This window comes from Nuphar pumila, chromosome 7 (genome assembly GCF_984573655.1).
Source record: "Nuphar pumila chromosome 7, dmNupPumi1.hap1.1, whole genome shotgun sequence".
Classification (NCBI taxonomy): Eukaryota; Viridiplantae; Streptophyta; class Magnoliopsida; order Nymphaeales; family Nymphaeaceae; genus Nuphar; species Nuphar pumila.
The window spans coordinates 3,832,398-3,904,486 of record NC_143255.1 but is presented as its reverse complement, the minus strand read 5'-3'; the positions used below and the strand labels follow the sequence as shown (position 1 = coordinate 3,904,486).

The following is a 72,089-nucleotide window of genomic DNA, read 5'->3' as shown; positions in this document are numbered from 1 at the left end:
AAACTGATAGCTGGGATTAGGGGTGTCAACGGGTCGGGTCGGGTTTGGTTCAGACTCGAAACCAGGCCCCGGTTTTTTGGTATGAGTCCAGACACAGGTTTAATCCGACCTACCATAAGAGAAATCATACCCGAAGCCGATAAGAACTACATGAACCAGACCCGGGATATACCCGGTAAACCCAGATTTTTTATCATTTTTATATTAAAAATTATGGGTCTTAATCAGAACTTGGGACAGGTCCGAGTCTGGTATAAAAAAATCAAACTATACCCGGATCCATGTATTAATCGAACCTTCAAAACCCGAGTCTTAATAGGGTCTTTTTACTTATCACTATACCTGAACCCTATAGAGTTTGGTTCTAGTCGAGTTCGGGTAAACCCGGCCCGTTGACACCCCTAACCGGTATGAGAAATGGCATTGTATCTACACTAAAGCATGGAATTAACAGCTACCACCTCGGGCAAATCCTCAAATACCACTTCCCATCTCAGCTACTAGTTTCCAAACAGGGCCTAATAGTACAATCATGACCCATTGCCTCATAAAATATACTTTCCTTAATCTTGGAAACAGAAACCACGGCCTCCCTCCAGTCCTCTATGACAAATGTAACGAGATTTATAAATCTTGCGATATAGATTTATAAAATCTCGATGATATATAATGAGAAATTGCCTGAAAGTTTAAAATGGTAATTTCTTGCAAGATTTTCAAACCGTGACAAATATCACAATATTTATAATTTTAAAAGATATTTATCATGAAAACCCTTGATATTTGTAATTTTAAATGTGTTTTATTTATATTTTCTTATAAAAAAATAAATTTTAATTTATTTTTTATTCCCAAGATTTTGCAGATTTATAAAAAAAAATTCAAAATCTCCCGAGTTTTGTGCCTGCCGAGATTTTGCCGTTTTTAACTTTTGTCGGTATGCTTCCAGTCCACGCACCTCACCCTCTTTTGACAAACAAAAATTTCTTTATATTAAATCAACTTTCTTTTATTAGTTGAGGCTTTGAACATGGGTTAGTAAATGCGAATGCTATCTTACGAAAAGTCTGCCACCCAACTTTTGACCTTTTTTTGGTTATTAAAATAAGAGCATGCAGCACATTCAAAATTCCAATACTACCCTTAAGATATAATAAGTTAACCACTTTACCCTTCTTAGCTCCATAATTTTTGTTTGATTTATTATCCGAATAAACCACATCTGGGATCCAAAACCTGATCGTGCTGACTTGTTTAAAGAAAGATATATTGCTTTAGAGTTGTAAGTAATAAAATTAAGAAAAAAAATACTTTATTTCAAAGATACAAGCCGTAAGTTCTTATCTCTAAACCTATTGTTTGCAAACCCAATACTTCAATAATTTGTTCTAAGTTATATTAAATCATAAAAATATTTTTTTAAATATATTTATTACCACTTAACGAGATCATACCAGTTGAGTGAATCTAACACATGTTTGTCTTGCCTTTATGAGTAGCTAGACTTGTTTTGGGGCTCTACTTATGCTTTATCTGTGACTCTCAAAACAATAAAAATTGTTCAAAAAACGTGTAAAGCATGCCTAACTTTGAGAATTATTTTGTTAATTAGGCGTGAGTTAGGCATGTGTTCATAAATAAACCAAAAAAGTTGTAAATAAGACAAAAGATTAGGCATGTTTTTGTACATTTTTTAAACAATAAATATGCATTTGACCACACTTCCCTAACCTCTAGTATTATAACGATCATAATAGCAATCAATACCTCCATATCACAAACTTAACGGCATCCAATAGGTGGAGCAGCCTAATATAATATGACACAAAGCACTTCAATGAGAATTTGGTGTCATTTATGTAGGACACACAAAGAAGGCCAGGGTACACCCTTATCCTACGATACCACGTGATCAACTTTTACAACCTTACGTGCAAGACACCACAAAGGTTACAATTTTAGGTTTTGTTTATCTTGAAAGGCGAGCCATCCTCATGTGAAATAACTACAATACCCATTCTAGATTGCTTATAGCCTTGTAAGCACAAAATGGTGATGTGCAGAACTGCTTAAATTAATTTAATCCAAGTATTAGTCATAGAAATGGGATGTTTAATAGTAGGTGAGCCACTCACATGGAAGTTTCAGCAAACTATAACATGGTGGATACTTCAGTAATTTCAAGAGAGAGAGAGAGGGACGCTCACTTCCAGAAAGGCGTGAATGGTGGCACCCATCTTTACTCGTTCACCTTCCTTGTCTTCCCAATTTCACTTGTATGTGACGCCTCAACATTTAGACAGTCCCAAGCAAGGATAGAGAGAGAGAGAGAGAGGGCCATGGCTTCGCCCAAGCACAGGGGGAGGCCATATGGAGTAATGCTGCTGCTGGCTTTTGCAGCAGCGGTGGTGGGAGTAATGGCGGTTCACAAGCTCAGGGAAAGACGAGTCTTCAACATCCTCCTCAAGGAGAAGGACAGAGAGATCATCTCTCTTAACCTAAGATACCAGGTAACTCTCTCTCTCTCTCTCTCTCTCTCTCTCTCCATGGGTGTTTATGAAACAGTTGCACCATCAACAGTAAAAGAGAAAAAGATCACATCTTTGTTCATTTTGTTTTATTTTTTGCATGTAAACTTTCTCAACTTTAGTCCTACAATTTCTCATGAAACCTCTTTTCTTTCCCGTAGTCCAGAAATGTGATTTCAAGTGATTTACACGTTCTGTGAAATTTTGACCTGGAGAACCAGAATGGTTTCTGAACTTATTTTTAGGCTCTGCTCGGGAACCGTGCTATTGAGATGGAAACACCATTTCCATGTGTTGCCAAAATATGGTTTTACCAAAACGTAGTGCTGAGGATGGAGTTGCCAAAAACATCTTCCTGTAATGGTGTTGAAATGTGGTGCTGGGGTTGCCAACTCCATCCCCAATGAATGTTTTTGGCAACACCACTGCTCCCAAACAGCAGAGAGATTAGAGCATGAGCACTGGGGGAAACCACAACACACCTCCGATATAAGGCTCCCAAATAGAGCCTTAGATTCATCTGTCTACTGCAGAGAGGGAAAAAAAGTCTAAATAAGAAATATTTTCCGGTTTTTCAGATTCATTGTCTATTTTTTTCTCATCTACTAGAGGTCAAAAACTAATATTTGTCATTATGATCAAGAAGAAAAATAAGAGTTAATAAGGCAGGTTTTTTTGTTTTTCTAATTCATTGGTCTACTTTTTCATCTAATAGAGATCAAAAATTAATATTTGTCGTTATAATTTACGGAATGCCATGAATTCTGATATTCCTTTGTTTATGAGATTGGTTCTATCTTTCTGCTAAACCCATTTGTTTATTTATTGAAATGAAAATCATCTTGCATCAAGACTTCTTGTCTATGAGAATGGTTCTTCATCTTTTTTATTTTCTCACAGAGAGAAAAAGGTTTCTCCAAAGAGCTGAAAAGAAAGATGGAGGACATGAAAGCCAAAATTGAATCCCTTAAGAACCAGAAGATGGAGCTGAACAGCAAGCTCTTGGAAATGCAATCACTGACAACTTCCCTTCAAGAAAAGCACAGAGCCCTGGGTGCATCCCTGGAGAAGCAGAACCAGGTAGAAAACTTCAGAGTGAAAAAGAGCCTCTCAAGAAAAATGTATGTGCAGCTCATAGCTCTGAAAGAAGCTCTGAAACAGAAGGAAAATGAGATCCGTGAACTCAAGCGCCGGCATGAAAACCTGCAACCAGTGCAGTCTGCTGGTTCTGACAACACTTCAAGTTCGAAGGCTAATGGCACAGTCATAACGAGCATATCGGATAGAGACAATAGTACAGTCAGAGAACAAGAGACTGTTTCAAACGAACAGCAGGTTGAGCAACATCAAAATCCTCAAGATGGGGAGCAACCAGCCAATGTGGAAGTTGTGAACAAAGAAGAAGGCAATGAGACTCTTCCGAACAGAAATGCAGATAAGCAGAAAGAGGATGCAAGAACAGATGCTGCCAAACAAGAAGAAAATCCAGATGCTGTTAGCAAGCAGCCTGTTAATGGAACTGCACAGGTTGCTGATGGCATCCAAATGCCAGTGGATACGAGGGTTGGTGCTGTCAACCAGCCAGAAAAAGTCGAGAATGGTGACATCAAACTCTCAGAAAACAGGGAGAGTGAGAATGTTGAGAGAACGCAAGGTGAAACAATCACCCTCCTTACCAATTTGGAACAATCAGAGGATCCTCAAAACGCTACTGAAGACAAGCAACCTGAACACAAAGAACAAGAAAAGAATAATACTGATGGTCGTGCAGAAACCAAAGAGCAGAACAGCACCAACACCAACACCAACACAATAAAACAACCGGATGCTCAGGATGCAGATCGCCGTGAAAATATAGAGGATGCCAATGTCACGCAGCATGTGCAGAAAGGTGAATCTGTTGATACCAAGGGTTCAGAGAATGGTGAGGCTGCCCATGGATTCGGGCAACCAGAACATGTGGAAGAATCTAACATCAAGGTTCAGCAAGAAAACCCAGAAACTGAAGGTATAAAGAATGCAGAGGACGATGATGATGATCCCTTCTATGAATCCAAAGAAGATACAGCAGGGAATGAAAGAAGGGACTCAGAACCAGAGAATTACCAAGATGATAACGAGGGTGAAGAGGTATCTGAAATGTAACTGGTGAAAATAAAAATACACGCTAAAAAGTTCATAAAGCTTAGTGTTTACACTTGTTGGAGTGTTAGTTTTACCTCTATGTTCTAACCATGTTAATGAAATCAATGAATGCAGTCAGAAAGTTTCAAAATATGTAGAACAGGGTTGATTATTCTTGTCAACGTGATTTCAGTTTTACATACATCGATTCAGTGGACATGCAAAGGATTGAATTGCCCAACTCAAAGATTAAAAAAAAAAGACATGTTTAGTAATTGAATCTTTCCTCGAGTTCAAATGTCATGCATAACAAACAAAGCTCTAAACTTTAACATCCATAACGAAAGTCAGGAAAAAGCTCAAACTTTCCAAAACAATAATGTTCCACAACCAAGATATTCTCTTCTAGATGCTGTGTCAGGGAAGATTTTTATTCGCAAATGCTGAAGAAGGTAACCTGTAAGCCAGCAGCAGTCTAGTGGATCCCTTCGGCTACTTTCTGTAAAGAGCATTTAAAGAAGCCTAGTTAAAAAGGGTCAAACTTTTTATCTGAAAATTGACTACAGTATATCAAAAATTGTGTTTTCCGAAATACCCTACAATTTTTTAAATCTTCCCGATGTTCAAATTCACAATTTTTTGTTGTAAAAAGACTCTTTTATCCTTCACACAAGCAAATTTTCTCCAGATATGTGAACTTCCTCTCAAATATCCAAATATGCAAATTTCTTAAGTGTGAATTTCTTCCTAAACATGTGAATTGCCTCTCAAATATGTAAATTTTCTTTCAAATATGAAAATTTATAAAAATTTTCATAAATATGTGAATTTTTTTCTAAAGGTTTTAGTGACACTTTAGAAGCACCACCAAAGGCTTTAATGATGTTTTTTGAAGCATCACTAAACGTTTTTTACCTTTAAACCTTTAGCGACGCTTTTGCAAATACCGGGCATGACTCTCTGCCTGACATGTCCTGACATTCACAAATACAGTGCAACATTTGCAAACCATGAGTTGCAAAGGTCCCCAAAATATGAACTTTTACTAAAATCGCATAAGGTGCACAAGAATTCGCAAATGCATAAGGACATTCGCGTGCGAAGGTCAGGACATTCACAAATGTGAAAGTATTTAGTTAAAAAAGGTGTGTGCATTTTTGAGACATTTGCACCTCATGGTTGTGAATGTCCTCAAAATGTACAGAGCTTCTTTTTAATAAAATCGCATAAGGAGCACATGCCGGAGGAAATTTGCATAATTGGGAGAAAGTTCACATATCTAGACAAAATTTCTTTGTGCAAAAGGTAAAAAGGTTCTTTTGCAGTAAGAAAATTTTGAATTTGGACATCGAGCGTATTTAAAAAATTATAGGGCATTTTAGAATACACATTATTTTTGTCGTACAGTACAGTCATTTTCTGTTTTTTTAATGAAAACAGCCAAGGCTCCAAAGCTTTGAAATGAAATCAAGCAAAGTGCACAAATATATACAAAATAAATGATAAAGCCTCAACTACCAGTGTATATTTAAGTGGACTTATAAAAGATGCAAAATTATCCAAACCAAAGCACTTAACCATGTTTCAATAAAAAATTTCAGTCTAAGTATCAGTAGCTGAACCAGAAACAGCATAACAGAATGATAGATTTCTTGTTCAAGATATAACGGGATTAAACCCATAACCAAGAGGACATGACAGAATTTACCCATGCAACAATTGTAAATTGCCCAAGAATTTCAAGTCCAACCAAGTATCAGTAGTTGAATCACAAACAGAAGAACAGAATGTTAACTTTCTTTTTAAAGATATGACTTGATTGAACCCATGACCAAGAGGATATGACAACGTTTACCACTGCAACAACTGTAAATTTCCCAAGAGTTTTCAAGTAATTGTAAGCATTGGTGGCCAGCAATTCATGGGGCTTAGAGGTAACTCAAGATGCTCCTCAACCGGAAATTATCAGGGACCTCTTAGCAAAAACCTTGAACTGAATGACTCAAATAAAAAACCAAATACTTTCCATGAAGTTATTAATGTCAGAGTGGATTACGTCAGCCGGTATGTGATTTATTTCGTGCATTCACGTTTATTAGGTATACTATGCTTACTGAAGGAAACTCTCTCTTGCCCTTGAGCTTAAAGTCAACGGTTTAATGAATATTATGGCTGAATTGCTATGTCAATTCAGTCCAGTGACAAACTGCCTCCATCCATTCAGTGCACTCCCTTGGTAAAATTATGGCCAACCAAAAGTGTTCAAGATCATTATATTTGAATTAAAAAACGGTTTGTATTTAATTTAGAAGAAAACAATAATGTAACAATATATTAAAAAGTGCTGCTTCCGGATCCACAATGGAGATGGGCATCTTCATGGTGGTCAACCATATAAGATTAATCATGCACATGCACTTGCAACATTAATTACATTATTTGCACAAATGGGAATCAATCTGATTTTCATATGTATCTGGCTCGTCAAACAGGTGATTACCATTGGATAATGCTTTATTTAACCATATTTTTTACAACCATGCTACCAGGATATCAAATTCAAAGTGGAGATCATGAGTATTCATGTATATGGTAGTGTCACATGTCACTGATATTTTGAAAATATCGCGAAGCAATTCTAGGTCAGACAATAATCTCGACAAAATATCATGATATTTTCAGCAATATAAATATAGCAATATTTTTCAATATCTTTTAAAAAAAATTATTTTTATATATTTAAGCCCAATTTTCAAAGTTATTTTCTTATATTTTTCCAAGAAACATTATACAAAACCTATTATTTTTTATCTTTCTCATTATTTTTATAATTTCTAAAATTTTAAAACTCCCAAAAATTTTTCAAAGAAAACCACATATTGAAAATCTCTATAAGAAAAATGTCACCCAAAAAATTACCTTGAACGTGCAGGTGGCTATGATATCTGGCTTGTTAAGCTGGTGATTGTTGCAGAATGATGCATGGTTGCCCATGGTGTTTTTAACCAGGCATACAGAAAACCAATTTTGAACCAGAGATTATGCGCATACTGTAATGAAATATGTGGAAAAGCAAAAAGTGCACTAGGCACTTACAACATCCACTAATGAACAAACAACAAGGGCTAATACCCAAACCCACAAGAGACAACACAACATAAAAATATAAATGTCTCTTATTGAAAGAGAGAGAGCTCTCAAGAGTAAAAAATACAAGAGGGGTTCACCCCTATTTATACACAAGAGAAGGAGAGGGGGAGGGCCAAGAGGCCTCAAAAGGAGAGCCACCTAGGGGGCTCCCCATGTAGTCGTTGGGAGCCCCCAACGGTCACAAATGTGACCGTTGGGGGCCCCATCGACTACATGGTGGGGCCCCTTATGTGTGAGCAAAAAAACAAAAAATAAAAAATGATTTACAAAAAATAAAAAGGAAAATAAAATAAGAAAAACAAGTACCCCTATCGGGTACTTGTGAAATGACAAAAATACCCCTATCGGGTATTATATATATATAAATATATATATATATATGAATTACATGTATTTTAACACCCTCCCTCAAGCTTTACGGGGATATAACCGAAAGCTTGTTAAGAAGAAACAAAAACCGAGGAGCCGCAAGAGCCTTAGTGAAGAAGTCCGCCAACTGGTACTCAGATGTGACGTAAGGTAGTGCTATAGTTCCTCTTAGGTATTCATCCCGAACGTAATGGCAGTCCATCTCAATATGCTTAGTACGCTCATGGAAGGTGTGATTGCTTGCAATATAGATTGCGCTTTTGTTGTCGCAACACATCTTCGAAGGAGTAGAGATGATAATGCCCATATCACTGAGGAGGCTTCTTAGCCACACAAGTTCCATGGTTGTAGTGGCCATAGCACGATATTCTGCTACTGTCGAGGACAAGGATACTTTGTGTTGCTTCTTGCATCTCCACGAAATCATAGAGTCACCTAAGAAAACACAAAATCCGGTAGTTGAGACCCGGTCATTGGGATTTCCTCCCAAATCTGCATCAGTATAAGCAATTAAATCAAGTGACGAGGCAGAAGAAAGAAAAACTCCCTTAGTTATGGTATTTTTGATATATCTGACAATCCTTAAGACTGCACTCATGTGCACGGTTGTAGGTGCATGTTGAAACTGACTGACAGAGTGGACGACATGAGCAATGTCTGGCCGTGTGATGGATAAGTAGGTTAGAGACCCAACAAGTTGCCGGTAGGGAGTAGGATCTTCGAGAGGTGTTCCATCTTCCAACCTTAATTTTGCATTGATGACTTCTGGGGTTTCTGTCTTCTTATCATCGGAGATACCAGATTTGGAACAGATGTCAGCAGCAAGTTTCATCTGAGAGAGAATGTACCCTCGAGGAGAGTACGCCACTTCAATTCCTAAAAAATATCTTAAGAAACCAAGGTCAGACATATCAAAATTCTCTTTCAAAACCTTTTTAATATCATTAATGCCTTGCTCATCACTTCCTGTGATGATCATATCATCAACATAAAGTAGTAAAATAACTACTGAAGACCCTGCACTTTTCACAAACAAAGCAGTGTCAGTATAACATGAACGAAAATCCAAACTTGTCATTACATTACTAAATCTATCATGCCAAGCCTTTGGGGCTTGTTTTAAACCATATAATGCCTTTTTAAGTTTGAGAATCTTATTTTTACCAATACATACTCCAGGTGGGGGATCCATGTAAACTTCTTCATTTAATTCGCCATTTAGAAATGCATTCTTAACATCGAGTTGATAGATAGGCCATTTTTTCACTGACGCAATAGCAATAAGAGTCTTAACACTAATCATTCTAGCAACAGGTGCGAAGGTTTCTTCATAATCTATTCCATATTCCTGAGCATATCCTTTAGCTACTAACTGTGCTTTATAACGTTCTAATGAACCATCACTCTTGGTTTTAATTTTGAAGACCCATCTACATCCTATTGATTTCTTTCCAGTGGGTAACGAAATTATTTCCCAAGTTTTTGCCTTTTCAAGGGCACTAAGCTCTAAGTTCATGGCTTCAACCCATTGGGGAATATCTTTGGCCTCATTATAGTGTGAGGGTTCATGAAATGAATGCAACGCAATTAGACATGCTCTATATCTTGGAGTTAGGGACTCATAGGAAACAAACCTATTAGGAGGATTGGAGATCCGACTGGATCTCCTTAACGAGGTTTCTTCTATGTTGGATCCTTGAGAGTATTTTTCTAAGGCACTCATCTGAGATTGTTGACCACGCCTAACATATGTTTGGATTGGTCTATTATTCTCATCTATAACATTATCAAGAGGAATTTCCTCTAGGTCATTCAAAGATACATTAGAGATTTCCTCTTCTTGAGGAGTCTCATCTTCTTGAGATAGAAGATCAAACAAAAAAGTATATTCACTTTCATCAATATCTTTAGTTTTCACAAAACCATTTTCATTTTCCAAAAATGTTACATCTTTGGATACATAGAGTTTGTTATTTTTCAAGTCAAAACATCTAAAACCCTTTTGATTTTCTCCATAACCCAAGAACACACATTCAATAGCTTTAGGAGATAATTTGTCCCGTTTATGAGTAAGGACAAAACATTTACATCCAAAGACTCTTAATCTATTGAAGTCAGGTGTTCTTTCAAATAGTTTTTCATATGGAGATGTATTTTGTAAGGATGAAGATATCATTCTATTTATTAAGTAAGTTGAGGTTAAGGCCGCTTCGGCCCAAAAATTCTTTGGAATTTCTTTGGAAATAAGGAGTGTCCTAGTGGTTTCTATGATGTGTCTATGCTTTCTTTCGGCCAAGCCGTTTTGTTGGGGAGTCCTAGGACACGATCTTTGATGACAAATTCCATTTACTTCTAAATAGTTTTGAAATTCATTTGATAAATATTCTCCACCCGAATCGGATCTAAGAGTAGAGATATTACTTGAAAACTGATTTTTAACTATCATATGAAATTTTTTGAAAAAGTCAAAGACTTCGGATTTTAAATTGAGAAAGTAGATCCATACATACCTAGTGTAGTCATCGATGAAAGTGACGTAATAGGAGTACCCTCCTTTAGACATGACTGGAGAAGGACCCCAAACATCCGAATGGACTAACTAAAAAGGTCTTTTGGACACAAAAGTTCGGTTTGGAAAAGGAGTAGATTTCATTTTGCCAAAAATACAATTCTTGCAAACAAAATGTTTCTCATTACAAAATTTATTTCCAAATGGAAAGGAGTACATTTTTGAGAAACTTGGATGTCCAAGTCTTTGATGCCAAATATCAATATTTTTATCTTGGACATGGTTACAAAAAGAGCTAGTGGGGAGTTTCAAGTTGCTCATGTAATAGAGATCTCTCCTCCTATGGCCTTGCCCAATCAGCTTCCCGGACCGGAGATCCTGTATAGAGCAATCCTTAGTTGAGAAGGAGATTTTACATCCATGATCACATATTTGAGCAACAGAGAGGAGATTTAAATTAAGTTGAGGTACAACTCTCACGTTTGGCACAAAGAAATCTTTTGAAAAGTTTAAGGTTCCAAAACTTTTTACTTGTAAAGATGTACCATCGGCAGTTGAAACATAGGAGTTTTTATAATTATTACATAAATCGGAAAGCTCATTTTCAAGAGGGGTCATATGAAAGGAAGCTCCAGAGTCAAGGATCCAAGACGACATACCTGGAGGAGAGGAAGAAGCTACGGCGGCACCCGAAGTTAATGGAATCTTGAGTAGAGTTTGTAGTGCTTCCGATAGTTGAGCAAGAGAAAAAGAGTCCTTTCCTTTGATTGCTTCCTCTTTCTTTTGAGTAGCTTCTTCAACGGAAGCAACCTTATTTTTTGGTGCTTCATTCAACTTAGGGCAATTAGGTCTTATATGACCCGGTTCTTGACAATGGTGGCAAATGGCTTTTCTATAATTACCATTATAGTTATTTTGTCTTCCAAAATGTGGAGGTTTGTAAGTTTTTATGTGGTTGTCGGGTTTTGATACGACCAAGACATCATCTCCTCCTTTAATCATGCCAAGACGGGTTTCTTCTTGGCATATTTCGGCTATGGCATCTTCCAAGGGAAGAGGTTTTGATCTATGTAAGAGGGAGGATCTAACTTGCTCATATTCGGGCCTAAGCCCATGTAAAAATTGGAAAAAGTGTTCTTTTTTCATTTGTTCTCTCCTTAATTCCACATCTATACTAGAAACTCATTTTGGTTCTAGTAAAGATAGCTCATCCCATAGAGGGCCAAGAGTGCTAAAGTAGTCCCTAACACTCATTTCTCTTTGCTTGATAGTCCGGATTTTTTCTTGAAGAAAGAATTGACGAGCAAGGTCTTTTTGGGTAAACATACCTTTCATGAAGAACCATGCTTCATTTGCCATCCGAAATTTGGCAATGTTGGCGCAAATCTTGAGCTCCACATTGTTCATGAACCAAGCAAGAATCTTAGCATGCTTACTTTCCCAATCTTCTATTTTAGATCGGTGATCTTCAATGGCCTTCATGCAGGCATCTCCTTCAAGAGCTTTCTCTTGATCACCTTCCATCTTAGTTAGTTGAAGTTACGGTTCCGGAATAGTGCCCATAACGTATCCCCAAAGCTTTTTCCCCTTGAGGTTGTTTTCCATGGCGGCGGCCCACATCATGTAGTTGGATCCATTGAGCTTGAAGGAGAGATCAATCTTTTGTTCTCCTTCCATGATAATCACTTACAAGAGGATAAAAAGAAGAGAGATATAACAAGAAAAAAATATAGCTACACAACTAGCTATATTAAGAAGAAGAGCATACACAAGGCTCTGATACCATGTAATGAAATATGCGGAAAAGCAAAGAGTGCACTAGGCACTTACAACATCCACTAATGAACAAACAACAAGGGCTAATACCCAAACCCACAAGAGACAACACAACATAAAAATATAAATGTCTCTTATTGAAAGAGAGAGAGCTCTCAAGAGTGAAAAATACAAGAGGGGTTCACCCCTATTTATACACAAGAGAAGGAGAGGGGGAGGGCCAAGAGGCCTCAAAAGGAGAGCCACCTAGGGGGCTCCCCATGTAGTCGTTGGGAGCCCCCAACGGTCACAAATGTGACCGTTGGGGGCCCCATCGACTACATGGTGGGGCCCCTTATGTGTGAGCAAAAAAACAAAAAATAAAAAATGATTTACAAAAAATAAAGAGGAAAATAAAATAAGAAAAACAAGTACCCCTATCGGGTACTTGTGAAATGACAAAAATACCCCTATCGGGTATTATATATATATATAAATATATATATATATATGTGAATTACATGTATTTTAACAGTGTAGCATCTACAAAGTGTGCGACTCAATTCTATCCTCACATGCCTCTCTATTTCCTTTAGTAAAAGTTATTATGTTATATTACAATTATATGAAAAAGTAAATAATAAAAATGAGTTCAGAGTGGGATCACGCATAAAATTCATCACCCGCCATACTTAGTTGTCAAAAGTGATGCCTAGCCGCTGCCTAGCTCGGCTGGGAGCAGGGCAACTCTAAGCAGTAAGTCCCTGTTTTTCCGTTGAGGCCATGGGGACATGGTTATCTTTTTTTTTCTCTTCTTTTTTTATTTTCTTCTTTTCTTCCTCTTGCATCAAACCTTTTCTTCTCGTTCTTTCTTTCCTTTTTTCTTCTTTTTTCTTCTTCTTTCCTTTTTTCTTCTTTTTTCTTCTTCTTTCCTTTTTTTCATTTTACCTTCTTCTTTTTTCTTTTCAACTTCTCCTTTTCTTCTTCCTCCAACTTTTGCCCCTCCACCTTTTCTTTTTTCTCATATTCTTCTTCTTTGTTAGGTGCGCAACTACCAGCGGGTTGACACTGAGCGTCCATCACATCAGCAGAGACTTTTGCTGCTGCTAAAAGTCTCAGCGGGAACTTTTAGCAGTGACAAAAGTCACCACTAAAGGTATGGGACCTTTAGCAGTGACTTTTGCCGCTGCTAAAAGTGTTATTGTAGAATAAATGATGCTGACATCATCCCGCTTCTGTTGCGCTGCTACCACCCACTCTATATAATATACACATGTTTTATGTCCAATGCTATGCAATTTTACAATATTACACATGTATGCTTAATTCATAATTACAATTATATCTTTGTTAATAAATTTAACTATTTATTATAATGTTTATACTTTTCTTGATATTTTGTTTTCTTGATCCTGCTTAGGCCCGACTATTCCTTTTTTGGGTCGTCCGCCTAAGTGCCGACTAGTGATTTTGACAATTAAGCCGCCATATCACAGCTATCTCAAACAAGAAACACTACACCTATCCAGATAATGTTGCTGCCGCACCATAGCAGAAAGAACAGTTGTCCCCTCTACAGCCTTTGCAGCTAACAGTGGTATCTTATGTTACACCTTTTGATTCCATAAAACCCCACAGATGCCATTGACGATGATCAAGAATAAGGAGATTGCCAAACAGGAAAAATCCAGCTATACAGTGGTAAATTCACACTCTAAACAGGATTAGATTGTCTTCTATGTAAGGCCAGAGCTTTAAACCATTTTCTACTAGGCAGACTCAATCAACTTAGTTATAGGCTTTGGTCTTCAATCTCCACCATTCCTAAAATAGTCTCGAGGACAGCAAGTTCAGGGATTAGGCGGTCTGTAGGCCCCTGTGTGACCCCAGCTACCAAAAATTTCCCTCCACCATCCTTTAGTCCAGAAGAGACGTGCACTTTGTTCCCAATTACAGAGGATGCCAATTGAATGTCCAGGTCCCCTCTATCAGGCGCAGCCCACGGGCCAGGGATGATACCAAATCTCGCCCAAACCTTAACAGATGGTACGATGTCCAGTGGCCACTCAAATTTGATAAACATGTGGCTGCATGCCATCCATAGTCTGTTTCTCATTTCAATGACGGAGTAGGACATTATATCATGGGCTTCTCATTTTCCAGACAGAGTAGGACATTATATCATGAGCTATTTGTTTCCTGATGCACCAGATTTTCCATAAACACCCACCTAAAATGTATGTCACCAACACTCCAACACCCATTTGTCTCCAAATATCTGCCCAAACCACCAGTTCAGCTTGCAACTCACCACTAGGAGTGTGCCGAACCTACTGCATATGAATTGTCACACGATGGCCACCCTAGCAAGTCACGAATAGATGAGTATTTTCTTCCTCCCGCTCGCATCTGTAACAACGATTAGGGAACACTATACCCATCTTCTTGAACCTGTCTTGGTTGGGTAATTTGTCCTCACGGCTCAAGAATGCCACCCATGCTGCACGTGGAGTGCAGGCATATTTCGTCCATCCCTCCTTGGGTGACTTCTAGTGCACCTCTTCCCAAAGGAGACTCCTCGACACCACTGTAGAAGGATTGCCCTTTCACATAAGATTTTGGGATATGGATTCGGCCCTACATCTTGCTTCCTCTACTCTTGCAACACCTGGCTCCTATCGAATTGCTTTACAAACCTGAGCCAATGTCCATCCAAACTGTCTATCAATCCTATTGTAGGTGTCTCCATCAACATTCAGGATGCTAGCTAGGTTCAGCCCAGGATCTGCAAAATTGACCGTCACCAACTAACCAAGAAAAATGATGTTTTACTTTTACCTCTTGGCAGCCCCAAAGAATCCGTCTCCAGGACCACAAGGCTCTCCTTCTTCTCCTTATTGTCCACAGGGATCTATTACGGAGATATTTATGCTGCACAAACTCAGCCCAAGCAAACTGTCCCATGATTGCCACCCACCCTAAAAAGCCCAGATTAGCCTTGTTACAATCCTCCTCCAAATGCTAGAACCCCACCCCTCCCTAAGGCAGGCATATCCCAACTGATTAGGTGCATCCTTTTATCATCTCTAGCACTCCAAAGAAAATCTTTAAAACAGCATTCAATTAACTAAATTACTGATTTAGACATCCTGAAAGCCAACAGCCAGAACAAAGGTAAGCTTTCAAAACGTGTCTGATCAAGCATACCTTTCTGGCATAAGACAGCAACTTGGCTTTCCAACCCACAAGCTGGTTATGATATTTCGCCAATATTTCATAACATGGATTGGATTTAGCCTTCCAAGGAATAGGGAGAGCCCAAGGTATTTGATGGGCAGGGCCCCAATACACCAGGCTAACATCGAACAAAGATCTATGGCTAGATTAGTTAAGATGCTGATCGGGATCACCTTGGATTTATCGGGGTTGATCTTGAGACCCACTAGGCTTTCAAACTCACTGAGGATAGTTCTCAACTGAGTTATTAAGCGAGTAGTGGCCTTAGAGAGGAGTGCATCATCGGCGAAAAGCAAGGAGGTGAACTGTTGAAAGTTGCAGCCAAGTTGAGGGGTCTCAATCTCTCCTACGCGTGCTCCAGCTCTTAGCCTCTTGGTTAGCATTTCCATTACCACAATGAACAAGCACGGGGATAACCGATCCCCTTAAAGAAGTCCCCTTACACGTGACAACAACCTACCTGGTCACCTATTCACTAAAATTCTGAAGGTCACCGTGGATACTCCTAACCATACTCACCAGTATCCTTTTCGGCTAGGTTTTTCTCGGGAAAATATCAAAAGTTTTAAATTTTGAAAAATATAATGAATAATAAACAATAATAGGTTTTATAGTATTTTTCTCGCAAAAAATATAAAGAAACAATTAGAAAAGTTTTTAAAATAGAAAAGAAATAAAAAAAAGATACTTAAAACATATAAAAAGGATACAACAACAACAACAACTACGCCTTCATCCCAAAACAATTGGGGTCGGTGATATGAACCAAAAAAGAAAATCATTCTGGGTCTTTCACATGAATCCTTCTCCTCCAATCATTTCTATCCAATGCCATGTCCTCGGAGAGGTTCAAAGCATTCATATCCTTTCCTATCACCTCCATCCATGTCTTCCTAGGCCTACCCCGACCTCTTTTAACTAATATATTTTCCCATTTCTCCATCCTTCTAACTGGAGCATCATTAGGCCTTCGCCGAATATGTCCAAACCATCGTAAACGATTCTCTCTCATCTTATTTTCAATGGGTGCAACGCCTACCTTCTTACGTATCTCCTCGTTCTGAATCTTATCTTTTATTGTATTTCCACACATCCATCTCAGCATACGCATCTCAGCTACACTCATTTTTTGAATATGATGTCTCTTGGCAGCCCAACATTCCGTACCATATAGTAAAGCGGGCCTAATAGTCGTCCTATAAAACTTTCCCTTCAACCGCAATGGCATTCTACAATCGCACAACACTCCAGTTGCACTTTTCCATTTCATCCACCCAATCTTTATCTTATGATTTACATCTCCATCAATTTCTCCATACTTTTGAATGATAGATCCCAAATATTTGAAACAATCATCCACCGGTATTTTTTGCTCACCAAGCTTCACTACACTCCCATCACTACTTCGTTGCTTACTAAACCGACATTCCATGTATTCTGTCTTACTCTTACTCAACTTAAAACCTCTTGCTTCCAATATCTGTCTCCATAATTCTAACTTAGCATTAACCCCAGCTCTAGACTCATCAATCAAAACAATATCATCAGCAAACAACATACACCACAACACATTTTCTTGAATTGATCTCGTAAGCTCATCCATCACTATAGCAAATAGGAAAGGGCTTAAAGCAAATCCTTGATGTAACCCAACCGTTATAGGAAAACTGGTTGTCACCGATGTTGAACAAAAATTGACTCAATCCATGGTCAATTCTCAAAGATCAGATTATTCTTCTAACATAATCCTTTGGGTTGACTTTGGGCCAAATGACGCAGAGCCTTATAGAGGAATCCCAACTCAATTTTTCATATGTAGATCTAATTTCATGCAAACAACTGGGACTTTTCCGGATACAAGAGTGTCAATGATTTCGTGAGCCAATAATAAACTTTCCTGAATATTTCTGCCTTTCAAGAAGGCCCCTTAATTACGAGATATCACACGAGTAAGAACATTTTGCATCCTTGCTACCATTATCTCACTAATAATTTTGTAGAGGAAATTGCAAAGAGAAATTGACCTAAACTCTGACTTCACTGCGTCTTGGACTTTCAGGATCATCACAATGAAGGTCTAATTGATTCGCTTTATGATTTTCCCCTTTCGAAAAAAAAAATCCGATATCACCCTGCACACATCTTTACCTATAATGTCCCAATAAGTTTGATAGAACTCGTCGGGGAATCCATCAAGGCCTGAAGCTCTGTCCCCATCCAAATGAAATGCTGTGTATTTGATCTCCTCTTCCGTTACAGGTTTGAGGAGTCTTACATTCTCTTAGTCAGTTACTTTAGAACCCTCCTTCATTAAAGTAAATAGATTGTCAATCACCTAATCCTTTTAAAAAGAACTCTCTACACAGCTTCTAGATGTGACCAAAGACTTTGATCTACCTACCTTCATGTTCGATTCTATAGAGTTTATTCCAACTGTGTTGGCATTGCACAATTGCATGGAAAACTTTGGTGTTGGAGTCACCCTCCCGCATCCAAGATATTCTGGCATTTTGCTGCAGAGCATCTCTTCTTTGATTAAAGCCTCTGTAAGGACAGTTCTAATTTCTTGTTCCTAGTCTGCCTTGTCTACTAGACCCTGGTCCATATCAGATTGAATTGTTTCCAGTTGATGGGTCAGGGCAGCGACCTTCTAGCAGACATTCCCAAAACATAACTTATTCCACCTCTTCACATTATGCTTCACTTTTTCTAATCTCTGAATAGCTCTCAAGGTCGGGCCCCGTAGGCAGTTGATAGCCCAGCTTAAGGAAACTAGCTGCATGTAGCCCTCATATGAGATCCATACTTTTAGGAATCTGAAACAGAGAACACATGTGGTTACAGTGGGAAATGTAACCAAGAGCATGAGGGCATTGTGGTCAGAGGTCATTCGGGGGAAAACTCAGAGTGATAGAATTAAACCAGCACCTTGAGTTTCACGGTTAACAAATGCCCAATCCAGCTTGGAAAGGGTCAGATATGATCCTCTCCTGTTGTTAGACCAGGTGTACCTAGAATTAGGCTCCTCCATCTCGGTTAAATCACATTCGGAGATGAACTCATGGAATGGCAAGGACATCCCAAAACTCGGTGTTGAATGGGAAAATAACCAAGTTGAAATCTCCTATGATGAAACAAGGTAAATTAACCGCTAGGATTGCTAATGAAAGCTCCCTAAAGGCTAGTTGTCTGCATCTATATTTAGGATCCAGATAGACCTCCACCACTACAAACTCAAACCTAGGAACAGGGCTCCAGAAAGTGACTACAAACCAGTAGTAGTTACTATGAAAGGATCTCATCTTAACCAGACTCTCATCCTACAGACAAATAATTTTCCCAATACTGAAGGCCTTGTTTAAGTGGGATATTGTCCCATAGGACCCAATCTTCCTTTGGAAGTTTCTCATCTGCCTTCTTGTGATCATAGAATCCAACACAAAAGTAATAGGAGGGTTATGCCTGCTCAATAAACCATGAAGGTCTCTTTTGGCTGCCTTCCTTATCAACCCTAGTATGTTCCATGATCTTCATGGGGAAGGAACTGGATGTCAGTCTGCAGCAAGCTCCCCCATAAGGGAGTTCTAGTCATTTTCTTTGTCGTTATCCTTTCGGCGTGTGGATTTGTCACCTTGCCGTAGTCTTTGGTTTTCTCCACACCCAACCTCTGCACAGCCAAGGCCTTCTCCCTAGCCTGATAAGAATGATTTGGATTAGTCTCCATAAGGATCAACTTTTTTTTCTCCTCCCGGCTAGAGATTCTTACCTTTCTACCTTTTTTCACGTGACTTGGATCCTCACTAGAATCACGTTTTAGATTGTTGCAGGCAATCATCAAGCTAGCTCCGCCAAAATTAATGGCTCCCACATGCCCGAAACCCCGTCAGATCCATCTCTAATTCCCCATCAAGAAGCAAAGGAGTGCCACAGGGAGAAATTGATGTGACCGAAGACCCTTAAGGGTCAATGCCACCCGAACACTGCCAGCAAGCTTGCACCGGCACTATGGCTTGCCTTGGGGACTCTGCTTCTCCCCCACTACTGCTACTGGTCTCTGCCCAGACTATCACAGTCGCTGGAGAATACACCACTAGAATCCCTCTCGCAACTTCATGATCTCCATCTTTCAGAGTGCCCTTCAATTCAGTATCCATTTTGGTGACGATTGACTTGCCAAAAGATTGAGCCTAAGCACCCCACCCTTTGGCCAGTCGGAACCAACCAACCCTCAACATTGGAGCCCTGCCTACAGTCGAGGATGTCTCTCTTCTCTCCTCGGTGTTAGCTGAAGCCTGCTGTAGTTCCTAAATGTCAGCCAAGGCCTTGAACCACCTTATTAGATGTAGGTGTCTTTCAGTTAGATCTCTTGGTAACATTTACCAATGTCCATCCATCAGCTAGAGGGTGACTGGTACCCACCGACTCCTTTGAATCCTTAGAAACAACTTTCCTAGCAGGGCACGAGATCTTTGAGTGGGCAATAGACTCGCAGTCTCTACAGAACCGTATTTTTCTCTCATATACCTAGGGATGGCAGTGGAGTGGGGGGAAACGGGGATTCGTCCGAACCCGCCCCATTTAGGCGGGGATGGAGGACATGAAACGGGGAATGGACCGGAGATGGAGGTGAAAATCAAAAGTCATGCAGGGATGGAGGTAGGAGTGCAGTTACTCTTTCCCCCGCCCCTCCCCCGGGCGGGTATATTAAAATTACTAATATAACCTTAATATTTTATAAAATGACCTTTATATCCCTTATATATATTCATTTTTTATCCCTAAGCTCCTAACCAATAGCATTTGTAAAGACTAGAATGTAAGTGCCTACCGGTGGGCCCGCTCACATGCATGGCTTTTCAGTGTTTAGGAATATATTGAGGAGTGATGGACTTCCAGGGTGGGGACGGGGCTGAGAACGGGGACAGGGATTTTTACCCGTAAGGCAAGGTGGAGGTCCAAAGTTTCCTCCACCATGGTGATGGAGGGCAAAATTTTGAGACTGAGTGAGGTTGGAAAACTCATCCCCTGCACCGGTCCCGGCCCACTGCCATCCCTACATATACCACTTCTCTATGTCACATAGGTGTGGGTGATGATGCGGGTGTGGATATGGGTGCAGATGCAGCACTTTAAAAAAAACTTGGGTGCAGGAGTGCGGAGAGGGTATATATATATATATATATATATATATATATATATATATATATATATATATATATATATATATATATATATATATATATATATATATATATATATAAAACTGGACTTGGTTAGGGGTTCAAAGAATCTACTTTTGGATAGAAATGGACCTCAGTGTGGTTGACTTCACCTGGCACAAAGGAAGCCATGTCCAAGTGTCGCACCTGCATGGGTGGTGTGATGTGGGTGTGGTGCCCTGTTAGAAGAGTCTGTGTTACATAGCCACTCCTTGAGAAAAGATTTTACCTCTTTCCATTTCTATTTTAATAGATGGAACCAGAATGAACCCTAGAGGAACTTCCAAAGAAAAGATGGGCAAAGGTTAGCCATTCAAGTGACATTGTGAACAAATCAACCTCTATGAGGGATCCTTTCAGGTATTCTGCTACCATTTTAAAGAACTCATGGTTCCAAAAATCTGCAAGTAGATTTCGCAACTTGATCCAGAGAGGAATCGGTTGGGTTTCTTCTAGTTCATATTCCATACCTAGGTGCCATTGTTTAGTTAGAAGCGCCTGCCCCACCATTTTCCATGTTCTTCGCTTCATAATCAGCTTTAAATCTTCCTCCTTACTGACTTTGATGAGGAATAGTCCCTTTGATAAGATAGAGAACCTAAGGGGTTCCACCAAAAGCCAGAGAAACTTCAGTCATTCAAAACTAAATCGATAGTATGTTTCTTATTTCCTTCTCCTGAATGGCCTGTTATCATCATCCATTGGAACGGTGATTTGATCTGGGGGTAACTAGCAAAGGGCACATAGTTCCTTGGAGTTGATTCCTTCGCAACCACCCTCATGGGGGGCACATTACCCTTACCCTAGTATTCTACTTGTATACCCTCTCTCACCACTGCAGCCCAAGACCTCTGGTCAGTGGTGGTTTTTGGTTGTTCCCCCTGATGCAGAGGGCTCGGGCTATTACTCGTGTAATGGCATTGGTCCCTTTCCGAGGTGGGCAAGAGCTCTCATCCCTCGATACTGTGTTTTTCAAACACGTGATGCATTTACTCTGATGATTCTCCACTCACTATAAGAATGCAAGCACACACATATATGCACATAAAAATATATAGTAGGTCAAAATATGCTTCACCTGGAAAATTCTCATATGGACTAGGACCAAAAATCCACGTTTAGAATGCTTTTACCCTGCAGTGTCCTCCAGCAGGTAGAAAATGTATCTACCTGAATGATTCTTGATTCTTTATGACTGGCCCACTAAACGCAACCTATGTCACATGGGTGCAGGTGCGGCAAAAAAAAATTACATTATATATATATATATATATATATATATATATATATATATATATATATATATATATATATATATATATAATTTGTGCAGGGGAGGGGTCGAGCCCCCTCCCTGCGCCCTCTTTGTGCAGGAGAGGGGTCGAGCTGATGAGTTGTGGAACCTGATTCAGAGTTTTGGACCTTGCAGAAAGGGGGGCTCCGGGGGCTTGAACCAGAGTTACCAGTCGAGGAAGCGGGAGCGGGAAGCGAGGCACTTTCAAAAATTTAGGAAGCGAAAAGCGTGGGACAACTTAAAAGAAAATTACGAATCGTCTCGGAAGCGACCTAGAAAGCGAACCGGAAGCGAGGGGGAAGCGAAAAAAAATGAAAAAATGGGGGAAGTATAAAAGGGAAACGCGCTTCCCATAAAAGGGAAGCACGCTTCCCAAAAAAGGGGGATGCTTCCCCACGCATTTCGGAAGCATGACATTTCGCGCTTCCGAAGCACATATCGGGGAAGCGTGCTTCCCCATACGCCTAGGCCCTTCCGGTAACTCTGGCTTGGACACAAATTTTTTTTTTTAATAAAAAGGTTGGACACAAATGACCCTAGGTGCAGTCAACGCACCCAGGGTCGGGTTGGCCGCACCTGCGTCGACGCGGGTGCGGCACCCTGCTAGCCGAATCCCTGTGACATAGAACACAACATAAGACAACATGTGCAAGATTAAATGTTGAACTCTCAGTAGCTACTTAAATAACACAAACACGTGATTTTGGTGCCATGTCCATTTTTGACAATTACCTTCTGCAATTACAGTTGGGATTATGCTGTAAGATTCAACCAGACTTTGACACTGTATTGTAACAAATTATTGCACATTGGTCTTACACCTAATTCATAATGCTGGTAATTTACAAGATAAGAAAGGGTGAAACAAGATTTAAACATACATACCTCTTCCTTCTTTTTTCCTCCAGAGAACGTCTTATAACCTCCATATATTAACAAAGTCCATCCAGTCAATGACACAATCACAAACTGCAAAAGAAAAATCTCATAATTTAGTGTTCTATCTGCAAATACAACAATTCTTCCAAGTATAGGATGTCTTATGTGAGAAACCACTGAGCAGATAACAGGAAGAAAGGAAGTCCAAAATGTGTAGAACTAAAGAAATTGAGGATGTGGAACATTGATGGCTAACTATTTTCTCACAACCAATTGGATCAGTTTAGGATCATTAAATGATATCTTTCAAAGGAACTGAAACTTGGATTGCAAAAATAATTGATTTTCTCAAACGACAGATTCGTACAAAGACCAGGTTCAAATCTCTATGCCAAGTTTACATGTGTTTTAAATGCATGCACCTCGCCATGATGTACACATGTCAATTTTAACTGTGATGCCTTATAATCAAAGTCTTCTGTCAATGCTGAAAATATTGGAGAGAAATAGAATTGTTCTATTTGATTTTGGTAGAAACTTTAGAAATAGCACTTAGTTTTAGGTCATAGAAAATTGCAATCCCCACCACGTAGAGAAATAGAACTGTTCTATTTGATTTTGGTAGAAACTTTAGAAATATCACTTAGTTTTAGGCCATAGATTAATGAAACAGATTTGAACTGACAAAAAATTTTAGGAATGCAAAACTTCAATTGAACTTGAAACAGTACTCACATGCTCTTCCTTCCATTTAGATGGACTTAGTGGATCCTGCCAAAAGTTGACCTTAGGTGGTCCATGATGATCTGTCAACGGTATATCAAAATGAAAAAAAAGAAAAACTGGATCAACAATGTAACCAAGCTTACTCACTTCATGCTTCAGAGAAATGGGAAGCTATAATCAATAACTGACATGATGCAAAGACAGAAAAATGCAATAGCTACCATATTCACAAGAACAATTGTTATTGTACCAAACCATCATGAGATCATACGTATTGGGAAAGACAGTCTTCTGATTTATCCTCCTAAGATCAGATTCTAAGGCACCATTTAGGACCTTTATTTTTACTGTCTATATTGGCACAATAAAGCAATATTCCAATCTTTCCCAAGACTAAGATACAACGGAACTGAGACTCCTGTGAAAGTGTTCCAAATGCTAAAATTTTAATTTATCAAAATCAGAACAAATATTACCCACAAAAGTAAGTCAGCACTAAGCTAGTAATGCCAAACAGAGAATGGCATTCATCCAAAATAGCCATCTTCATGGCACTTGATCTATCTCGACCAGTTAAAATAATGAGCACATATCAGGCTCCAAGCTGAATCAAACCTCTCGAATATGGATTCCCACTTCCTGCCCATCCATTTTATTTTTCATGCAATGTATGCCTTCTCACATGAATGGATATCAGGACAGGAATATAGAGATGCTCTCACACGGTCACACCATCATTTCTAGTCTAGCACCCACTCAACAAGAATCGGACTTCTGCAATGAAGAGAATGCCAGTCTATGCTAAAAAGATTTTCTTACTTTGTTCTACAAACTGGATCATTTTCATCATTCCCTCACAATCTCAAAGTCAGTTCTTGCTATGGAAATAATTCCTCAAGTCTATGGTAACGATTGATCTCATTATTTCGGTTCCTAACTCACTTTTCGTCGCCAGAGGATAGGAAAATAAAAAATTCTTGAACAAACAATGATCCTGGCCCAGAATGAACACAAAGAAAGGGGAACGAGGACTAAAAAAACAAAAAAGAAACAATTTACATTTTCAAATGCGAAATTGGGTCACTTGGATCAATTCCTGAATTCTTCAGGATTGATAAATTCATTCGAGAAGTGTTTCATTTTTTAGATACCATTTAATTAAAATTTGATCCTATGCCCTTTCAATCAATGATTCGATCATCCGCGGGAAACAATCAAAAGGCCCTAGATCCCCAATTCAAGAACATCCTCACGAAAAACGATCAAAAACATTGTTCGTTTGTCCGATTCAATTGAAACTTGAATTAACGAACAAAAAAGTAAAAAAAAAAAACAAATTGAACGGAGCAAACATCTATACAATGCTTCATCAGCCGAACGATTATCAAAACCACAACTAACACAATACCAACCAAAAAAGGGGAAGAAAAATAACTCCTTGCTTTTGTTTCAATTTTAAGCATAAAAGTATATAATAAACTCCATACTCAATTAAAAGGGGGAAGAAAATACGAAGCCTAATCAGAAATACTATCGACACCATCAAAAAACGAAGATGGGGGATGAGTCAATGATACAGAAGCACTAAGAGAAACACAGGAAGGGAGAAGAGAGGGGGAAATACCGCCACCACCGGCCAAGCCGCGCCGATGCAGAAGCCTAGCGGCTTGAGCTCCCGACGCGTGCGATTGGGAAGACGAGAGCCTGAAGGCGTCGGCTAAGGAGGTGGCTCGGCGCGCCGTCGTAGCCCATGCAGCCATTCTACGGGATTGTGGATGCTACAGAGAGAGAGAGAGAGAGAGAGAGAGAGAGAGTTGGTCTTCTGACGAGTCTAACCTCCAAATCGAAGGGAGAAAACTGTGACGCCAAAATGGCACCCACAGAGAGATTCAGAAAATCTTCCCGAACCGTACCCAATCGAACAATTTTGAATCAGTCCAATTATTTTTTTGAAAAAACATAAAAATCATAAAAATAGGAAACGCCAACAAAGTTTAAAATTCAGAAAAAATAGAAAAAACTGCAAAAAATGACAAGTATAAGATATTAAAATTACAGATGTAGAAGAATATAAAGAAATTTTCAAAAAAAATTTAGTGTAAATATCCGATATTTTAAAATTGGCAATGTTTTGAAATTATTTAGTAATTTTTGGTTGTTTGGCCGCTTTGAAAAATATCACATATTCAAGTCAAAAAAAAAAAGAACAGAAAATATCACATATTGACTCAATGTAACTGCATAAATGCGTTTAGCGCAGTTTTTATTAAGGATCTGACCTTGGATTGAGATTTTTTAATGTAAGAACAGGTATTTTGTGCCAAGAAAGTTTTGTAACATTCTGAACCCTTATGTGTCACACTTATATGATTCAATACCTTTTCCTTAACTATGTAGGTCATATTTACTAAACAAACTATGTCTGGTACAAAAAATCAAAAAATATAGATGAAAAGAAAGGCAGTTCCTACTCAATAGTTTTTTTTTCAAAGGCAAGGTGAGGCTAGGGGTACAACTATATCATTGGGTTTTGAACCTGCAACGTCCCAACACATCGTGACTTGCACTAGCTGGTTTTCGTACATGCAATAGCACCAAAAAATTACCTTCGATGCATTATTGAAAATTCTTCGTGACCAACAGTGTAAAACTAACGTTTGGAAGTAAGAAAGTAGTAGGAAAAGCTAAAGTATAAATTACTATGTGTCAACCATAACATGACATGTGTTAAAACTATTAAAATAATAATAATAAATTAGTTTTTATTATTTTTTAACATTTATTTAAAAAATAGCCGATTCAAGCTGAAGCGTAAATTCTGCAGATACAATGTGTAACAGATACAGTCTGATACGCACCGATATTTGCAACATTGCTTTTGATAGAAAAAATTCCTATTAAAATTTTTTTTGCAACACATCTTATTTTAAGGGCTGCCACAAGAAGAACTTCTTCCATCTTCATGTTCCTCCCACCCACCATCATTTTTAAGTCGCTCTCTCATCTTCATCTTCTTCGTAGTCACCCACCATTTTAAGGTCTCTCTCTCTCTCTCTCTCTGGTGTGGTCGATACATCTCTCTCTCACACACACTTTTCTTACATTTTTCCATTCCATTACTCATGCTACACAAACTAAAATTTTTCATTTGAAAAAGTTATCATATCAAAACTTCTCATAAGCAAAGTTTTCTTTTATTATGAGATTTTTTCTTACTTCCAAACGTGCCCAAGTTAGGACCAACCATTACAGGGGATGAGAGAAAAGATATGATCACTAAACATAGTTCTTTGAAGAAAATACATGGAACTTATTAGAGAATTAAAATGAACAAGCAAGACTGACCGGCTTGATTGCCAACTAAACCCTATGGTGGTTTGTTTATAATTAGGGATGGCAGTGGACCAGGGCGGGGGACAAGGTCTCCTCCACCCCCACCCCATTTCAAAATCCGAACCTCCGTCCCGGCACGGGATGGATTTTAACCTTCACCCCTGCCTCCATACCCATTTCATGTCCTCCATCCCCAGTCCAAACGGGGGCGAGGCGGGACAGGGCCCGTTTTCGCTTTGTCTATAGTCATCCCTTGAAGGATTGAGGATGGGATGGGGCGGGGCGGGGATTGAGACGGGGATGGGATGGGGTGGGAGAAAGCGTAAGTCCATCCCCGCCTCCATCCTCACACGGGGATAGATTTTAACCTTCATCTCCGTTTCATACCCTTCATCCACGGTCCAAACAGGGCGAGGCGGGGCGGGCCCCATTATCCCCCGGTCCACTGCCATCCCTATTTATAATGGGATGTATGTATGATCACTTTTGTAAGCCTCAATGAATGAGAAGACCAACGCTCTAGGACTAGATAGCAGTCTGGGCATAAGTGATATCAACTAGATGTAATAAACAAATTTCATCTTTGAAGAAAATATGAATAAATTTTATGATTTCATTATAGGAGAGAGCAAGCGACGGAATGAAGGAAAACTCTCTCTCTCTCTCTCTCTCTCTCTCTCTCTCTCTCTCTCTCTCTCTCTCTCTCTCTCTCTCTGCTTGAACGAAATCACAAAATCGGTTGGGAAAAACAAGATTTTGAAAAGTGTTTTTTTCTCCAAAATTCTCTGGAGACGGGCACATATAAAAATTTGAAAAAATTAAACCTACTTGTATGGATGTAAACAATATAAGAAATAAAAAAGTTTGTTTTCCTCCTAATATCATTCATACAAATGCAATGTCTTTAACATAGGCGATATTTTGAACAAAATATTTTTTTTGACATTACATTGATTTTTTAAATCTCACAATAAAATCACGATATATTTGAAATATCATGGATATTTGTTACATATATACGAACTCTCCAATGCAGAGTATCAAGCACGTTCCGATTTGAAACATGTGCCAATTAGGGATGTAAATAGTGCGGATTCAGGTCAGATATAGTTAATACCGCATCCAGCTAATCGGACGTTGGCTAATCAGACTCAGATTAGATTCCGGATGGGAAAAGCTAATATCAAATCCGCAAAAATCCTTGTAATTGGATACGGATATTTGTCGGGTTGTATCATAAAATCCTTACACTGAATCTGAATCTGAATCTGATTACTAATCTGATTCAGTTTTCTTAAATGAATCTGACTAATCGGATTTGGATTTGTGTTGGATATCGGATTTTATAGTCTGATTTCATCAAAACAACATGCATCACTGAAACCCCAAGGAGGGGGATGAGTGAAACTGATTTGGAGGATGAGGTTGCTGGTCAGCCTGATTTGATGGCAACCTAACAGGATCATTTTTAGTATGTGGTAGCCTTATAGAGAGTGTCATTTTAACAGAATAAGGTTGAAGTTGCTTCATTCCATCTGGGGTTCGGACATAGGCCTGAATCCACTTAAAACAGATCTGGACAGGTCCTGATTTTTAGATCCTAGTCATTGTCCCCCATGCTAATGATTCCACTAAAAATTGCTAATAACCAAATTATATAAGCTGACTTCAATCAAGGTTTTATATAACTGAAATTGATCTTTGGTGTTAGACCAAGTTTATGAGATAGTGAGAATTACGTGATAAGGTGGATGCTGGATGCAGGCATTCATCCGAACTATATATTTGTCTGTCAGTGACATCATTTCTGGATGTGTGAAATCTTTACTGAATCAGATCCGCTTGATCTCATGTACATGCAAACATGACTACTAGGGCAGGGAAACAAGCCGACTAATCCCAGCCTAATAAAAAGATCTTGCTTCTCCACCAACCACTAAAATTCCTCAAACTTTCCACATGCCTTTTAATTTGCTTCATTAAGGGTGTGTTTGCTTGTCACGGTCTGTAGATTCCTCTGCCACGGAAATAGAATCGGACCCAGGAACGCTTTCTGCAGAAAAGGAGAGTTCAAAGTGCATTTTGGCACGCCCATCGATTCAAATCGCTGGTCCCATGTTTGTTTCGATATTTTGGGCCCCACAAAAATGCATGCCCAGGGGAGTTTTCTGTGACAAGCAAATCCCACGTAAGTGCACTCTCACACCACCCGTGACAGTGCTGAGAGAGAGAGGAGGGACGGGCAGAGAAAGGGAGCATCCAAAAATGGCCACCACTTGGCCTCTGCTAGGTCTGGGACTACTATCTTTTTCTTTGAAAGGCAAGCAGGGGTTAGGCAGACCCCCACCAGTTATTGTTCAATCATACCACTAGAGTTTTGAACAAGAAACGTTCCACCAGATGGAGTCGTGCACTGATCACAGCTCCTACCAACCACGTTAAGCCTCCCCGTTGGTATGTCTGAGACTACTAGTAATACCCCATTTCTAGGCCAAACTAAAAGCTCCAATGCCAACTCTCTTAGAGCCAGTGTGGTTCAAAGCAGAAACTCAGATCTTCTCTGAAGGCGGCCGGGACTACTTGGGCAACCCAAACCTGGTCCACTCTCAGAGCATTCTTGCAGTGCTTGGCTTCCAAATCATCCTCATGGGCCTCGTTGAAGGATACCGCATCAATGGCCTCCCTGGTGTAGAAGGCAACAACTTGTACCCAGGAGGCCAATACTTCGACCTGCTCAGTCTTGCCGACGACCGTGTCACCTTTACTGAGCTCAAAGTGAAGGAAGGACGGTTAGCCATGTTCTTCAAGATTGGGTTCTTTGTTCAGGCCATTGTTACTGGAAAAGGCCCACTTGAAAATCTCTTAGATCACTTTGACAACCCTGTTGCTAACAATGCTTGGACCTATGCTACAAATTTGTCCCTGGGTCTTAAAACCTGATAAACCCCTCAATTTATGTGGCATATGTGAATTTCTTCATATGTGTTTGTCCACATTATTTGAAACTTTGTAACAATCTGGTGGTCAATCTTGCTCTGATAGCAATATTTACAGCAGTGCTGTACGTGCTACCCTTGCAAAAGCTTGGGTACCTAAATGGGTTGATTCATGCCCTTCCTGGGGTGCACTCTTGGCAGTGCATGGGACACAGTTAGTGGGATGTCATTAGGGCTTACGATGAAAGGGGATTAAGTGATATACCAAATCAACTTTTTGATGTTTTGGCATCACAATCCTTGGTCACTTTCATTGTGGTGGTTCTGCACCGTCATGTTTTTCACCTTTTTTGTTTTTAATATATATACCTCTTTGGCACTCTCAAGTGTCCTACAAGACCTTAATTATAGCGTAAAAACCCCGTATATTTGAACCCTCTCATCTCTTCTTAATGTATTTTGCTTTCAAGTATCTATAAAGAAGCTTTTTGCATTTGTCTCTTTGCTCTCTTTGTGATTGTGCATGTGCGTACTCTTGCTTCCACTTGTACGTGTGTGTTGTGCATTGCTTGTGCGCTAAAAAGGCCTGCTTTCGGTATTTGTTTTTACTCAAAGTTACGTTGCGGGGGCCTTTGCTTCTAAGCCTGTGACAAGTTGGTACCAGAGCCTTGCCGACATTGGGATTGACAATGACGTCGAAGAAGAATGTCATAACTCATTCAAGCAGTATGGTTCCTCTTAAAAAATACTGCATGGTCGATGATCGAGTGTCAGTCATCTCACGTGATATTGTCAACCTGACTAGAACAGTGATCAACATGAAGAAGTTGGTCAGTGAGACTTGTGCAACTTTTAAGAATCTCAACACAAAGATCAAGACAGTGGTAGAGGGAGTGAAAGACTTTGTGGAAAGTCTTGTCACTAGATTTGGTTATTGGGTGAAGGACCTTGCCACCAAATTTGATGATCTGCTGGATCAGTTCAACATCATGGTGGTTGAATTAGATGTTGTCTGACGAAAGAATGATCAGTTGGAGCGGCAGTTGAGGACTGCCGTAACTGGCAGTGCTGCGGTGCACGTGGATAGGCCACGTTACAGGCTACTTGGGCCTGCAAAGTATAAAGGCACGCGAGACTCGAAGGATCTCGAGAACTTTATCTACGAAATGAATCAGTTCTTGAAAGCTGCAAGAATAGAGGAAGACACTGATAGACTGTGGACCACAATAATGTACTTTGCGGATGAAGCAACTCTTTGGTAGAGGCGTCGCTTGGATGATGTTTGACGTAAGTTGGTTGCTATAGTCGCTTGAGAGGACCTCCAAAAAGAATTGTGAGACTATTTTTGCCTAAAAATAATAAGAAAATGGCTCACAAAAGGTTACTGGCATTGAAACAGGCAGGATCAGTGCATGACTATGTCAACATATTCTCTTCGATAATGTTGGAAGTCGAGAGAATGGATAATCAAGATCGGTTGTTCTATTTTAGTAACGGTTTGCAAGGATGGGCAAACATAGAACTCATGCCGCATGACTCTGAAATGTTAGTTGAGGCACTTATGGTTACAAAAAAACTTGTCGAGCTGGATAAGAATAACGCAGTATTTCAAGGCAAACAACATAAAAATGACCGCAACAATTGAAGGGACAACCAAAGGAATGATCATGCACGGAATGTTGGTCGTGGGAACCAACAAAATCAAGGCCAACAAGATGGCCAAAATAATAATCAAAATAGGAATAACTTTCAAGGCGACAACTATCGTCACCGTGATTATCATATCTGCCATGGTGATCATTGGGCAGATACATGTCTCAACAGAATCATGGTGCGCCCCGAGCTGCAAATGTTGTTCAGAAAGAAAAAGTTTATCAACCTGCAAAGGTGCCAAAAGTTCGTACAACGCAGATGATGAACACAGTAAAGGTGACAGTTGTTGCAGAACCGATCAGATATAAAGAACGGATGTACTTAGAACTTTTGTTTAACGGAAGACTCACCAAGGCATTGATAGACACAGGTGTCACGTATAATTTTATCTCGCGTGAAGAGGCCGAACGGTTGGGATTGTAGTGGGAATGAAAGGAGAGCCGCATAAAAGTGGTTAACTCGAAAGCCAGGGCCATCTATGGTGTTGTTCGTGATACACTAGTGTGGATCCATAGCTGATAAGGAAGGATCACCTTATCAGTCACGCCTATGGATGATTTCAAAGTCATCCTCGAGATGGAATTCTTGAGAAGCAACAAGGCAGTGTTGATGCCTTACCTTAACGTTATCATCTTTGAGAGTGAGAACTAGCCATGCATAGTTACTGTGATATCGGTGAAGCCTTGCGAGCACTTGGTGTTTACGCTCTAGTTGAAGAGAGGCATGAAAAGCGGTGATAAGACTTTTCTCATCACAATCCATGCCACAAATGAAGTAGAAGAAATCATTGATGTCTCAGGAGCCTTAGTGCTCGTATTGAAGGAGTTCGGTAATGTTATGCGTGCCAAAATGTCGAACATGCTACCTCCGATATGTGAGGTATACTACCAGATCGAGCTAGTGTTGGGAGCACGACCACCTGCAATGTCTCCCTATCGCATGGCAATTCTTGAGCTATAGGAATTACGCAAGCAATTGGATGACATGCTCGAAGCATGAATCATCTAACAATTCAAAGCTTCCTTTGGAGCGCTCATGTTGTTTCAGGCAAAGCACGATGGTTTGAAGCGCCTATGTGTTGACTATAGAAAAATGACTGTAAAGAACAAGTATCTGTTTCCTTTAATCGCAGACTTGTTTTATCAGCTTGAAAAGGTGAAGGTCTTCTTTAAGTTGGACCTGAGATCTGTCTACTAGCAGGTCAGAGCGGAAGGGGACGAGCCAAAGACTATCTATGTAATACAATATGGGGCGTTTGAATTTCTTGTTATGCTCTTTGACTTGACGAACACACTTGCTACCTTCTTGACCCTGATGAACAAGATTTACTACCTGCACCTTGACAAGTTTGTCGTTATGTACTTGGACGACATAGTAGTGTACAACGATTCTATCGAGCAGCATATTCAACATCTTTATAATGTGTTTCAAATTCTGAAGGACCACGAGTTGTATGTCAAGTAGAAAAATGCCTATTTGGTTAGAAAGAAGTTCACTTCCTTGGCCATATTGTAGGAAGAGGCACATTAAAAATGAATCATAAGAAGATTGAGGTTATTCAAGCTTAGGAGCCACTTGTTAAGGTTCCTGTATTGCGCTCTTTCTTGGGGCTTGCCAATTACTATTGATGCTTCATTAAGCGATATTCACAGATTGCTACTGTGCTCACAGATCTGCTAAAGAAAGACAGATCATGGCTATGGTTTGATGCATGTCAAAAGGCTTTTGATGGGTTGAAGCATGCCCTGACAAAAGAACCAGTGCTAAGGTTGGCCGACTGTCGACAATTGTTTGAGGTGCAGACCGATGCGTCTGACTTTGCTATTGAAGGGGTGTTACTCCAGAAAAGACATTTGATTGCATTTGAGAGTCGAAAGTTGAATGACGTCGAGCATCGATACATTGTGTATGAGCATGAAATATTGATGATTGTGCACTATCTTTGCACATGGAGACACTATCTTTTGGGATCGCAATTTATTGTGCGCACTCACGACGTCGCTACAAGCTACTTTCAGACTCAAAAGAAGATGAGTCCAAGTCAAGTGCATTGGAAGAATTTAATATGGTCCTTGAGTACAAGCCTGGCAGGACCAATATTATTGTTGACGCCTTGAGTTGAAAGGCAGAATTTACAGCTTTGCTCACTTGAGATGGCAGTGTGAGCCAACTGATGAGCTATCTTCTTGAGCAGGTTCGATAAGCCTTAAAGAGTGACCCGACGGCTCAATAATTGATTGCATTAGTGAAGGAAGGAGAGACACAGAGATTTTGGCTAGAGGATGATTTGCTACGCTCAGCGAGCGATCGCCTATATATTCCACAACAAGACACTCTACAGAGGCACTTGATGCACGAGTACCATGATACCACTTGGGTAGATCACCCAGGACAACAAAGAATGTTGGCATTGTTAGAGTGTGCATTCTACTGGCCGCAGATGCACAATGATATGGATGCTTATGTGCAAACTTGCTTGATTTACCAACAAGATAAACCCATCAATCAGAGACCCGATGGATTACTGGAGCCCCTACCTGTGCCAAGCCGTCTGTGGAAGTGCATAACCATGGATTTCATTGTGAGCTTGCCAAAAGCACAAGGTTGCAATTCTATCTATGTAGTTGTGGGCATGTTTTTAAAGTATGCTATCTTCGTGTCTGCCCCTGCCACCTGCTCAGTTGTTGATACTGCAAAGTTATTCATGCGGAATGTAGTCAAGCATTGGGAATTCCCAGAGAACATTGTCAATAATCATGATGCTCATTTCACTGGCAAGTTTTGGCAAGAAGTGTTTCACTTAATGGAGACAAACTTGTATTTCAGCACAAGTTTTCACTCCTAAATCGATAGACAGACAGAGAGGATTAATGGCATGTTGGAAAAATATTTATGGCACTTTGTCAGTGTTAATCAAAAAGATTTGGTTGATTTACTTGATTTACTTGATGTAGTTCAATTCTGCTACAACCTCCAAAAGAGTGAGTCATCCGACCACAGTTCATTCAAAGTTGCAATCAGACAACTATCGCAGACTTCACACTTCCTTTGTGCTTGAGAACATGGCAAAGCGCCTTATGCATACCAGTTTGTCAAGAACTGGCAAGATGAGACAGAGTTAGCAAAGACGTATTTGAACAAGGCAACCAAGCGCATGAAGAAATAGGTAGATGAGAAGCGTCGACCAATAGAATTTCATGTTGGAGACAAGGTGTTGGCAAAGCTCTTTCTCGATCGCACAACTATCTTTCGAGGCCCCCACCGAGGGCTTATCCGCAAGTATGATGGTTCTTTCACCATTATCATGCACATAAAAAACTTGGTGTACCGGTTGGACTTGCCATCAAATTTTTAAGTGCACCCGAGTCGTTCTACGAAGATGAAGGAGACCTCAATGTGCTCCCATTTCGCAGCATACACCCTCAACAGTCAGCACCTCAGGTAGAGAACCGAAAGCTATCCTAAATCATTCCAACAACTACCTTGAGTATGTATATACCTCTAGAGAACCGCCATGTTTTTCACCTTTTTGTTTCTGATGTATATACCTCTTTGGCACTCTCGAGTGACCAACGAGGCCTTTGTACTCTTGCTTTCGTTCATGCACGTATGTTGTATACTAAAAAAGTTTGATTTCGGTGTTTGTAATTACCCGAAGCTACGTCACGGGGGCCTTCGCTTCTAAGCCCATGATAGTGGTCGTCCATCATAAAAACATGGGGGTCGACATTTTTGGGCCTGCTAGGTTCCCTTGCTGGACAGTCCATCAATGAAAGCGCCCCAAAAGCAAAGACCTAGCCATGGTGGCTCAGACTGTCGTACTTACTGTTTCTATCCAGCATAAAACTCTGAGGGCTTACCCCTCGACCCTAGGGAGCCACCAAGCTTCAGCTTAGACAGGAGGTGATGTCCATCAATGAAAGCATATCACTATCAGAGTTCCCCCTATGGTTCTGCTTCATTTAATCAAGTAATCTTGCATTAAGAAGAGATCACCAATTAGCAACAAATTTCAACTGGATCAACACGATCGTACCACCAACCAGCTTGTCTGTTTGGTAGGAGCAGCTAGTGTACGTCACCTTGTGTTGGGACGTTGCAAGTTCAAATCCCAATGGTATAGTTGTATAACTGGTAAGGGTCTGCCTAACCCCACTTTCAAAAAAAAAAAAAAACATGATTGTGCCACAAAAAAAAGAGAAAAAATGGCCACGATCTCCATCCATCTCAAGAATGACTAGTTACACTGTTGCACTGCAGGAACGGCGTTTCATTAAACTTTTTGCTCTGCACTTTAAAAAAAAGGGAAAAAAATCTCTTCCTACCTGTCACCTGATTGCCGTTACATCTCTGGCATCCCCATCTGCATGGCCCGTGAATGTCATGCAGGCACGTAACCCTCTTCCCGCACACATTTCACACAAAACACACACCGCACAGTAACTTGTCCGTCTCTCTCCTTTGCCTTGCGATCTTCATCCTTTTGAGTTACCTTTGAATCTTACCAACTGCAACTAAATCTCCATGAATTTACAGAGGTGCTACTCGTACAGAGCGTGTTCAAGCTTGGCTCGTTTCTTAAGCCAAGCCAAACCAAGCTTAAGCTTATGAAAAGCCCAAGCTAAACGAGCAAAGCACAACAAAAATATTTTTTTTTAAATTAAAAACAATAGAATGTAAACATAAAACCTAAGACAAACTCAGACAAAATAAATAATTATTTCAAACTTGTGAGCAAAAGGATTTGAATTAAACTTATTGTTTACGGGCCAAACACTTCAACCATTTTTATTTTATAATATAAAATAAGGTTAGTATTGTTTACTAATTAAGGTACGAAACTAATGAATAAAAATAATTTATTTTTTTGTAATCTATATGGTTAGTTTAGTAGAAAACTTGTTTTGAATCATGTGATTATGACAAGTAATTAAGTTTAAAAAAAAATAAAAATCAACAACCCATGATATGTCAAAATTTTATAACTCAAAAGATCGCATCTTTACATCCGAAAAACAAAATCCAAAACTTGATCCTTATCAAACAAACCATGTTGAAGACATCTATCTGGTTAGATTGAGCAGATACAATTTGCACCTAAATTAGTTTTGTACCTTAATTAATAGCTAATATTTACTTTCTAAAATATATGTAAAGTATATTTTTTATTAATAGATGAGCCTATACAAGCCCAAGGAAAAGGAAATGAACATTGGTTGTTCATGCTTAAGCTTGTCGAATCTATTTCTTATGAGCCTAACTGCGAGCAGCTCAACTCGTTTTACTCGCAAGCATGATGTGGGCGTAAGGCATCTTAGGTGCGTGGAGGGCATAATTGTGATATGTATGGCTTCTATGGGTTATTACGTAGGCAAAGTTTACACCAAAACTTACCAAATAACAAAAAGAAAAAACGTCTTTCTCGTGCCGTGCTTTCCGGGCCCCCAACTCAAAAGGAAAACGACGGCAAAAGGACTCGTTTGTTGACCTTGGGTACATTCGACTCGGATAAGTTTCCGAATCGGTTTAGGTCTTGATGACTCCGAATTATTGATGCCTGGTTAACCAAGCTTGAACTCGAAGCTACTTCAGCAAAGTTGCGAGTCACCCAACTATTTTTCTTCGAGTCCAGCAAAGAAGTTGTGAATCACTCATTTTTTTTATTGAAATTTTAAAAAACGAACATAAAATTTAGGCATTAATCAAAAAATGCAACTAAGTTTTGGGTTTTTTTTTAAAAGCACACCTGAAAAATATGGTGGTTAATTAAAAATTTCCAGGAGTTTACTTCGGTCAAGTTTGGCGTTAATTGTGATATAAAATTTTCATTTTACCCTCAAAATCATATTTTCTATGATATTCAAAAATGCTAGTGAGTTGCTTGATTAGGGTATTATTGAACAGTTAATTAGTCAATTTGTCCTCTTATCTCACTTTAGGTTAGTGATAACTCAGGTTAAATAGATAGAAATTTGATTTTGATTATCCGTGCAAAAATTAGCTGCATTTTTAAAAATTCAAAACGTAGTTGCATTTTTTATTAATAGGTGGATTTTTTGAAAATTTTGTTAAATGTCACAAGGGTACTCTGACTTATGCTTCCCGTCATGACACCTTGTATACGATTCTCAATAAAAAAAATTGCACAAAAATGGTGTCTCTCTTTAACCGTGACCCTCTGGCACTGTCTTGGTGAAATTTAGTCCGGGACCAATGTCATAAATCTATTTTTCTTTTTCTTTTTTTTTAAAGAAGCTGTGGCTAGGTAGGCCCCACCAGTTATTATTCAACCTACCACAAGGGTTTGAACCTGCAACGTCCCACGACAAAGAAGACGTGCACTGACAGCTCGTACCAACCACGCGCGAAGCCCCTGTTGGTATCAATGTCATAAATCTGATACAGGGAAAATTTGGGTGATGGAAATCTTGTGATAAATATGAACTTTTTTTAAGTTCTAATGAAATTATGGGCATACGTGAAAAATGTTAAAAAAATTAAAATATATAACCATAAAAAATATAAATTGTTTTGGTAGAAGAATTTAAAAGTGACATGATATTTTCAAAATAGTTGGTATTTGGAAATTACCTCATTTTTATCAAAAACAAATTGACCTTGGAAAAACACATATTTCTCGCGATATTATCACCAAAAAAAATTGCCGTTATCTTTTCCGGTTATCAGTTTCTAAACAATGTATGCTTCATTTTTGTTTTGGATAACGGGAAAAGATAACTTCTTTTTTTATTTATCACCCAAAGAAACCGCTTCTAAGCTGGAAGATCTGATCATGTTGGCTCAGCCTGCCATTAGGGGTGTCAACGGGCCTGGTTTACCAGGACCCGACCCGAACCAAACCCTATAGGGTCTCGGTATGGTGATAAATAATAAGACTTGAAGGTCCGATTAATACATTGACTCGGGTATAGTTTGTAAAATTTTATACCAGAATAGGACCCAACCCAAGTTCCGATTAAGACCCAAAAATTTTCAATGTAAAAATAATAAAAAATATGGTTTTACCAGGTATAGTCCGAATCTGGTTCATGTAGTTCTTAGCGGGACCGGGTATGGTTTTTTTTATAGTGAACCTGATTAGACTCGTGTCCAAACCCAATACCCTGCCCAAAAACCGGGTCCAAGTCTGGTACCACCTGTTGACAACCCTACCTGCCATACCTACGATCATAGGTCGAGTGGCGCAAAACTTTGAGGCTAAGTCCTTAGCCCCCACGGCTTAGCTTCAGCCTCCCAGCAAAGGATGCACATCTTGCATCCCAGCATCCTGGCCGGGTATGGTGATAAATAATAAGACCTGAGTCCGGACTTGAAGGTCCGATTAATACATGGACTCGGGTATAGTTTGTAACATTTTATACCAGAATAGGACCCAACCCAAGTTCCCATTAAGACCCAAAAAATTTCAATGTAAAAATAATAAAAAATATGGTTTTACCAGGTATAGTCCGAATCTGGTTCATGTAGTTCTTAGCGGTCCGGATATTTTTTTTTTATAATGGACCTGATTAGACTCGTGTCCAAACCCAATACCCTACCCGAAAATAGGGTCCAAGTCTGGTACCACCTGTTAACACCCCTACCTGCCGTACCTACGATCATCGGTCGAGTGGCGCAAAGCTTTGAGGCTAAGTCCTTAGCCCCCACGGCTTCTTAGCTTCAACCTCCCAGCAAAGGATGCACATCTTGCATCCCGTCATTCTGTCACCAAGTTTTGGGTTGTCTAGCAGAAAGAATGTGAGCTCAAACCCAAACCATATACTTCATATATAGGTGTTTAAAATTTGAATTTTTTCTTGAAAATTAAATGATATTATTAAATAGGATTCGGTTGAGTCTAATATTGAACAAGAAAATTGACCGGAACTGAAATTTTTTTATACTAGTTCAGTCGTTCGGACCTCAATATAATATATTTGGATTGATATTTTTGTATGCCCCAATTCAAATATTTGATCCGGTCAGGTCGGATACCTGAAACCCTCGTCGTTGACGAGACCTGTCCCCAAGCAGAGGCGTAGCTAAGGGGGGTTAGCCCAGTCCTGCCCCCCGAAACAGTTAATTTTTTTTTTTAAAAGCCCAGTCCTAGCCCAGCCCTGATTCCATATGAAATAGATTTTTATCCATTTTTTAGCCCGGCCCTGACTGCAGCAAATAGTCTGATTTGTCCATATGAAATAGATTTTTATTAATAATTGTAGCCATTTTTTATTTTATCTCAAAAAAAAATCGGGGGTGCTGCCCCCGAACCCTCCAACTATCACACAATTTTTTTTTCTACACCCCTGTTTGCCCCCCCCCCCCCTCGCATGAATCCTAGCTACGCCCCTGTCCCCAAGTGTACATTACGACTAGGACTAACAAAAATGTGGAAATTCAATATTTTACAGAATTTTATTATCCTAAATACAAGAGGTGGTCTCATCTGCCCCCCAAGAGGGGTTGGCGGAGTGGGGTGGGGCCTTGGCTACTACAGAGATAGACAAGGTTTGATTATCATCCGTGTTGTGAAAAGCGTTGAGGGCATAGTGAGGCTCTCCACTAAAAACAGAGGCGAGGCATAAGCTGGAGGCGTAAAGTATAAGCCTTAATTTTTTTTTTGAAAACTTTAAAAATTTTATATAAAAATATCTAAAAATACAAATAAATAAAGAAATGTTTTAATGATGAAATAACAACCAATAAAAAATAGAAAATCTCAAATAAGTACAAAAAAATATGAGATTAACATATAAAAGTAACTAAAAACTGAAAAATATATGAGATTAACCTACAAAAGTCAAAATATATGAGATTATTCTAAAAAATATGAGATTAACATATAAAAGTAACTAAAAAACTGATTACATAACTAAAAAAAATATAGATTAACCAACAAAATTAAAAATATACTAAAAAACTGATTACATAACTGAAATAACTGAAAAATATATGAGATTAACCTACAAAAGTTAAAATATATGAGATTATTCTAAAAAATATGAGATTAACATATAAAAGTAACTAAAAAACTTATTACTGGAAAATATATGAGATTAACCAATAAAAGTTAAAATATACTAAGAAACTGATTACATAACTGAAATAACTGAAAAATATATAAGATTAACCTACAAAAGTTAAAATATATGAGATTATTCTAAAAAAATTGAGATTAACATATAAAAGTAATTAAAAAACTGATTATATATCTGAAAAATATATGAGATTAATCAACAAAAGTTAAAACATACTAAGAAACTAATTACATAACTGAAATAACTAAAAAATATTTGAGATTAACTTACAAAAATTTTGTTGATTATGTCTCAGATTTTTTTTTTTTTGCGCCTTGAAGCCTAGAGTTACAGAGGGCCGCGCCTCTAGGCGAGGCACATCTTTTGCCCCCTCAAGACACATTTTATATAGTACTCTTTCTCATGGTTGTCACTTATTTAGGCAAGCTAACACATAGCATAGGCCCCGAGAGTAAGTGTACTAGCTAGTTTTGGAGTTTTATGCTGCCAGTACAACGACCTTAGATATGTTCGGTTGAGCTGACGTCAGTTTCTTCAGATTATAAATTCAAAAAAAAAAAAGGTGGTCTCATCGGATAAAGGTGACGAGGTGGGAGTTGTCAATGGGAATTCAAAACATGTGTATTCAAATCATCATACGCGTATTCAAATCAGATTGCCGATCTGCCAAGTCCCAGTGTTTGGCAACAGATTGCAAACTGTCCCCGGGTACAGCTGGTTGAAGTGGGCAAGTTGTGGACTTAGTTTTCCAAGCCTTAGATGAGATCTCGTGTTTTTTGACTTCGTCAATCTATACAATTGGACCTTGGTATGGTTTTAATCTTAGTACCTCACAACAATGTTTGCAACTCTCAAGAAGAGAACTAAGAAGCAACAAAGCTTGCAACTCGTCAAGGGCCATTTTGCAAAAAACAAATGAGGGACTGATTTGCAAAAAAGTGACCTAATTCAAGCTAAAATGTTTTGAGTAGGTAAAACTTCCAAAATTTTAAGTTTTAAAAGGAAGACTATCATTTATATAGCAACCAAACTCCGGATTGGTGTAGCTGACCTTGGCGAGCAACCACGATCCTCTCATGAAGCGATTCAATGATGCTGATTATTTTGAAAAATCCATGGATCGGGAGGTAAAGAAAAGAGGAATTGTGGGTACATCGGTTTATTTAACTCAATAAATTATTAGGAATTTGTACACACCGGTAGGCTCTTAGGTGGTCTCAGGAATTTGAAGCTGAGTCTGTGCATTGTTCCTAACACAGCAATGTTTATCATTGAATTTGGAACGCGCTGCATGTGCTTTGGCCAGCATGAGATCTTGGCTCTTAGACACAGTCAATTCAAGAAGCCACCACACGTTTCATTAGATTGAAAGAACTGAGCTTCTTTCACCAATGGGGCTCCGCTTGTCTGGTAGGAGCCAGTGTGATAAATATAGTGAGATTTATGAAAATCTCGCGATAATATAGTGAGAAATTGCCTGAGTTTAAAACAGCAATTTCTTGCGAAATATCATGAGTTTATGAAAAAACATAAATACCATGATTTAAACACGATATTTAAAAAAATGGCTATTTATCACAAAAAAAAACTTATATTTTTATTTTTAAATCATTTTTATTAATATTTTCTTATAAAAAATAAATTTTATATTTTAAAATTAATTTTTTATTGCCGAGATTTTGCCAAAAAATGCGAGATTTATGGATTTTTTCAATTTCTCAAGTTTTTGAAAAACAAGAAATTGCCGATAAAAACTTTTGTCAACTATGGTAGGAGCAGAGAGTGCATGTCACCTTGTGTTGGGAAGTTGCAAGTTCAAATCCCAATGGTATCGTTGTATAACTAGTATGGGTCTGCCTACCCCAGCTTGCCTTTATACACACTCAGTAAAATTATTAAATCCTAACCCAAAACGTTGAAGAAGAAAGCCCAAAACAAGCAAAAAAGCTAGTCCTAAAAAATGTGAAGCCAAGCTAAAAAAAGGAAAAGAAAGAAATTGTCTTCCCAATTCTTTCTAAATAATTTAGGAAAAAAAAAGTAATCTGATTGCAAACTTAAAACAAAGGTAAAAGGAATGAAAGCATTAGACTAATTGAACATGTCATTAACGGTGCAAGTGTACATCTGATGTTTAAAACATAGGAAACCCGGATCCACCACCATTATTGCCTCATCCCCTGCCGCCAACATCATTGCAGAGAGATAAACATCCAGCCACCCATCCTCAGTCCTCCCCGGTGAGGGGCTACCGGAAAAACTGCCGACAGTCGGATTGATTGATGCTTAGGATTTGGAAGAGCTCGGTACTTAGGATAGTAATTTTACCTAATATTTAACCGTGATCAGCATTTTCACCATGGGTAGTTTGACAACATAACGGGAGGACCATTTTGCACCAACGGTAAAAAAGAGGGGACGATTTGCAAAATCGCACAAGGCAGGGACCGAACCCACCAAAAACCAGAAAATCAAACGCCTAGAAGCACATACGAATCCATATCTTTTCACAAAGAGACGTCGATTACAGGAACGGAGAAGGAATATGTTGAGTCACACCACGAACACAAGAAGAAAACAGGAAGCAGAGAAAAGACCACAACGACGCTACACCAAAAGCGAACCAACGATCATAGAAACAGAGGCGCGAGACCCTCAGGCGACCTTGACCTCGATGGTCTTGGGCTTCTTGGGCTCAGGCGGAGGCACCTTCGGCACCGTGACGGTGAGCACTCCGTCCTGGTAGGCGGCCGAAATGGCGTCGGTGTTGGCGTTCTCGGGGAGGGTGAATTTCCTCATGAGCTTTCCAACCCTGCGCTCCATCCTCAGGTACTTGGCCTCCGGCTCCTCCTCCTCCTCCTTCCTCTTCCTCTCCGCGCTTATGCTGAGGACGTTGCCATTCTCGACCTGGACGTTAATGTCGCCAGACTTGAGGCCCGGCAGGTCGAGAACGAAGACGTAGGAGTCAGGGTACTCCTTGACGTCGGCGGGGGTGGAGGCCATGGCCTTGGTGTCGCGGACGTAGGCGCGGGTGGGCGCGTTCAGCAGCTTCTCCATCTCGTCCGGAACGCTCAGCAGCTGGTGCAGTGTCGACAGCAGCGGCTGGTCGATGCCCAACTCCATCTTCTCTATAATGAGCCCGAAAAGGAAGATGGGGGATTTCTGTGTCTGAGAGGGATTGGGAGTTGATGGGTGATTGGATTTTGCAGAGAAAGCTTCAAATTTTTCCCTTGTGGAGAGAGCAAGGGGTGTTGAGGGTGATTTATAAAGAGGGGCAAAGTGGGGGAAGCCGAAGGTGTAGAAGTTTCTAAAGGGTGCGAGAGAGGGAGAGGGAGAGGTTTCACTCTCGACCCTGGTGGTTGTTTCCAGGAGGTTCTAGAAACTGACCCCTGACAGACAGATGGAGTGATGGACTACTACGGGTCTACGATTCAGCCGTATCGGACGATACGAATACTCAAGTAAATAGTTCTGTATCGGCCAAAAAATAATAAATTGCATTACGTATCAATTCGAATCTGACATATGTTAAAACAATTAAAATATTAACAATTAGTTTTTAGTATTTTTTATATTTATTAAAATAGCCGGGGTATCGATTTATGACGATACGATATGTATCGGACGATACAGGCCGGTACACACCGATACTGACAACATTGGGCAAACCGTTCTTTTCTTTTTCATTTGCACAGAGGCATAGTGAACATCGGTTCGAGTACCAAACCTGAAATGGATTGTGCCGGTAAAGATCAAGGGCCATTTTGCAATTATACCGCAATCAAGTCCCACATATTTCTCGCGATATTATCACCCAAAGAAATTGCCGTTATCTTTTCCCGTTATCAGTTCCTAACAAATGTACACTTCATTTTTGTTTTGGATAACGGGAAAAGATAACTTTCTTTTTTTATTTATCACCCAAAAAAACCGCTTCTAAGCTGGAAGATCTGATCATGTTGGCTCAGCCTGCCATTAAGGGTGTCAACGGGCCTGGTTTACCAGGACGCGACCCGAACCAAACCCTATAGGGTCCGGGTATGCTGATAAATAATAAGACCTGAGTCCGGACCTGAAGGTCCGAGTAATACATGGACTCTGGGATAGTTTGTAAAATTTTATACCAGAATAGGACCCGACCCAAGTTCCGATTAAGACCCAAAAAAATTCAATGTAAAAATAATAAAAATATGGTTTTACCAGGTATAGTCCGAATCTGGTTCATGTAGTTCTTAGCGGGTCCGGTTATGGTTTTTTTATAGTGGACCTGATTAGACTCATGTCCAAACCCAATACCCTACCCAAAAACCGGGTCCAAGTCTGGTACCACCTGTTGACACCCCTACCTGCCATACCTACGATCATCGGTCGCCCCCACGGCTTAGCTTCAGCCTCCCAGCAAAGGATGCACATCTTGCATCCCGGCATCCTGTCCGGGTATGGTGATAAATAATAAGACCTGAGACCGGACCGGACGGTCCGATTAATACATGGACTCAGGTATAGTTTGTAAAATTTTATACCAGAATAGGACCCGGCCCAAGTCCCGATTAAGACCCAAAAAAATTCAATGTAAAAATAATAAAAATATGGTTTTACCAGGTATAGTCCGAATCTGGTTCATGTAGTTCTTAGCGGGTCCGGGTATGGTTTTTTTTATAGTGAACCTGATTAGACTCGTGTCAAAACCCAATACCCTACCCGAAAACCGGGTCCAAGTCTGGTACCACCTGTTGACACCCCTACCTGCCATACCTACGATCATCGGTCGAGTGGCACAAAACTTTGAGGCTAAGTCCTTAGCCCCCACGGCTTAGCATCAGCCTCCCAGCAAAGGATGCACATCTTGCATCCCGGCATCCCGTCCGGGTATGGTGATAAATAATAACACCTGAGTCCGGACCTGAAGGTCCGATTAATACATGGACTCGAGTATAGTTTGTAAAATTTTATACCAAAATTGGACCCGACCCAAGTTCCGATTAAGACCCAAAAAAATTCAATGTAAAAATAATAAAAAATATGGTTAATTACCGGGTATAGTCCGAATCTGGTTCATGTAGTTCTTAGCGGGTCCGGTTATTGTTTTTTTTTATAATGGACCTGATTAGACTCATGTCCAAACCCAATACCCTACCCGAAAACAGGGTCCAAGTCTGGTACCACCTGTTGACACCCTTACCTGCCGTACCTACGATCATCGGTCGAGTGGCGCAAAACTTCGAGGAAGTCCTTAGCCCCCACGGCTTAGCTTCAGCCTCCCAGCAAAGGATGCACATCTTGCATCCCGTCATTCTGTCACTAAGTTTTGGGTTGTCTAGCAGAAAGAATGTGAGCTCAAACCCAAACCATATACTTCATATATATGTGTTTAAAATTTGAAAATTTTCTTGAAAAATACATTATATTATTAAATAGGATTTGGTTGAGTCTAAAATTGAACAAGAAAATTGACCGGAACTAAAAAAAAATATTATACTAGTTCAGTCGTTCGAGCCTCAAAATAATATATTTGGATTGATATTTTTGTATGCCCCCAATTCAAATATTTGATCCGTTCAGATCGGATACCTGAAACCCAAGTCGTTGACAAGACATGCCCCCAACCCCAAGTGTACATTACGACTAACAAAAATGCAGAAATTTCAATATCCTAAATCCAAGAGGTGGTCTCATCTGCCCCCCAAGAGGGGTTGGGGGAGTGGGGTGGGGCCTTGGCTGCTAGAGAGATAGTCAAGGTTTGATTCTCATACCTGCTGTGAAAATTGTTGAGGCGTAGCGAGGCACTCCACCAAAAACCGAGGCGAGGCATAAGCCTCGAGGCGTAAAGTATAAGCCTCAATTTTTTTTTGAAAACTTTAAAATAATTATTAAAAAATATCTAAAAATACAAATAAATAAAAAATGCTTTATTGATGAAATAATAACCAATAAAAAATAAAAAATCTCAAATAAGTACTAAAAAATACGAGATTAACATATAAAAGTAACTAAAAACTGATTATATAACTGAAAAATATATGACATTAACCTACAAAAGTTAAAATATATGAGATTATTCCAAAAAATATGAGATTAGCATATAAAAGTAACTAAAAAACTGATTACATAACTGAAAAATATATAGATTAACCAAAAAAATTTAAAAATATAATAAAAAACTGATTATATAACGAAATAACTGAAAAATATATAAGATTAACCTACAAAAGTAAAAATACATAAGATTATTATAAAAAATATGAGATTAACATATAAAAGTAACTAAAAAACTGATTACATAACCGGAAAATATATGAGATTAACCAATAAAAGTTAAAATATACTAAGAAACTGAAATATATATGAGATTAACCTACAAAAGTTAAAATATATGAGATTATTCTAAAAAATTTGAGATTAACATATAAAAGTAACTAAAAAACTGATTACATAACTTAAAAATATATGAGATTAATTAACAAAAGTTAAAATATACTAAGAAACTAATTACATAATTGAAATAACTGGAAAATATATGAGATTAACCTAAAAAATCTTGTTGATTATGTCTCAATTTTTTTAGTACTCTTTCTCATGGTTGTCACTTATTTAGGCAAGCTAACACATAGCATAGGCCCCGAGAGTAAGGGTACTAGCTAGCTTTGGAGTTTTACGCTGCCAGCACAACGACCTTTGAGCTGGCATCAGTTTCTTCAGATTATAAATTCAAAAAAAAAAAAAAAGGTGGTCTCATCGGATAAAGGTGACGAGGTGGGAGTTGTCAATGGGAATTCAAAACATGTGTATTCAAATCATCAGACGTGTATTCAAATCAGATTGCCGATCTGCCAAGTCCCAGTGTTTGGCAACAAATTGCAAACAGGTCCGAGTACAGCTGGTTGAAGTGGGGAAGTTGTGGACCTAGTTTTCCAAGCCTTAGATGAGATCCCGTATTTTTTGGACTTGGCCAATCTATACAATTGGACCTTGGGATGGTTCGAATCTTCATACCTCACACTCCCTCGTACAACATTGCAGGCCCTGCCACTGTTTTCGTAAAATTGCATTTCAATAAGAAGCATAAGAGAATCAAACAGCATACAACCAGATCAAGTTCATTTCATCCATCACACTGAAATCATACTCGATGTCCTACATCAATCATGCAAAGCCCCAGTGGGGTGGACCATTTGGTTAGGGTAAGCAGCGAGATATTTCGAGGCCCGAGCAGCAATCAAACTTTGCGACAAGTACGGAGCAACTCTAAGGGCTTGATTTTGGTGGTTCTTTGTCAGCATGAAGGAAATCCAAAATTCAGGGTATTTCTCCTTGCAAGTATTATCATGCGCCTTCTAGATCTGGGCACTACCCGACCTAAACAGATTTGGGTTCGAAATCAGATAAGAGTATGAATCTAGATCTGATTAGTTAATCAGATATGATTTATATAAAACCAGGTCAGATTATCCATTGGATTCAGATTTGGATGCAAAGCTGCATATTGAATCCGATTAATCAGATAGCTGCTTAATCACATCTGATTCAGTCGCATATCAACATCCGATCCAATGACATCCTTATACTGCCAACATCAAAGATATGTTAATTCCATTTCCTTAAAAAAGACTACAAATAAATCTGGAACATTCCTCTGACAATTCTAACAATCTTCCTCTCTCCTGTGGAGTAATTTTCAATGGAGCATGCCCTACATGTTAATGTGTAGAGCAATATTTTCCATATGCCAGTCTTAAGGTTGTTTGATCATACAACATCCAACAGCGACAACCATAGAAAGTGATCAGATGATGCCCTGTGCTTATAGAATGACACCACTTTAATAAAGCTAACAGTTCAAATCTTGCCACTAGGGTAATGCAGAAAATCCAAGCTCAAAATAACAAGAATTAAAAAAAAAAGACATTTCAAGAAACACTTGTACAGTTTCTTGTTTCTTACATCAAATATTACCAAGCAATTAAATTTGTATTTACTGCACCAAACAGACATACACAAGCACGCATGCACAGACGCACATACACATACACACACACACGCGACACAACGTATTTAACATGTGTAATGACAGAAGCTGAAACTGCCAGATTCTCCCAGATATTGGTGTTGATAATATTACTGGTTCTTGCAAGCATAAATAGAAAATTTCAAGTAGAAAAGAAATTACCACATTTATCTACTACTAAATGTACCAAGTATCTGAACTTAGAGTCGGCAATGATCATCTTGCAACAGTTATCATCTTGTTCTACCTCAAAATTGATCCACAGAAATGCATAAATATTGTGGTCAAATTAAGTCACATTGTTTGTTTAATCGTACAAAGTCTTCGCAGAACGAATTCTTATAGTTTTGCTTTTCTGTTTCACAACCTTCTCTTCTGTCTTCTCATTCATTGATATAGCCTTTTCCGTGGCTTTCATTTTCCGAAGGGCCTTAGATCTTCTTGTAGGAGCAGATTTCTTTAATTTTCTGAAACAATTACTATGCAACATTGTAAAAGAGATGAAAATTTTAAGCAACAATGTGAAAAAAAGAAGGCCAGTATACCTGTTAACAACACTGAGAGCAGGTTTCGAAAAAGATACTTCAGAGTTGCCACTTGCTACATGTATGGGAAAAACGAATAACAGATTAAAACATTAACAGAAATATTTAAAGCATTAAAAAAACGAGAATGGCACGAAGGCATGAAGACATGACTAAACCATAAAAAAATCGCTAGCATGCTTCCTTCAGTCATTAAAAGAGAGGCACTGAAACTGAAGCAGCAATAGAAAATGTAAAGTTGGCTACTAAATATCATGAAGAAAGCACAAATGGATTATCTGGGTTCACATGTTTATGATCATCATGGTTGTGATCATGGAACAACATGCGACAAGGTCAAGGGGCATGAGGTACATTGAGATTCCAATATGCTGGGGTAGGATTATTATTTATTCATCAACGAATAAACGTACGCGTCTATGAACAAGAGAGAGAGCCTAAGATAATGTATAATTTAATATTTATCTGTATATATAATCTAACACTGATCTGTTAACTCACAAATAAATAGACACGTGAATTTGCATGTGTATGGCTAATGGGTTGTCCCATTCATTATGCATTATACATGGAGAACCAGCTGCTAGAGAGTGCAGGTCGAGGTCATGAACATTAAAGTAAAGAATCCAGCAAGAATGGATACACTTCCTTCTAGAACTTGTTCACCTCTAGAGATAAGGAATCCTTCAGTTATTCAGACAAAGACCTGCACATGATGACATGAGCCAAGCATCTCAATGATAATACTCATCAGTGTGTTTTAATATGTCGGTGCTTGTCCTCTATTCCATTTCCATTTGAAATTGGAGACGTCTGCAATCCAATAGCCAGCTAAAGAATGGCTATCAATTGTGAAAGTGCTCAATGCTGGAAAAATGGCACTATAGGTTTCTCCATATTAATGCAACCATGTATCCGCTACCATATACTAATTTCATCATGATACATTGGCACACGGACATCAGGATCTACTTACAACTTAAAGCAATTCCGAATCTCAGTCACCACAAGTTTACAACTGTAGTTTGACTGGTTAAGCTGCATGTTTTCCAGTTAATCAAACCTACTCCACACACACACACATGTACAGAGAGAGAGAGAGAGAGAGCAGTTCCATGCACACATGTAAACACATACACATAGTCATACACATCAATAGCCACCTACATCATTATCACAATAAGATCCCCAAGGCTTTTTCTTTGCTGATTGGAAAGTAAGAAAGTGTTTCACTTATGAAAATGAATACTTCCTCACTAACATTAATTTTAAACAAAACATTAATCCATTTGCCTGAGCCAATGGGAAATAGATCCTAGTCAAGGGAATTTTTACGGAATTTGAAGTCCCTCCCTCATATGTGGTAGATTCACTAAAATTCAACCAAACTGAACCTATGTTATTTGGAGTACAGATTTGGATCTAATATTTGACTGAACAACACAAACTGATTTATATTAGGATCCAATTCAAGGCCGTCATCTGTCCAATCTATTTGGGTTAGGATCTAGAACCAAACTGCTAGAAAGAAGTTTGGAATTGGTTGAATCCAACTTTCCATGATGTAAGCCAAACATAACAAATTAGATTATGTTCAATTCATATCCTCAAAACAAACAAGGACATGTTTGGAAAGCAATAAAATGATTCATTTTCATACAAAAATGAACGTTTGCTCATGTAACATCAAATATAACCCAAACATAGGAACCATATTCCCATGTCAATGAGAAAATAGATCTCAGTCAAACTAGTTTTTCATGGGGTTAGAAGTCTCACCTTACCCTATGTGACCTTGACTCCTATGGAAGCTCTTCTCACCCACAGGTAGTGCCCCTCAAACCATAGCTATTTCATTTCAGCCTCTCAAACCACACGCCTGAATACATTTGGATTTGCATATAATACATTTATATCTGGACCTAAACTTAAAATGTCAAAATGATATCCGACCTATTTGGGTTTGGATATAAAAATTAAAATTAGTTACAATAATATATTACATAAGTTTCGAAAATAGTTGAATCTAATACTTTATTATAAAATAAACATAACAGATCAAAACATCTCTTGTTTCATAACAAAAAACATATAGAAAAAACTAATTCACATGATTCTAAAATATTATGATTCGTTTTCATATGGGATTCAATTATACATGTGAAAATGAATCTTTCCTTACAAACATGTCCACCTAATTAATTTTCATATGTTATTCACTTTCCTATATGAAATGAGCCCTCTTCCCATGCGGCCCCTATGTGTTCGTGAGAGAGAGAGAGAGAGTCTCCATCAATAGCACCACTAAATATTCATTTATCTGAACTGCAAAGGCATAAAGGAAAACTCATATAGAATTTCCATGTCAACGTTAGTACCGAATATGCAACACAAATGGATACGTCAAGTGAACCGCAACCAAGTTTATAATTCGAACCCTTCTAATGAAACTCATGAACTTGGCCACGCTTCATTTGATTCCTTGCGCGGGATACGATGAAAAATTCATGAACCCCCATCACGTTTCATACGACGCCCAGACAAACCAAACACAAAACATCCATCCAAGAAAACACAGAAACAGAGAAACCCACAACTCACGATTGTTCCTTTCGTCACCATGTAAAAGTAAATTGAGGGGAGGAACAGGATTTTCTTGGGTAGAAAAAAAATCGGTAAGAGAAAACGAAGATCCACCTTTTGTGGAGTCTAAATGTGAATCTGAGGTGATTTCCATGGGAGCAGCACCGCCCTTCTTCTTCTTGTTCCTGTTCTTCGCCATCTCAACTGAAGAGGTCCCGAGCAGAGAATAGAAGCAGAAGAAAGAGGGTTTACCAGTGAGGGAATTTTGGGCTTATACGGAGGGATGTGAGTCGTCTCGGATTTGGGCAGGATGACCGACCCATGTGAGTCCGTTTTCTCGGTCTTGTCAACGGGTCAGGTACCCGAACCGGCCCAAATAACAAAGTGTCAGATTCGGGTTTTACCGAGTTAAGAAAATGAAATCTTAAACCCGGATCCATATAATTTCAGAATATTACTTTTACTTAAAATACATATAAAATACCCGGGTCGGGTCGGGTCAGGTCGGGTACCCGGCACAAATTAGAACCCAAACCCGGTCTGCATATTGCATACTTGAGTCAGGTTCAGGTCGACCCAAATATTGTTCAAGTTGGCACCTTTATGCCCATACCCAGGAATTCGGATTCACTTTTCATAAATCTCGGTATTGAGATTTTCTCACGGAAGGAAAATCTAATTATATTTCAAAAAACCAGGTTTTCCTAAAATAACCTTGAGAAAAATATTGGCAAAAAAATATATGAAAGATGTAATGTAAATCAACATATAAATATTTGTAAATTTTATATAATTTATTTTTGTCTCATTAACATTGAGATAAAAATGTGATATTTAAAAAATATATATCATGTTTTTCTGTACTTATTAACCTTTGAGTCTGCCAACAATAGAATCATATTTTTTTCAAAATATTATGATATTTGTAACATAGGCTTGGAGCAATATCACAAATCTCAATATATGGAGTTTCCCTTGGAGAGGAAAAATCTCTTAACAATTTATTTTTTATTCAAAAAAACTTGAGAGAAAATCATAAAAATATGAAATTACATGAATAATATCAAAAAATTATAAAATAAAATAAAATCTAAAACATTTACACATACATTCAACCCTTCATAACTCCAACATTGCATTACATACATTTAACGATGAATAAGTACAAAATTCATTTTTAAACACATAACCTTGCATAAGCACAATATTCACATGGATTCACTTAGGTGTAGATATTTGAACTTAAAAGCTTACAAGATTAGGGAAAATTCATACATATAAACAATGTCATCTAACAAAAAAACTAAGTTTTGTTTCAAATATATACAAGCAATTGTATAGTTCATGAATTGCGAAAATGATGACATATGCAAATAAAATAGATCAAAGAATTACACACCTATATATATATATATATATATAACCAAATACAAAGTCATGAACACGATTAGAATCTTCAGTTATAACAACTTATTGATTGTTGATTACCAACTCCAATAATAGCCCATTCACCATATCGACCTCAATTTCCAAACCTTTGACTCGTTCTTGCAATACATCTATCTTTTCACGATACACGGTATTTTGATGCAAGAGTTTTAATTGACTTGGACTTGAACCAAGTACTTTATTGTTGGATACCCCCACGCCAAACATCTACATATGTCCATATTTGTCTGGTCTCATAACCTAAGAAAGGGCATCACCTCACGACGAGTCATCTATAAATCTATCCGACGTCTGAAACATCTAAGCTAGCTTGTCGTTGATCTCTGCATGCAGGACAACATATCAATTCATTAACCGACATATTTTGTTTTTATATAGAATTCTTTTATGAATAACAATGAACCCTAATAAACCAAATATGTCTTACCATCATTTGATTTATTTCCGCGTTGACAACCTTGAGTTTTTTGTTATTACGGGTCATGCAAAACATCTCCCCTCAAGAAAGTTCTGCCCCATCATTCCCAACCCATGAATAAATGAAATATGATAAAACAATGTAAAGTCTTGTACATGAATGACAACCATGCAAATGCATGTACATTTTCTTCCTGATATCGTGCAAAACTTTTTATGCCCGTAGTGTGCAAAAAAATTGTAAGGTGTAATTGATTGTGTTCTTCACACTTAGCACCTACAAAGACATGCAAGTGATATATATATAAATATATATGTGTGTATGTATACTATTATAATTTTGCATCATGAGTGCATACAACATTAATATACAATGAAAAATACAAATATTTGATTAACGAGAATCAAAATGATGCATCAGGTTTTCCCACTGATGATCTCGGATCTAAGGTGGACATGTTGTCAAGCGCTCATCGAGAGTACTATGCTACTTAAAGATCATCCTAAGCTCGCACCTAAAGTTTCTTCAGGCTCATATGCATTCCTTCAACACCCATCATTTCATCATGTTAGGAATATGATATTTTTTTTATAATAACAATATATGTGTTTTACCTATAGTTGAATGAATAAATGCTAAAATTAAAAAAGTTACTATATATATAAAGAATATGCATAACATAATAAAAGTCCAAGCATCTTTCTTATAAAAATGAGGTAATGCATGCCAGAAAAAACAATGTGAAGGTGTCTGATCAGTATCTTGTGCAATGGTTACTATGAAGCTACTTAGGTATTGTGTCTTTCGACCTATAAATTGGTCATAGCTATTAATGACAACCTATTACGACCTGAATTTCAGAAGATCGTGCATATCTGAGCTTTAGGATCTACATGCTTTTTTCTGCAGACAGTGAAGGTCGTTTAGGCCTAGGTGGGGCTCAAGTTGATGACATAACAATTGACATGGCTTCTCTAATGTGTGACAAGTCAAAGATTCAGTGTTCAGGGCAAGAGAAGAAAAATTAGGGCACATGTCAAGCAGAGAAGGCAAGTCAATTAAGGAGTGAGGTCCACCTATGGGGTATGCCATGCAGAAGGGTCTTAAGGGACGTCTCCCAGTCTAAAAGTTGATTAAAGTTAATTAGGTAGCTATTTAATTGCGGAAGAGTTCTTAGTTGATTTGTTCTTTTAAAGAGTCTCTTTTAAAGAATGAGTTTTATCAAAGCAAGGACTCTAGATAGAGATTCTATCGCATGCCTCACATCTATAAATAGAGGTATGTGGTTTTCCTTTTTGCATTAATAATTGAATTGAAGTTCTCATCATCTCTCTCTCTTTATACGACTCTCTCACATTCTTCTTCTTCTTCTTCTTCTTCTTCTTCTTCTTCTTCTTCTTCTTCTTCTTCTTCTTCTTCTTCTTCTCTCTCTCTCTCTCTCTCTCTCTCTCTCTCTCTCTCTCTTATCCCTTACGTTTCGCTATCTCCTCTTTTTGATACACGTGAGACTAGGCTTCCTTAGGTTGATCTTTCTGATGGGCGAAACCCTGTGAAAACAAATAGACAGGGAGCGTACCTGGATTCGCCATTGATCGTGTACGTGATTCGGCGTTCTCCTCAGCCGGTCGACGCCCACAATGAGCCCAGGCCTTATGTCGACGGTGAGCAGGACCCTTTTCTGCTTAAGCTTGAATGCAGAACTAAATTTGTGCAGGATATGGCTATGAACTCTCATCAACTTTGTAGCCCCTAACCCCATATATATAATGGAGAATTGGGCAGTTACGTGAATGTGGTCTCTCCACATTCACGTAACTCCCACCCACTACCTCCATTATTCAGTCACTTACGTGACCCACTAACATGGTGTCAAACCGGGTCAGACTGTGGGTTGGACCCGTAACCCAAAATGTCCAACATTCTCCCACTTGACCCATTGACACCAAAAGTGTACTAAATCGAGGTGTATACCGTTATCTCGATTTAATTCTTCATGTGGGTTCACATGCCACCCTTTATCACAAGGATGAATCGTATGAGTCAAGGACATGAACACCCCTTTATGAAATGTCATATTTCCTTGTACTACACTACAATTCACCTTCAGTGCTTAGGCATGTAAAGAAATTACCTTTATGAATAGGTTGGTCTCTCACCTATTCTATTGGTCCTTTAATATTGTTATTCTGCTATTCTCTCTAACCCATATGAGAGATCATTTATGCAAAATCAACAATAACTCAAAACCTTAGAGAATCAAAACATAAACACAAATGTGATTACATAATGTATTGTCATACATCAGAAGGAATAAAAAAGACCCATCCCCTTTACATGTTGGGAATATAATCTCGGTGCTAGCCCTTTAGTAAGGGGATCCGCAGTCATTTCCTTCGTCCCAATTGTATCAATACATACCAGATGATTCTCAGTTCTTTCTTTAACAACAAAATATTTTAACTCCATGTGTCGACACGATGCTGAGCTCTTGTTGTTATTTGAAAAGGACACGGCTGCTTCATTATCACAAAAGATCTTTAGTGGTCTCTCAATAGAGTCCACTATACCAAGACCCATAATGAAGTTCCTTATCCAAATGGCCTGTGACGAAATCTCGTATAGAGCAATAAATTCCGCCTCCATGGTATGAGCAGCAGTGGTAGACTGCTTTCCGCTTCTCCATGAGACAGTGCCACCCGCTAGAAGAAAAATGTATCCAGTAGTGGATTTTCTACTGTCAATACACCCCCCTAAGTCCGCATCAGAGTATCCAACGACCTCTAGGTGGTCAGCTTTCCTGTAGGTCAACATATAGTCTTTCGTTCCTTGTAAATAGCGCATGACCTTCTTTGCTGCCTTCCAGTGCGCAATGCCTGGATTTGATTGATATCTACCAAGCATTCTCACAGCAAATGCTATATCAGGTCGAGTGCAGGTCTGCGCGTACTGTAAACTCCCAACTGCTGAAGCATATGGGACAGCATCCATCTGAGCCTTCGCAATATCATCTTGAGGACAGTCCTTCAAACTCAATTTATCTCCTTTCACTATAGGTGCCGAACTAGGAGAAACAATTCTCCATCCCATATCTTTTAAGAACCTTAAAGATATAGGATTTCTGAGATAGGCCAAGGACACCCTTAGTTCTGTTACGACGGATCTCGATTCCAAGGACATAAGTGGCTTCACCCATGTCTTTCATATCGAAATGAGAGGAAAGAAAGTCTTTTGTTTCATGTAAAAGACTCAAATCATTAGTTGCAAGAAGAATATCGTCAACATATAAAACCAAAATTATGAACTTACTCCCACTAGTCTTAATGTAAATACACTGATCAACAATGTTTTCAGTGAATCCAAAGTTCATTATTACCTGATTGAACTTCTTATACCACAGGCGAGAGGCTTGTTTAAGTCCATAAATTGACTTATTCAATTTGCAAACTAAGTTATTTGAGTCATCTATACTAAAACCAAGAGGTTGTTACATGTATACCTCCTCATCCAGATCCTCATTCAGGAAGGCAGTTTTCACATCCATCTGATGCAACTCTAAATCAAAATGAGCTACGAGGGTCATGATTATCCTTAATGATTCTTTAGTTGAGACAGGAGAAAAAGTCTCATTATAATCAATGCCCTCTATCTGTGTGAAACCTTTTGCAACAAGCCTAGCCTTGTACCTCTCCACATGACCTTTAGAGTCTGTTTTGGTTTTGTAAACCCATTTACAACCAACAGGTCTAACTCTATCAGGTCGAGGTACAAGATCTCACACTTGGTTCTTTGCCATAGAGTCAAGCTCTTCTTTCATGGCATTGATCCAATGTGTTGATCTTTCACTTTCAATGGCTTCTGCAAATGTGAAGGGATCTCCATCAATGTCTATGAAATCATTTGACTCTTGTAAATACACCACATAGTCCGGATGGATAGCAGATTTCCTAATTCTGGTGGACCTCCATACAGGTACTACAGGTGGTTCAAAATGAGCTTCTGTATCCTGTTGTTGTTGTATATCCTCATCAACAACTGGATCTAGTTGGGATTGATGTTCATTGATTGGACTTTCTCTTACATTACTCGAAGGAATAATGATAGAGAAAATCGGGTCATTATCCTCAGCAGGTGTAGAACCTGAATCCTGCATTTCCTCAAAATTAATATTTTGAGATGCATCTATCCCAACAGAACCATTTTCAAGAAATCTTGCTTTATCTGTTTCCACTATCTGTGGTGTTTGAGATGGACAATAAAACCTAAAGCCTTTCGATCTTTCTGGATAACCAATGAAGAAACCACTAGTTGTCCTAGGATCAAAAGCTTTTATATGTGGGTTATACAATTTAGCTTCTGCTGGACATCCCCATATGTGCATATATGATAAAGAAGGTTTTCTACCTGTCCATAACTCGTAAGGAGTCTTTTGAACAGCCTTCGTAGGAACCTTATTCAGAATATGCACTGCAGTCCTAAGAGCTTCACCCCACAAGGTCAAAGGAAGGTTTGAGTGATTCAACATCGCTCGAACCATTTCTTTAAGCGTACGGTTTCTCCTTTCAGCTACACCATTCTGGTAAGCACTACCAGGCATTGTATACTGAGGTACAATGCCTTCTTCTTTTAGAAACCGCGCTAATGGACCTTCCTTTTGTCCCATCTCAATAAAACGACCATAATATTCGCCACCTCTATCTGACCTGACAACCTTAATAACTTCACCGGTTTGTTTCTCTACTTCTTTCTTGAAGTCCTTAAAAACTTGAAAGACTTCAGATTTTTCAGATAATAAGTAGAGATACATATACCGTGAGTAATCGTCTATAAAGGTGACAAAATACTTTTCACTGTATAACACGGTGAAAAAGGGCCGCAGACATCCGTATGCACTATCTTTAACTTTCCATTGCTGCGTTTGGCATCTTTCTTATATGTGTTAGACTGCTTGGCCTTTATGCAGTCAACACATGGCTCTATATTCGTAAAATCAAGGGATCCAAGGATTCCCTCTTTCACGAGTCTTTGGACTCTCTCTTTCGAGATATGTCCTAACCTCCGATGCCAAAGCAAATAGGATTGATCATCCTTTAGACCACGTTTATTGTCAATCATTGTGTTCTCAATGGAGTGAGATTCCTGAATTTGGAGTTTGGTTCTTAATCGATACAAACCATCACACATATATGCAGAACCTATGTTTATTGAATTTTTCATAATAATAAGTTCAGATTTTTCAAACTTAAACACAAAATCAAACTTATCAAGTTTTGAAATTGAAATTAGGCTCCGACTATAAGATGGAACATAAAATGTATCGACCAAATCCAACATGAATCCCGACTCCAACACAATTCTGCAGGTCCCAACGCTCTTGACATGTGAACGCATCTTATTTCCTGAGAAGATGTTTCTTTCATGCTCCGTTGGTTCCCTTTTGTTCAGAAATGCCTGCAAAGAGTTGGCAATGTGCACCGTGGCACCAGAATCAATCCACCAACTATGCAATGGAACATGAATTAGATTGCACTCATGAGAAACGAATGACTTATTACCTTTATTTTCGAGCCACTTCTTGAACTTCAAACAGTTCACCTTCTTATGCCCTTTCTTTTTGCAGAAGAAACACTTTATAGAAGGGCCACCAAACTGGGATTTGGCTTTCGCATGAGAGTTTGAACTCTCCCCACTGGCTCTCTTCTGATTCTTCTTTTTGAAGGAGCTTTTCTTTGGCCTCAACCTCTGTTTATCCATATGAGAGGCCATATGTGCACTTGGCACCCTCTCTCCCTTCAATCTCTCATCTTCCTTAACACACTTACTCAAGAGGTCATTAAAAGACCACTCATCATTATGTGTGTTGTAGGAGATTTTAAAGGGTCTATACTCAGTAAGTAACGAGGTTAAGATCAGATGGACTAAAAACGAGTCAGAGATGGCGAACTTCATGTCATTCAGTTGAGTCGCAATATTCCTCATTTCCAAAATGTGTTGTCGGATGTGACTGTCACCAGCATATTTCATAGACACTAATTTGGACATGAGAGTACTGGCCCTTGCCTTATTAGAAGTGACGAACTGAGCTTCAATGGCTCCCAGAAATTCCTTCACAGTCCTACAGTGAGGAATTGTGCCTCGAATGTTCTTAGTCACCCGAGATTGCAAAAGCAACAGGCTAAGTCTGTTCGAGCGCTCCCACTTCTCAGAGGCAGCCTTCTGATCGGTTGTACTCTGTTCATTAAGAGCGGGAGGTTCGTCAATTCTAAGGGCCAGATCTAAATCCATATAGTCCAAAGTGAATAACACAATTTCTTTCCAATCAGAAAAATTCGATCCGTCTAAGATAGGGATACTACTAGAACCGTCGATATGGAAGGAACCTGATAAATTAAAGGAACAAAAAAACGGAAAGATGTTACTATTATTGCTCAAACAAGACTCGTGTTGAAAAGGTAAAAGTGAGACCCTTTATTTTCACCTTTTATGAGACAAGCATAGTTGAGTCATTATCATTTCACTTTGGTGAAAACGATAATACTCATGATTGCTTTGTCTCTTCAATTCTCAAGGAATTGACTTCAGTTGGTGAAACTAGTAGATCATGAATCTAGAGGCAATTCAGCACTGTACCTTTGAGTACGAACATGCTTCATGGGCTGGAATACACATCTACTATTACACCCTGTGTAAATTTGGAACACAACGACCTACCTTTGGGTAGAATCGATGTTTCATAAATTCACACACAATCATAATTACGAATCTTAATACGGTCCAAAGAATCCTCAATTAACACGACTAAGATCACTTTGGTGATTCATGAATCGGTTAATCAAAATCTTTTACCGAAAATCCTATTCGTATTATGGAGCACACCCATGCACACATTTTAATGCATGTATATTCATGACATAATATCAGTTCATACTACAACACAAATGCATAAACTAATTGTCATAAATTTAGTTATAATTCATGCTTAAAATCAGTATGCATAACTTAACCAACGCTAAATACATGAATTAACATGCATAAGTCATGCATTATTCAAAATAAATACTTTATAAAGCATGAAAAATAACAAAAGTATGCTCATATGGGTAAAACCCAGAGTCCTCATGTAGGAACCAGTCTAAAAATACTCTGAACCGGTCTGAAACCGCCCCGAACCGGTCATCTAAGGGTCTGAACCGGTTCCGAACCTTATAAACTGGTACTTAATATGAACAAAAGTTCTATAAAACCCTATAACCGTATACCAAAATCCCTGTATTTCTTTAAATTTATGAAAACAGGGTCTCAGCATCCCGGAACCGTTAAAAACTGGAAAGAACCGGTCAAAAACGGCTCCGAACCGGTTCCGGAAGGGGTCGGATCAGGTTCCTAATCCGATTCAGTCTCAATAGTGTTTGGATCCTGTTTTTATGGATCCAACCCAGTTTTAAATGGGATCCGGGTATGACCCGACCCATACTTAATACGGGTCGGACCCGGCCCGAACCAAAACCCGGGTTAGACCCGATCCGAAACAGGCCCGGGTCGGACCCGGTCCAAAACAGATACCGGGTTCGACCAGGTCCAAAATGGATACGGGTTCGACCCGATCCAAAATGGATATCGGGTTCGACCCGGTCCAACATGGACCCGGGTACGACCCGGTTCAGACCGGATACCGGGTTCGACCCGGTCCAACATGGACCCGGGTACGACCCGGTCCAACATGGATACCGGGTTTGACCCGGTCCAACATGGACCCGGGTACGACCCGGTTCAGACCGGATACCGGGTTCGACCCGGTCCAACATGGACCCGGGTCAAACCCGATCCTTTCCGGATCAGACCCAGACCCGGTACTTTATGGGTCCGGGTCAGATCCAAAAGTAAAAGAGCAGACCCAATCCACCCAAAAGGGTTTGGATCGGGTCTATTATCGGGTCTCCACGCCGGACCCGGTCCGGTCTACTTTTAAAACCTAAAACAGAAACCCGATTGTTTCTGTTTCGGTTTTAGGGAAAACCGAAAAGGGGGTTTTCTCCCTTTTTCGGTTTCCACGGCGACTCACGTCGTCGTAACGGCGACCGACACCTGAGGGCCAGTGACCTGCGTCACCCCACGGTGACGCCGGTCCGGCATCTTCCTCCCTGTCAGACGACGTCGCCCCACGACGACGATCCACGGCGTTGTCGTCCGATGGTAGAAGGGCACGGCCGGAACAGCAGTACCGGCAAGATCGTCAGCGACCGGCGGATGATTCAGACGACATATCGCCCCACGGCGATGGTCCAATCCGACAACAGCCCCGACGAAAACCCACCCCCTTCCCGACGACAGGTAAGGGTTTAAATAAAAAAAAAATTTATTGTCGCCGATTTCGCAGGATGCTCCCGTGATGAGGTGGGTAACCTGGGCGTCGGCAAGACTGCCGCTTCCGATTCCTTTGCATTCTGGCAAAAGTCCCCTGCCCTTTAACTGAAAAGGAAAAACAGAGAGAAAAGGGGTTTTTAAACCCCTTTTCTACATCTGTCGGTCAAATTTCAGGCGAGGGCACCAGCGTTAATCCCGACGACGGCAAAAACCTCCCTGCAGCCCAACGGCCACAGGTATAAAACAATAAATTTTTTTTTAAGGTTTGCCAGAATAGGGAAAAAAGATGTCACCTTTTTCCGGTGACATTTGCCGGTGATGACTGTCGCCTCATAGCGACAGTCTTCGGCTAATCGGTGGTTGTCGCCCCACGGCGACTCCACCGACGCCAAAACGTCGTAACAGCCTACACGGCCACGCGCAGCGGAAGCGTCGTGGGCCCATAACCCATTGATGGGCGAAACCCTGTGAAAACAAATAGACAGGGAGCGTACCTGGATTCGCCATTGATCGTGTAGGTGATTCGGCGTTCTCCTCAGCCGGTCAACGCCCACAATGAGCCCAGGCCTTATGTCGACGGTGAGCAGGACCCTTTTCTGCTTAAGCTTGAATGCAGAACTGAATTTGTGCAGGATATGGCTATGAACTCTCATCAACTTCGTAGCCCCTAACCCCATATATATAATGGAGAATTGGGCAGTTACGTGAATGTGGTCTTTCCACATTCACGTAACTTCCACCCACTACCTCCATTATTCAGTCACTTACGTGACCCACTAACATGGTGTCAAACCGGGTCAAACTATGGGTTGGACCCGTAACCCAAAATGTTCAACACTTTCATCTATTCCAAGGGCCCAAGCCCTTTTTGCACATGCATCTTCGTTATGGAGTGACCCCTACTTTGAAATTCGACGTAGAGTCCTATCAACTATGGTTTTGTTGATCAGTCTTCCTTATGAACACGTCTCAGGTATTTATATCACTTTCTAGACCTCTATCATACCTTAGGACTAGTCTCTAATCTTTTTTAAAGTCGCTTAAGTCGTCTAGGCTAATGCCGCATCTGAAATAGTAGGGAAGTCCCATCTTGCGGGTTGTTTTGCCTCTTCCGATCTTCTACACATTCCTTGAACATATAGACCCATTTAGGACCTCCCTTATAACGCCCAAAATTTTAACTAAAAAATAGAGCAAATTTTTCTTTTTCAATGCTAGGCCTTATCGATGGCAATGCTCCAACCAAACTAAGCACTAGGGAGCACTTGTATGCAAGTGCTAGCGTATATTAACCTTTAACCTACTATAACTAAGTTTGAGAAAAAGACAACCAAGGCCAAGAACCATTTATCAAAAAAATAAAATGGAACACATTTATTTTTTGCTTTGGTTAGAATTTCGGGCATGTTACAAGTATGATAACTCAACATGCGATTAGATCCAATTTTCATATTGGACTTGGGTCTAGGTCCAAATCGTGAATCGCTTTCAATACAGGAATACAAATCTGAAATATAAAAATATACAATATAATTCATGAAGTGATTTTAAATCATTCATCAATTAACTAAATTGTTTATAAAAATTGTCAAAACAATGTATTAAGCCTATATATTCAAGATTAATCTTGAATCCAAAATTGTTGGTTTTTTGCCATTACACGCAATATTTCATTATCACTTTAGCTAATTCATTCATTACCTAAATGGTTGTAATACAGGGGTCAGACTCATTAAGTCTCAGTAGGAACACAATAACATTGCATGCATGTACAAAGATAAGTATATATGAAATATACATCTTTTTAAAACATGTACAATGCAACATAAACAATCATGATGCATTCCAAATAACAACTATAGCAGTTAAATTTATGCAACATATTTTAAAACATGAACATATCCATAATTTAACATTTGCATTATTAGGGCATGCTTTCAATACAAGTTTAACGCAAAATAAATGTACTCAAGTATAAGACTTTTGTTTCACTTTTTACCACTTTTGTGGGCACCTGTGTATTTGTTATGCCATGTATTTTGATTCTCTAAGTGACTTACTAAAATAGATCCACTGAGGATAGTATAATGTACGAGAGAAAACCCATAGTGAAGACAAACAAGATACATCCTAACACTTCTACAGAAGATATTGACTTACTACCTAGGTCACAATTAGTAGTTTGCCCCCCTAACTTCGATGACCTGCGCACCAATGAGATCCTCTTGCTGTCAAAATACATAATGGTTCAATAAAGTTTTGTATTACCTACCTTCTCCAAGGTAAGACTGGTCTAAATGGGTTATTGGGTATTTTTACTAAAGCAAGGGTTCATACATTTTATCAATGTGCCTTTTATTCAGCACTTTATGGCTCAATAGCCCAAGTACCCTTCTTGAGTAACTTTCCACATTGACTTTCATGGTATGCGCATCACACTACTCATTCATGATATGTACACAGTTATATTAGCTTATTCATGTTAATAACTCATTTAGAATGCTTAGGTGCATTTAAACCAGTCGAACATCTTGTTTGTAAATGTGATAATCATATTATTATGTGTGTATGTATTTTTTTTATAACTTTGTGAACTTTTAGCACCATATGAGTTCTTTTTCAATCCCTTATTTTTTTATGAGCGATCCTGAGTGCATGCATGTTTTTTATGCCTTATATCACATCATCATTATTGTAAAATTCATAATTTTTTAGTAAAATTTGAAATAAAAATAAGAGATATTTTTATGTAAATTTATCGTATTAATCTGGAATGCGAAACAAAGAAATTTCTCAGAGACAATTATACTTAAGACATATATATATCCTTAAAGATACACTCACTAGACAAAATTTAACGAATTTCATAGAGCCAATCTGCTTCATCATGTCAGGACGAAGAGAATGACATACTTATGTTTTTTGCAAAAAATATCAGCAAAACCCAAAAATAGTGTGAATCCCACAAAAATATCTGGCGAGCCTCACATAAATATCTCAAAAAAAATATTGTGGGACCCACATAAATATCTCATGAAAATATCTAGTGGGTTCCACAGGGATATGGATGTCATTATGTTACTTTATTCTTAAATTTAGATATTGATGGGTCAGGTCAAGTCCATACCCATATCTAACATCCAAACTCAAGCCTATAAATACCCCCCACCCCCTTTAGAAAAATTGTTCCCCTCTCCTACTCTCTCTACTTTCTTTCTCTAGCCTCTCTCCCCTCTCTCCTCTCCTCTTCCTCTCTCTTGGTTCTAGTGTGGACCAAGCCCACTAGAGGTGAGCTTGGACTTGCCTGACCTAGCTTGAGCTCACCTGGGTCAAATTTGCTTGACCTACTAGGTTAGTTTTTCTCCCTCTTCTTTTGTTTTTGGTCTTATACTAGGTCAAGCTTACTTGACTTAGACTGAGCCCACTTAAGGTGAGCTTGGACCCACTTGACCTAGACTGAACCCAAATTGGTCAAGAACCCTTGGTCGTGACAGCTTGACCTCCTCTATCTTTTTCTTGACTAGGTTCAACCTATCTGACCTAGTCTAGCTCACTTGAGTTAGGTTCAAACCCAATTAGACCTAAACTAGGTTCAATCTGTTTTTTGCCTATACCTCTTCGTTTCACCACGTCGACAAGTTCTGCCCGAGACGCTTTTGGTTGTGATCGTACTGGACGTGTCGGCCATCACCAAGGAGCGCCTCTACACTACGTTGAGTCATCGCTACCAAATTTTGGTAGGTTAGCATGTCGTTATCTCTCTTTCAAGTTATTTATTGGATTAATTATCGTGTACAGTAAGATTTTCCTTACCATGCATATTTCTAAAACAATATCTGGTCTTAGTCCTCGATTCATCCCCTCTAGAGCACTACAAGCTTGCTTTGGTGTTCATGTGCATACCCTTGCAATTATCACTCGATATTAATGGTGAAATATGTGTCATAGGGTATTAGTCATTGGTTTATGCCCGCTAGGGCATTGCAAGCTTGTTTAGATGTAAACACACATATGCTTTCACATACTTCTCTAGTAAAAATATACATATACATTGCTTTACACATTTTACTTAGCATGATGTGTAGTTTTATTTACCCGGCTCTACTTTACGCACTTTACTTTGTTGTCGAGTTGTTATGTGCATAGACTCCTGGACGATTTCATTCACCGGGCCCTATTTACGCATTTTACTTAGCCCAACATGGGGTTTCATTCACCAGGCCTTGCTTTACATACTTTACTTTATCGTTGCATTGTTATGTGCACATGATCCTGCTTTTGCCAGGGATATGCTTTTGCTCTAGAACCAGAAAAAACTCAAAAAAACATTTGATTCATTGACCAAGACATGCATGTTCTTCGACTTTCTCCTGTGACATCGCCATTAAGTCCTTGCACTAGGCAGAGATGGTTGTGGTGTCTTGAGGACTCTCATCTTGTCCACCTTGAACATCAGTATTAGTGAGTTCTGGAGAAGCCGCAACTTCAGCTTCTTCTCCTTCCTCAGCCCCCATCACCTCCTGAGCCATTTCAGATTCTTGCCTCTGGACTTTCATCAGGCGTTGGGGCCCCACTTTGTGTTGCAGTTCCGACCAGGGGCGTAGCTAGGATTCATGTGAGGGGGGGGGGGGCAAACAGGGGTGTAGGAAAAAAAATTATTTGTGCGATAGTCGGGGGTTCGGGGGCAGAGCCCCCGAAAAAAATTTGAGATAAAATAAAAATGGCTACAATTATTAATAAAAAACTATTTCATATGGACAAATCAAACTATTTGCTGCAGTCAAGACTGGACTGGGCTACAAAAATGGATAAAAATCTATTTCATATGGAATCAGGGCTGGGCTAGGACTGGGCTTTTTAAAAAAAAAACAAAAAAAATTAACTGTTTCGGGAGGCAAGACTGGGCTACAGCCCAGTCCTGCCCCCCCCCCCCCCTACTACGCCCTTGGTTCCGACAGCATCAGCATCCATTGCTGCAGCAGGATCTTCAAGCCCCGCCTCGTTTCCACCACCATCAAGTTTGGTCGGTATACCTGTGGCGTTCTCAAGTAAAAGAAAAATTGCAAGAACTTTGATACTCTCATCAGGTACAAGGACTTTACTGAGAGTTATGCGATAAACTTTTGAACAGGTAATAGAATTCTATAAATCTTCCCACTATCCAAAGTTCAACACGACCACTATCATTCACCAAAAATTAACATATATTTTGACACCTAAATCTCATGGCTACCAAATATCATGATTCTATGAATTTATTGGGTACTAAAACATGTTAACCAAAAAATACAAATATACAGTAAATTGAATTTTTCAAAAAAAAGAAAGATCACAATAATATTGTGATGTTATGACTATATTGTCCTTAAGAAGTTTTCTTTTTCTCTTAGTTTTAGTTTCAAAATATCCCTGAGACAAACTACTTATTTTTATACTCACCAGAAAAGCCCTTTGCTACACCGCAGGGAGACTGATATTCATGATTACGCTAACATACAAATGTGTTTCTGTAATCACTTTTCCGAGATAATAGTGATAAAAAGTTCTTACCTGGTTGTCTTCAGCATGATTCGCAGTGCCTTTTGCTTCTTCCCTTTTGGCTCGTTTAGATCTGTCACCAGATTTTGTGTGAAACTTGGAGCGCATCTGAAGAAAGAATGGGAGAGTTTTTTTCAGTTCATTCAAGCATACAAGAAAATCCCTTGTTTTCAGTTTATTTTTTCAGAATCTGAAGAAAGAGTTAAAACATAATCAGAAATGCAAGCATACAAGAAAATCCATCATATCGAAGGATTTATCAGATTACTGAATTCATACACTTTGGACTGGTCAATGATTAAAAAATAAAAGCTGATTCCTGAATTGCCCCTGCAACTCCAAAAAAAAAACAGAAGAGAGAAACCCTTTTAAAAAGCTCAAAATCCCAGCTCACATGGAGCTCTTTAGTCAGCCTTGTTTGAGCATATTGAGGTAACATATTAATCATGATTTTTAAGAATGTGCTAGCCAGACTCAATCAAATGGGCATCACAAGAACCTAGATCAATGTCAGCAGTGAACAGACTCAATTTTTTTGCCTTGTCTCTTTCTATTGTTTTTTTTACCATTCCTTCCTTTATTCCAAAATCCAAAATCTTGAATTTGCTCACGTTAACATTCTTTCTTTCCCTTGATTTCTTCCTCTTATGGTTCTTCCCTTCACATTGTTGCGTGTGATTTCACCCAAACAACAAGTTTACATAATCACGCAATATCAGATTTGATCTATGAGTGATTTCAAAGGTTGAAATCACATCAAACTTGTTCTTTCTACTTTTCCAAATTGACGTCAGATCAGATTCTGATCTGGATAAATCTGATCTGGACACGTGATCTCAGATCTGTCTTGATTAACTGATATTGCCTTTGCTGGTTTGGATTTCTTCCCATTTGGAAAAGAAAACACGTTATTCTCAAAGTAACATGCTTCTTACTGATTGAATTCTTACATTTTTTTTCAGAACAGTTTTTACTGCATAGTCTGGTTTTCTGCCTCACGTCTGCAGATCAGTAAAAAAAACGAGTTCTCTGAAATTCAAATATTTGTTCTGAATTTTTATTTTGTTTGCTCTAAAGTGAATCTTCTTTCTGGCCTCTTACTATTTCTTGTTTTAGTTTTCCATCAACTATGGATTCATTTTCCACTTTTCGTCTTTCTTCCAACTTTCTCAGTCAACTTGTGTCTGAGAAACTGAACAATTCTAATTTCCTAACCTGGAAGAGACAAATCATCTCATTCATAAGAAGTCAGGATCTTTCAGGGCATCTGGATGGCTCTGTTCCTGTTCCTCCAGAGTTCATATCACAAAAAAGAAAGAATGGGGAGAGTAACACTTCTATTACTTTTGTTAGAAATCCAGAGTATATATCTTGGATGAAGCGAGATCGGGCTTTGGTTGCCTACATCACTTCCACTTTGTCATAGGAGGTGCCTGTGACAATCCCAGATGACAGATCAACTATGCAGTTATGGCATCGTCTTGTTCAGACGACTTCTCAAGTTTCTCAGGCTAAAGTTCTAGTTTTAAAGAAAGAGTTTCAAACGTTGAGAAAGGACTCCATGACTGTCATGGAGTACTTAAACAAAATGAAGACTATCACAGATCAGTTGGCCATCGTGGGTTGTGCGGTCAGTGACAAAGATATGGTGCAACAAACTTTGAGCGAGCTGAGAGCCAATTATCATATGATGGTTACTTATTGTGTTTGCCAGACTTACCTACATTTGAAGATCTTCGTGCTAAGCTCTTACAGTATAAGATGACTTTGAAGGGATTCTCTGAAGGTACTCACACTCCCATTAGAGCACAAGATGTTCTTGCCACAGAAGTTACATATGGTCGAGGACGTGGCAGGTATGAATCTCGAGAAAGGGGAGGTCAAGAGAGGAATGTACAAAGAAGTCGTGGAATATTACCTACACCCAGTATGCCTCCTAATTTGCAGAGGCAAAGAACAATACCCACTTGTTCTATGCAACAAAAAGGGGCACATCAAAGCAAATTGTTGGTTTAATCGTCAAAATAGAGGAAAGCAATCAAAGACAAGAAAGGGAACAAATACATTGAAGAATAATGGAGAAATCAAAGAGTTGCTATTATTTGCCTTGGCTGAATTGAATTTAAAACAGAATGATCAAGGCACTTGGTATGATGATTCTAGTGCAGTCACTCATGTCACTGGTGATGCGGGTAAGCTCCTAAATCTTATTCCTTATGTTGGTAGAAATAGTATAGTCATTGGAGATGGGTCTCATCACCATATTTCGCATATTGGAAACTCTGTAATTCATATGTCCAACTCTTCACTTGCTCTTTCAAATGTCATTCATGCTCCTAATATCAAGAAAAATATTGTTTCTTTCTCAAAGCTTTCAGATGACATTAATGCTTCAGTTGAGTTTACTCCTTTTTTTGTTCGTGTCAAGGACCTTCACACGAGGGAAACGTTTGCTAAAGGAAAACGACAAGAAAATATGTACGTGTTCCAAGAGAATCCTTCCACTCGTGTTCGACCTGTTGATTTCACCTTGAAGCTCACATCATCATCTTCTTTAATTCCTCCTGAGAGTGTTTTTAGTCTTTCTAATTGTATTGAGACAAATCTTTGGCATGGTCGTCTGGGTCATTGTGGTAGTCATCTTATTGAAAAATTTGTTTCAAGCAGTCTTATTCCCAACAACAATAACTTATTTAAATTTAAGTGTCGATAATAAAAAATGTTATAGTTGTCTTCAGTGTAAGAGTCATGTTCTTCCATTTCATTCCATTAATAAAAGAGCTTCGAGACCATTTGAAATTATTTGTTCTGATGTTTGGGGTCCTGCTCCAATTTCTTCCATGTCTGGCACTAGATATTATCTCATTTTTTTTTATAGCTATTCTCGATATACATGGATCTTCTTTATGAAATGTAAATTTGAAACCTTCAAGTTATTTCAGAATTTTCATTCTTTTGTTCAAAATCAATTCTCTGAGAATATTATTTGTTTCCAATGTGATGGAGGGGGTGAATTCTCTTCAAATGACTTTATTAATTTTCTTCGGACAAATGGAATAAGTAGGCAGGTGTCTTGTCCTCATACACCTCAACATAATAGGATTGCTGAACGGAAGCATCGCCATATTGTCGAGAGTGCAATGAGTATGATGCATGATAGTAACCTTTCAGTTACCTTCTGGGCAGAGGCTTTCCATTCAGCGGTTTATGTCATAAATAGATTGCCCATAAATATCTTGGAAAACAAATCACCCTATTTTTCTTTGCATGGTGTGCATCCAAATTATCATGATTTGTGTGTATGTTATGTTCATGTTGACAGTTCAATGTGGCACAAGTTTCACGATAAGGCCTTAAAATGCAGATTTGTGGGGTATGCTGATGATTATAAATGGTACATATGCTATGATCATGTGAGCAAGCGTATCAAAATATCCAAGAATGTTGTATTTGATGAATTAAATTTTGATTATAATGCTAACACTTCTCCTGACATTGAAGTTTATCACCCTTGGTTGAACTCAAATCTTTTTTCTATTGTTGATGATGTTTGTTCTTCATAATGTAATCAAAGAGATGAGGGAAACGTGTCTGATGTTGCACAAAAGACTCAGGAAAGTGTGATTTATGAACCACTATTGGCTCTCGAAAGGTATAAAGGCATTGTTTACTCTCGATGTGAGAAGGAGATACTCTCCCGCTCTAATCAGGAGATGAATTCTCCTTTTGTTTTTATTTCATCCTCTGTTCACAGAAGGTCTACCCTACCTTGACATCCTATTGATAGGTGGGTTAGTTAATGAGAATTTCATGATGGATTTTCAACTCTTCTTAACCTCTTTAGGTAAGAAAGATCAACCCACAACATGTTATCAAACAGTAAATTCTAAAAGATGGATTGAAGCTATGAATGAAGAAATGGAGGCTCTTCATGAATGTATCACGTGGGATATTGTCCCCAGACCACACGATCGAAATGTGGTTGGGTCAAAGTGGGTGTATAAAATAAAATATAAGTCGGATGGTACTATTGAGCGATACAAGGCTAGACTTGTTGCCAAGGGCTTCACACAGGAGCAAGGACAAGACTACGATGAGACATTCAGTCCAATCGTGAAAATGGGCACTATCTGAATCATACTATCATTGGTTGTTGAGCACCAGTGGACTCTCAGTCAACTGGATGTGAAAAATGCATTTCTACATGGAACTCTGAAGGAGGAAGTATACATGGAGCAACCCATTGGGTACGCAGAAGGGAACTCCAAAGAATATATATGCAAGTTAAAGAGAGTTATATATGGTTTGAAGCAGGCATCTCAATCTTGGTTTGACAGTTTTTCTCTTGAAGTAGAAAAATATGGCTTTAGTCGGTCTCTTCTTGATCATTCTCTTTTCATATTCAAATGCAAAGATATAGTTACCCGGTTATTGATATATGTT

The 72,089-nt window shown here is 38.9% G+C and overlaps 4 protein-coding genes and 1 pseudogene across 4 annotated transcripts; 2 read left to right on the top strand and 3 right to left on the bottom strand.

The window, feature by feature from the left end:
* Window positions 1-2,288: 2,288 nt before the first annotated feature.
* On the top strand, window positions 2,289-4,803 carry LOC149830905 (uncharacterized). Its single transcript, XM_090013544.1, has 2 exons — window positions 2,289-2,510; window positions 3,429-4,803. The coding sequence occupies exons 1-2, from the start codon at window positions 2,340-2,342 to the stop codon at window positions 4,671-4,673; spliced, it is 1,416 nt and encodes a 471-aa protein (XP_089869670.1). The 5' UTR covers window positions 2,289-2,339; the 3' UTR covers window positions 4,674-4,803.
* Window positions 4,804-4,903: 100 nt separating this feature from the next.
* Window positions 4,904-25,706, bottom strand: LOC149830904 (uncharacterized). The gene is made up of 4 exons (XM_090013545.1): window positions 25,415-25,706; window positions 23,800-23,870; window positions 23,071-23,154; window positions 4,904-5,151 (listed from the first exon to the last, which is right to left on the bottom strand). Exons 1-4 carry the CDS (start codon window positions 25,548-25,550, stop codon window positions 5,128-5,130), a joined length of 315 nt encoding a protein of 104 aa, XP_089869671.1. The 5' UTR covers window positions 25,551-25,706; the 3' UTR covers window positions 4,904-5,127.
* Window positions 25,707-29,631: 3,925 nt separating this feature from the next.
* LOC149830903 (chlorophyll a-b binding protein 13, chloroplastic pseudogene) lies at window positions 29,632-30,063 on the top strand (annotated as a pseudogene).
* Window positions 30,064-43,227: 13,164 nt separating this feature from the next.
* On the bottom strand, window positions 43,228-43,885 carry LOC149830902 (17.1 kDa class II heat shock protein-like). The gene has a single exon (XM_090013537.1). It carries the CDS (start codon window positions 43,868-43,870, stop codon window positions 43,403-43,405), a length of 468 nt encoding a protein of 155 aa, XP_089869663.1. The 5' UTR covers window positions 43,871-43,885; the 3' UTR covers window positions 43,228-43,402.
* Window positions 43,886-48,838: 4,953 nt separating this feature from the next.
* Window positions 48,839-52,120, bottom strand: LOC149830901 (uncharacterized). Its single transcript, XM_090013543.1, has 3 exons — window positions 51,995-52,120; window positions 49,298-49,352; window positions 48,839-49,219 (listed from the first exon to the last, which is right to left on the bottom strand). The coding sequence occupies exons 1-3, from the start codon at window positions 52,077-52,079 to the stop codon at window positions 49,060-49,062; spliced, it is 300 nt and encodes a 99-aa protein (XP_089869669.1). The 5' UTR covers window positions 52,080-52,120; the 3' UTR covers window positions 48,839-49,059.
* Window positions 52,121-72,089: the final 19,969 nt, after the last annotated feature.

Excerpts from the sequence above, each read along its gene's own strand:
- LOC149830905 (XM_090013544.1), top strand. The coding sequence starts at position 2,340 with ATGGCTTCGCCCAAGCACAGGGGGAGGCCATATGGAGTAATGCTGCTG. Across the intron at positions 2,511-3,428 it reads CTCTTAACCTAAGATACCAG|AGAGAAAAAGGTTTCTCCAA; the intron begins GTAACTCTCTCT and ends ATTTTCTCACAG.
- LOC149830902 (XM_090013537.1), bottom strand. The coding sequence starts at position 43,870 with ATGGAGTTGGGCATCGACCAGCCGCTGCTGTCGACACTGCACCAGCTG.
- LOC149830904 (XM_090013545.1), bottom strand. The coding sequence starts at position 25,550 with ATGGCTGCATGGGCTACGACGGCGCGCCGAGCCACCTCCTTAGCCGAC. Across the intron at positions 23,871-25,414 it reads CGGCTTGGCCGGTGGTGGCG|ATCATCATGGACCACCTAAG; the intron begins GTATTTCCCCCT and ends TACCGTTGACAG. Across the intron at positions 23,155-23,799 it reads CTAAATGGAAGGAAGAGCAT|TTTGTGATTGTGTCATTGAC; the intron begins GTGAGTACTGTT and ends TTTCTTTTGCAG.
- LOC149830901 (XM_090013543.1), bottom strand. The coding sequence starts at position 52,079 with ATGGCGAAGAACAGGAACAAGAAGAAGAAGGGCGGTGCTGCTCCCATG. Across the intron at positions 49,353-51,994 it reads ACATTTAGACTCCACAAAAG|CAAGTGGCAACTCTGAAGTA; the intron begins GTGGATCTTCGT and ends CCATACATGTAG. Across the intron at positions 49,220-49,297 it reads GCTCTCAGTGTTGTTAACAG|AAAATTAAAGAAATCTGCTC; the intron begins GTATACTGGCCT and ends TAATTGTTTCAG.